This window comes from Triticum aestivum, chromosome 7B, assembly GCF_018294505.1.
Source record: "Triticum aestivum cultivar Chinese Spring chromosome 7B, IWGSC CS RefSeq v2.1, whole genome shotgun sequence".
In the NCBI taxonomy this organism is placed as follows: domain Eukaryota; kingdom Viridiplantae; phylum Streptophyta; class Magnoliopsida; order Poales; family Poaceae; genus Triticum; species Triticum aestivum.
This window is the reverse complement of record NC_057813.1, coordinates 732,045,732-732,117,587: the sequence shown is the minus strand read 5'-3', so window position 1 is coordinate 732,117,587 and position 71,856 is coordinate 732,045,732. Positions and strand designations below refer to the sequence as shown.

Sequence of the window (71,856 nt, the reverse complement as noted above, 5' to 3'; positions counted from 1 at the left end):
TGACTGCTGGGACCCACCAGCTACATCTTCGCAGGCAAGGAAGTGCCTGACAGTCGGGCCCACCTGGTTGAAGCGTACGTAGCGTTGTCATTCTGGTCGCAAAAGTGTACATAAATACTGGTCGATGTAGAGGCACGCACGTGTCGTATTAGAGGCGTGCACGTGTTGATGTAGAGGCGCGCACGTAGCATGTACACGTACGTACATCGGCAAGGGTGCAAGAAATAAAATACGACCACGTACATACATACGGGCAGGGTCTCAAACGCCTAGTCGCGCATACGAACATGGCTGGGTCGGAACGGAGAAACAGCATCATCGTCATGTTCACGGGGAGGCAACGGAATGCATCATGTTCATCGGGAGGCAACGGAACGCGTGGGAGCCAACCGGCTTGGACAGAATAGGCGATGGAAACGAGGCCTGGCGTACCGCACAACGGAGGAAACGGGCCTCCTATGTTCGGAACGGGGTCCTGTTGATCGGGAAGGGTGTGGCGTACTGCAAAACGGAGGAAACGGACCTCCTACGATCGAAACGGGGGTCTTGTTGATCGGGAGGGGTGTGGCGTACCGCAAACGGACGAAACGGACCTCCTACGGTCGAAACGGGGGTCCTGTTGATCGGGAGGGGTGTGGCGTACCGCAAAACAGACGAAACGGACCTCCTACGGTCAAAACGGGGGTCCTGTTCATCGGGAGGGGTGTGGCGTACCGCAAAACGGGACTCCACGGGATACTGTTCATCTCCACCGTCGACCTCCTCCAGCCTCCACGGGCTACCGTCGACCTCCTCCAGCCTTCACGGGCTCCTGTTCATCGAGCCTCCACCGCGTGCTACTCCACTGGCTACTGTTCAACCACCCCTCCACCGTCTACTGTTCATCCAGCCCTCCACCGTCTACTATTCATCCAGCCCTCCACACCACGGGGTCCTGTTGAACCATCCCTCCACGGCCACCCCTCCATCGTCTACTGTAAATCCAGCCCTCCACACCACGGGGTCCTGTTCATCCAGAGGCAACGCCACCACTCACTGTTCATCCAAACCCCCCCCCCCCCCCGCAACGCTCACTGTTCATCCAATCGATCGGCTTCAGTTAGCAGCAGTAGCAAAGGAATCGCTCCATCGGGTTCAGTTAACAGCCATCGATCGATCGCTCGGGTTCAGTAACGCGTAGCCTGCAGTGCAATCGTTCGGGTTCATTTAGAGCCCAATGCCTCGCTCGGGTTTAGTTAGAGCCAACGCCTCACACACGCGCGCGTACGTGTACGAGAGAAACGCGCATCGCTCGGCCCCCGACCTCCCACCGTAACCGGCAACTCCCCGAAATTTTCCTCCCCCTCGCTTCTACCATGGTTTTTTCCGTCATGGACGGCCCAAAGAATGTCACGAAGCTGCGTCTCCGGCCCGCCCAGGACGAAAAGCCCATTTTCTATCATGATTTTTTGTCATAGAAGTAGGAGCCCACCACATCTATGATGATACCGGGTTTTGTCACAATTATCGTCATAGAAGTGTCATATGTATGACAGAAAAAAATTCGTTCGGCCCAAAATGTCACGGATGTGTCTTTTTTTGTAGTGCAAGAAAGTTTTAATGTTTATGTTGGTAGAGAATTAAAGAATAATGCTTTCGAAATAGGACGCTTGAGTGATTATATGGCTAGAGTTAAAGGTGAACTTAAACTCATTAGCAAATATGCTTCTATGGTTACCACTCAAGCTGAGCAAGTACTTAAAGCTCAAGGTGATTTGCTTGATGAATTGAATAACAAATATGACTTTGTTGTTAGAGTGGCTACTAGAACTGGTAGAATGACTCGGGAACCTTTGTATCCTGAAGGCCACCCTAAGAGAATCGAGAGGATTCTCAGAGAAATAATTTAGAGGCACCTAGTTCTTCTAAAAAGTAGAAAAAGAAAAATGATAGGACTTTGCATGCTTCTAGTGAACCTGTTGTAGACACACCTGAGAACCCCAATGATATTTCTATTTCTGATGCTGAAACACAATCAGGTGATGAACATGAACCTAGTAGTAATGTTAATGATAATGTTCATGTTGATGCTCAACCTAGCAATAACAATGATGTAGAGATTGAACCTGCTGTTGATCTTGATAACCCACAACCAAAGAATCAACATTATGATAAAAGAGACTTTGTTGCTAGGAAGCACGGTAAAGAAAGAGAGCCATGGGTTCAGAAACCCATGCCCTTTCCTCCTAAACCATCCAAGACAAAGGATGATGAGGATTTCGAGCGCTTTGCTGAAATGATTAGACCTATCTTCTTACGTATGCGCTTAACTGATATGCTTAAAGTAAATCCTTATGCTAAGTATATGAAGGATATCATCACAAATAAAAGAAAGATACCGGAAGCTGAAATTTCCACCACGCTTGCTAAGTATACTTTTAAGGGTGGAATACCAAAGAAACTTGGAGACCCAGGGGTACCAACTATACCATGCTCCATTAAAAGAAACTATGTTAAAACTGCCTTATGTGATCTTGGAGCTGGTGTTAGTGTTATGCCTCTCTCTTTATATCGTAGACTTGAATTGAGTAAGTTGACACAAACTGAAATATCTTTGCAAATGGCCGACGAATCAACCGCTATACCTGTCGGTATTTGTGAGGATGTGCCTGTTGTGGTTGCAAATGTCACTATCTTAATGGACTTTGTTATTCTTGATATTCCCGAGGACGATAGTATGTCGATTATCCTTGGTAGACCTTTTTTGAATACTGGAGGGGCTGTTATTGATTGCAACAAAGGCAATGTCACTTTTCATATTAATGGTAATGAGCATATGGTACACTTTCCGAGGAAACAACCTCAAGTCCATAGCATCAATTCTATTGGAAAAATTCCAACTATCATTATTGGAGGTTTTGAATTTCCTATTCCTACTGTCAAGAAAAAGTATGATATTCTTATTATTGGGGATGTTCATATCCCCATTGAGGTAACTTAGTATTATTGGAAATTTCTCCGGTTCCGTGTTATTCGGAATGAGTTTGTTAACAAGACTTGATTAACCTTGTTAGTGGATTCATTTTGATGATCATGAGATGGATGAAATTAGAAGGCACAACCTTTTGTACCCTCTTTTACTTTCTGTTATTTAGAATAAATAAAGCAAAAATAGTATTATCTGTCTGTTTTATGAATTATCCGTGCAATAAAAAAATATCCCGAAAATAAAAGTGCTCCAAATGCCCTGCAAATTTAGTATGATTTTTTATGGAATATTTGAGGATTTTGGGCACTGAAAACACTACAGGGGGCAAGCACCTGGCCACGAGGGTGGAGGGTGCGCCCACACCCCCTGGGCGCGCCCCCCTATCTCGTGGGCCCACGGTGGGCCCCTCCACTTATTCCTTCACCCAAACACTCCATCTTGTTCCCAAAAAATCCCCATCCAACTCAAGCACGAGTTCTAGCTCATTTTGCTGTGATTTTCGATCTCCTTGCTCAAAGCTCCATTCACAAAACTGCTTTGGGAGATTGTTGCTTGGTATGTGACTCCTCCATTGATCCAATTAGTTTTTGTTCTAGTGCTTTATTCATTGCAAATTTTTGCTGCATAGGTGACCCTGTTCTTGAGCTTGCATGTCAAATTTATGAGGTGCCAAGTAATTCTAATGCATGATATAGGCTCTAGGCACTTGTAGGAGTAGTTGCTACCAATCTTGTTTAGTTTTATTCACTTTTATTTTGAAGTTACTAAAAAATTCAAAAAAATCAGAAAAATAAATATGTCTAGGAGAATGTACCAAGGTGGTTCCTCAACAAAGAGAGGACCCAGGCGTGCTATGTGTGAGCAAGATGATGAACCACCAAGGGATGCCGAAGTGCGATCTTGTGAGTGGCCATCAGACGAGTTTATGGTCAAAGCAGGCATTACGGATGAATTTGGCACGTGTGTGCATAATGTCGATCTTGAGGACTTCTTACAAGATAAGTGTCCTCAGTACTATCTATTGACTGGTTCATTCGTAAGAAGGTTGAAATATAAATCTTCACATAATTCTGAGAGTGTCTTGTTTGATATTTATGATAAATCTTACACCATGGACTTAGAAGATTTTACAACTGCTTGCAAACTCCCGCAGTGGGGCAATGTTAATGACCCCCACAGATCTGAATATAAAGACTATCTAGCTAGTATTACTGTGGGAGAATCTAGGGATATAGCACAAGCTACCATAGGGAGCATTCATTTTCCTGCTATACATTATTTTGCTCTCTTCATTGGTAGATGCGTTAACGGTAAAGATGAAGCATGTCACATGTGTGTCCCTGATCTTTGTGTCCTCAAGAGTGCTGTGTTAGGTAATAAAGATTACAACTTGGGGGCAATAGTTGCACGTAGGTTGCATAAAATGGTATATCTGGAGATTTATTTGGAGGGATTTATGCGACCCGTGTTGCTAATTATCTTGGTATAGCCCCACAAGAGGGGGATATGGAGTTGCTTCCTCCTTATTTAGATTATGACGCGATGGTCAAACATCGTTTTGTTTTGAGGAATGAACAATTCCTCCATCGACTAATCTTTGACAGACTAGCTCTGTCCATGTTACTCTCCCTACTCCTTTCCTTTTTGATTACCGGGCAAAACAAAGATATGTTGTTACCAGGGAGGAGGTAGCTGAACACGAGGGGAGAGCGGAGGCGGCTCGCCAACATGCCGCAGCTCAGGATGCATTTACTGCTACATCTTAGTATGACCCCAGTTATAACATCGGATATCAGCCAGGCTATCCTTGGCATTAGACCAACTTAGGCCAAAAGCCTAAGCTTGGGGGAGTACGTATTTCTCACCACTTTACATTCATGTTCACACACTATTCTAGTTGTCGGTGCTCATACTCTTTCATTGTATTATCCATGTTAGTTTAATTTTCTTTTTTCTAGCTTTCTTCTTGTGTGTTTGTTAAATCTTAAGAAAAACCAAAAAAATAGTTTGTTCAATTTCCATGCTTGTAGTATAAATTAAAATGAAAACCCAAAAAGATTTCTCGTTCTTCTTCTTGCTTGTTGGGAGCTTTCTCGTGTAAATAGTTTTATTTCTTTTCTTTCCTTTGGGGGTCAAGAGTAGAAGACCATATTGAAAATGTTTAGTGGCTCTCATATGCATGATTGTTTATTTAACTTAGAGCCCATATTACTTTGTCTTCTCTCTTGAGTTGAATGCTTGCAGATTCCATCTTAGTCCAATGCACGTGCACTATTATTATCATACACACCGTTCGATCGTGCAAGTGAAAGGCAATAATGACGATATATGATGGACTGATTGAGATGAGAAAAGCTTGTATGAACTTGACCTCTCTTGTTTTTGTAAATATGATGAGTTCATCATTCCTGATTCAGCTTATTATGAAGTAAACATATTTGCAATGACATTTAGAGATTACAGTTACTTGTGCCATGCTTAATTAGCTATGAGTTATAATGGTTTACCTTGCGTTTCAACATGCTATTAAAATGATTGTGATGTGGTATGATGGGATGGTATCCTCCTTTGAATGAATTGAGTGACTCGACTTGGCACATGTTCACACATGTAGTTGAAATAAATCAACATAGCCTTCACGATATTTATGTTCGTGGTGGATTATATCCTACTCATGCTTGTACTCAGTGTAAATTAATTTTAATGCATGTTCATGACTGTTGTCGCTCTCTCAGTTGGTCGCTTCCCAGTCTTTTGCTAGCCTTCACCTGTACTAAGCGGGAATACTACTTGTGCATCCAAACTCCATAAACCCCAAAGTTATTCCATATGAGTCCACCATACCTTCCTATATGCGATATCTACCTGTCGTTCCAAGTAAATTTGTATGTGCCAAACTCCAAACCTTCAAATGAAATTCTGTTTTGTATGCTCGAGCAGCTCATATTTCAACTAGGGATGTCTGTATCTTCCATGCTAGGTGGGTTATTCTCAAGAGGAGTGGACTCCGCTCCTCATTCACGAGAAAATGGCTGGTAACCGGGATGCCCAGTCCCATGATCAAAAAGATCAAAGAAAATCAAAATAATTAAACAAAACTCCCCCAGGGTTGTTGTTAGTTGGAGGCACTCGTTGTTTCGAGCAAGCCATGGACTGATGCTTGTTGGTGGTGGGGGAGTATAAACTTTTACCATTCTATTTTGGAACCGCCTATAATGCATGTAGTATGGAAGATATCGCCATCTCATAGTTGTTGCATTGACAGTGAAACTATGCCGCTCAAAATGTTATTCATTTCTATTTTAAAATCGAGCTCTGGCACCTCTACAAATCCCTGCTTCCCTTTGTGAAGGGCCTATCTATTTACTTTTATGTTGAGTCATCACCTTCTTATTAAAAAGCACCCGCTGGAGAGCACACTGTCATTTGCATTCATTACTATTAGTTTATATTGGGTATGACTTGACTGGATCTCTTTTACCATGAATTACAATGTTTAGTCAGTCCTTGATCTTTAAAGGTACTCTGCATTTATGTTTTGCGGTCTCAGAAAGGGCTAGCGAGATACCATCTTGTTATATCATATTATGATTGTTTTGAAAAAGTGTTGTCATCCGAGTTTTATTATTATTGCTCGCTAGCTGATTATGCCATTGATATGAGTAAATGTGAGACCTAAGTGTTATCGTGAATATGGTTAGTTCATAATCTTTGCTGAAAACTTGAATGTTGGCTTTACATATTTACAACAAGAAGAGCAAACAGAGTTTGTAAAATTTTTTCTTTATCACTTTCAGTTTATCAACTGAATTGCTTGAGGACAAGCAAAGGTTTAAGCTTGGGGGAGTTGATACGTCTCCAACGTATCTACTTTTCCAAACACTTTTGCCCTTGTTTTGGACTCTAACTTGCATGATTTGAATGAAACTAACCCGGACTAACGCTGTTTTCAGCAGAACTGTCATGGTGTTGTTTATTGTGCAGAAAACAAAAGTTCTCGGAATGACATGAAAATTCATGGAGATAACTTTTGGAAAATATGAAAAATACTGGCGAAAGAATCAAGGCCAGGGGGCCCACACCCTATCCACGAGGGTGGGGGCGCGCCCTCCCCCTGGGGCGCGCCCCCTGTCTCGTGGGCCCCTGATGCTCCACCAACCTCAACTCCAACTCTATATATTCCGTTTTGCGGAGAAAAAAATCAGAGAGAAAGTTTCACCACGTTTTACGATACAGAGCCGCCGCCAAGCCCTAATCTCTCTTGGGAGGGCTGATCTAGAGTCTGTTTGGGGCTCCAAAGAGGGGGATTCGTCGCCATCGTCATCATCAACCATCCTCCATCACCAATTTCATGATGCTGACCGCCGTGCGTGAGTAATTCCATCGTAGGCTTGCTGGACGGTGATGGGTTGGATGAGATTTACCATGTAATCAAGTTAGTTTTGTTAGGGTTTGATCCCTAGTATCCACTATGTTCTGAGATTGATGTTGCTATGACTTTGTTATGCTTAATGCTTGTCACTAGGGCCCGAGTGCCATGATTTCAGATATGAACCTATTATGTTTTCATGAATATATGTGAGTTCTTGATCCTATCTTGCAATTCTATAGTCACCTATTATGTGTTATGATCCGACAACCCCGAAGTGACAATAATTAGGATACTTCTCGGTGATGAACATAGTTTGAGGAGTTCATGTATTCACTATGTGCTAATGCTTTGTTCCGGTTATCTATTAAAAGGAGGCCTTAATATCCCTTAGTTTCCACTAGGACCCCGTTGTCACGGGAGGGTAGGACAAAAGATGTCATGCAAGTTCTTTTCCATAAGCATGTATGATGATATTCGGAATAGATGCCTACATTACATTGATGAACTGGAGCTAGTTCTGTGTCACCCTATGTTATAGCTATTACATGAGGAATCGCATCCGACATAATTATCCATCACTGATCCAATGCCTACGAGCTTTTCACATATTGTGCTTTGCTTATTTACTTTTCCGTTGCTACTGTTACAATTACTACAAAACTGCTATCTTTACTTTTGCCACTGTTACCATTACTATCATACTACTTTGCTACTAAATACTTTGTTGCAGATACTAAGTTATCCAGGTGTGGTTGAATTGACAACTCAACTGCTAATACTTAAGAATATTCTTTGGCTCCCCTTGTGTCGAATCAATAAATTTGGCTTGAATACTCTACCCTCGAAAGCTGTTGCAATCCCCTACACTTGTGGGTTATTAGTACTCATGCGAAGAACGAGTAATTGGCCCCGTATATGTATCGGTATGTCTTCTATGACTACTACGTTGTGCATATTGCTCCTTTGCTCAATGTTCAGGTTGCATCGTGAATGACTCCATACACTTGCTCCACCCCTTGCTATACTACCCCATGTTGGTTTTAAGCAAGATGGTTAGACCCGCTGATCGTGACCGCCCGAATACATGACCGGAATGATGGAGCAGTTGAGCTGAATCGCCAGTTCATGGAAGGAGTCGTGGCTTGGTTTCCACGCCCCAATATGAATCAGCAACCAACCCTAGTGACTCTGCAATACTTTGCGTGTCTCAATCCTGTCATCTACCGCAGCTCAACTCAGCCACTTGATGCTGATGATTGGCTTCGTGACATCACTTTCGAGCTAGAGTCTACTAATGTAGTCTCTGCAACTATGTCACCTCCACCGCTTATTACCTAAAAGATCCCGCTGCTCTATGGTGGGACAGCCACAGGTGTTCCTTACCTGTTGGAACCACCATCACTTGGCCAAAATTCCAAGTTGCATTCCGCGGGTCAATCTCGAACTACCATGGTTAGTCTCAACGTCCCCGTTGAAATTGAAGGGCTAGATTTCCATGTTCCCCCATTGAGGGAGTCATGGATTAGGGGGTGTCCGGATGGCCGGACTATGACCTTTGGCCGGACTCCCGGACTATGAAGATACAGGATTGAAGACTTCGTCCCGTGTCCGGATAGGGACTTTCCTTGGCATGGAAGGCAAGCTTGGCGATACGATATGAAGATCTCCTCCCATTGTAACCGATTCTGTGTAACCCAAGCCCTCTCCGTTGTCTATATAAACCGGAGAGTTTTAGTCCGTAGGACGAACAACAATCATACCATAGGCTAGATTCTAGGGTTTAGCCTCTCTGATCTCGTGCTAGATCAACTCTTGTACTACCCATATCATCAATATTAATCAAGCAGGAGTATGGTTTTACCTCCACCGAGAGGGCCCGAACCTGGGTAAAAACATCTTGTCCCTTGTCTCCTATTACCATCTGCCTAGACGCACAGTTCGGGACCCCCTACCCGAGATCCGCCGGTTTTGACACCGACATTGGTGCTTTCATTGAGAGTTCCTCTGTGTCGTCACCTTTAGGCCCGATGGCTTCTTCGATCGTCAACCATGATGCGGTTCAGGGTGAGACTTTTCTCCCTGGACAGATCTTCGTATTTGGCGGCTTCGCACTGCGGGCCAACTCGCTTGGCCATCTGGAGCAGATCGGAAGCTACGCCCCTGGCCATCAGGTCGGGTTTGTAAGCCTAAACTACACGGCCAACATCCATGGGGACTTGATCTTCGATGGATTCGAGCCACGGCCGAGCCAGCTGCACTGTCTCGATGGGCATGATCTAGCTCTGCCGTCGGACAGCGCCCAGAGTGCCGCTCAGGTGTCCGCTCCGACCATTAGCTCGGAGCCGACTGCGCTGGTCAGGGATGGACGGTTGGACGCCGCCCCGGAAGCTGCAATCTCTACGGCGATAGAGCCGAATACCAGCCTAGTCCTTTGCAAGGCCCATGACTCCAAGGTGCCGGACTCCGTTCCGAACTCCGAATATTCTGCACCTCTCCCGATCGAACCTGATTGGGCTCCGATCATGGAGTTCACCGCCGCGGATGTCTTTCAACACTCGCCCTTTGGCGATATCCTGGATTCACTAAAGTCTCTCTCTTTGTCAGGAGAGCCCTGGTCGGACTATGGTCAGCAGGGTTAGGATGCAGACGACGAGGAAATTCGAAGCCCACCCACCACCCACTTTGTAGCCACTGTCGATGATCTAACCGACATGCTCGACTTTGACTCCGAAGACATCGACGGTATGGACGCCTATGCGGGAGACGACCAAGAACCAGCACCTATAGGGCACTGGAAGGCCACCTTGTCATATGACATATACATGGTGGACACCCCTAAAGCAGGGGATGGCGATGAAAAAGCGGAGGATGACCCCTCCAAGAAGCAACCCAAGCGCCGACGTCAGCGGCGCCGCTCTAAATCCCGCTAAAATGCAAGAATGGCGAATCCGGCACCGGAGACGTCAACACCCCGAACAGTGCCGAAGACAAACCCCTCCAGCAGGATTCAGTGTGGGAGGACGAAGGAGCCAGCCCTCATGAGAGAGCGGCAGGCACAGAGGTCGAGGACGACAATTATATGCCTCCCTCCAAAGACGAGGCAAGCCTCGACGACGACGAATTCATCGTGCCAGAGAATCCCGTCGAACAAGAGTGTTTCAAACGCAGGCTTAAGGCCATGGCAAGCAGCCTCAAGCAAAAACAGCAGCAGCTTAGAGCTGACCAAGACCTGCTAGCCGACAGATGGACTGAAGTCCTGGCGGACGAACAGTATAAACTCGAACGCCCCTCCAAGAGTTACCCAAAGCACAGGTTGCTACCCCAACTAGAGGAGGAAGCAACTAAACCTACATCACCAGCGTACGATGCGCCCGATCGGCCACCACGTGGCCACGACAGAGAGGCCTTTCGGCCCTCAATCCAAGCCGCACCCCGGCGCCGCTCTAAAAATACCAGAGCATGGGGAAACGCAATAGACCTGCGAGATATATTGGAGGATAAGGCAAGGCAAACAAGATCGATCTACGGATCGCGTGGGCGCCCCACATCATGGGACGATAACCGTCACGCCGGATATGATAAATGTGGCCAGGCCGAATACAACAGACATAGCTCATCTGAGCTACGTCGCGATATAGCCCAGTACAGGGGCGCCGCACACCCACTATGCTTCACAGACAAAGTAATGGGTCATCAAATCCCAGAGGGTTTTAAACCCGTAAACATCGAATCATACGATGGCACAACAGATCCCGCGGTATGGATCGAGGATTATCTCCTTCATATCCACATGGCCCGTGGTGATGATCTACACGCCATCAAATACCTCCCGCTCAAGCTTAAAGGACCAGCTCGGCATTGGCTTAACAGCCTGCCAGCAGAGTCAATAAGTTGCTGGGAGGACCTGGAATCCGCATTCCTCGATAACTTCCATGGCACTTATGTGCGACCACCAGACACCGATACCTAAGCCACATAATCCAGCAGCCAGAGGAATCGGCCAGACAATTCTGGACACGGTTCCTAACCAAGAAAAATCAAATAGTCGACTACCCGGACGCCGAGGCCCTTGCAGCCTTCAGGCACAACATCCGAGATGAATGGCTTGCCCGGCACCTAGGATAGGAAAAACCGAAATCTATGGCAGCCCCCACAACACTCACGACCTGCTTTTGCACGGGCGAAGACAGCTAGCTAGCTCGTAGCAATAACATAACCAAGAGCCCTGGCAATTCGGATACCAAGGACAACAATGGCAGGTCACGTCGCAACAAGCACAAGCACCGCATTAATGGCGACAATACTGAGGATACGGCAGTCAATGCCGGATTCAGAGGCTCTAAACCCGGTCAGCGGAAGAAGCCATTCAAAAGAAACCCTCGGGGCCCATCCAACTTAGACCGGATACTCGGTCGCTTGTGCCAGATACACGGCACCCCCGAACAACCAGCCAACCACACTAACAGGGATTGTTGGGTGTTCAAACAGGCAGGCAAGTTAAGTGCCGAAATCAGAGACAGGGGGCTGCGTAGCAATGACGAGGAGGAGCCCCGGCCGCCGAACAACAAAGGACAGAAGGGATTCCCCCCGCAAGTGCGGACGGTGAACATGATATACGCAACCCACATCCCAAAAGGGAGCGGAAGCATGCTCTCAAGGACGTCTATGCGTTGGAGCCAGTCGCCCCAAAGTTTAACCCATGGTCCTCCTGCCCAATCACCTTTGATCGACGGGGCCACCCCACTAGCATCCGTCACGGTGGATTCACCGCATTGGTCCTAGACCCAATCATTGACGGATTTCACCTCACTAGAGTCCTAATGGACGGCGGCAGCAGCCTAAACCTGCTTTATCAGGATACAGTGCGAAAAATGGGTATAGATCCCTCAAGGATTAAACCCACAAAGACAACCTTTAAAGGCGTCATACCAGGTGTGGAAACCAGCTGTACAGGCTCGGTTACACTCGAAGTGGTCTTTGGATCCCCGGATAATTTCCGAAGCGAAGAGTTAATCTTCGACATAGTCCCATTCCGCAGTGGCTATCACGCCCTGCTTGGACGAACCGAATTTGCAAAATTCAATGCGGTGCCGCACTACGCATATCTCAAGCTCAAGATGCCAGGCCCTCACGGAGTCATCGCGGAAAATGGAAACACCGAACACTCTCTCCGAACGGAGGAGCACACAGCGGCCCTGGCGGCGGAAGTACAGAGCAGCCTCTCAAGGCATCTCCCCAATCCGGGTGTTAAACGTCCGGACAACGTCAAGCGCGCCCGAAGCAACCTCCAACAAAGCCGGCTGGCACGTTCCGAGCAAGCATAGAAGTGCGGCCCCAACCCCAGCCCTCGCCAGGCGGTGATATCGGTACCACGCGTACATAATTACGCTTTGAAAATACCATGGGCATAAGGGAGGCACAACTATGGCATGCCCAGAATGCGGCCCAACCGCACTTAGGGGCTCCCTATTTCGTTGTTTTCCTTTTTTTATATACTTTCAGGACCCAACTATTTGGAAGGCATGTCCGGCAATAAACTCGCCGAACACACGATGCAACAGCCAGGGCGCGAACAAGCTGCGTCATATGTCCAGGTGGTCTCTATAACGAGCTAAATACCCGTTTTGCTTAAATTTACGCAGCTTGCCCCTGGAGGGGGACATGTCAAATAATCCCATCCCTTGCTTATCGCACTATTTGTATCGTTCTGCTTTCATAGCAGCTCCTTTTTAATAAACAATACATAGCTCTTATCTATTATTGTATTCATATATTTTTATACAAATATGTTCAGTCATGACATTATGCAACCGTACACTTTGGTACGGCCAATACACCAGGGGCTTAAGCACCCCATAATATGGTGTGAGAAGACCGAACACTCTCACGAGTGAGGCACCCCGAACTTATAGCACTATATGCATCGGCTCCAAATCATGTCTTGGGTCAATAGTTGGGTTTGCCCGTCTCCCATGTTTTGGTACCTTATGTTCCGCAATGTTGGCTAAGGTAGCGCTGGGAGAACTACTGCGATTGTGCCCCAGTTGAGCTGGGTTAACACCTCAGTAGAGAAAGCTAAAACTGACCGTCATGATAGTGCGAGAGACCGGTCGTTGTTCGCGAGGTTTTTCGAGTCCTTAAAGACTTATGCCGCTTAGAGCAAGGAGCTGGATTTATCTGGCCAAGGTGTGGATAGCGCCCCGAACTCGGTCTTCCGAATACTAGGGGCTTCGCCGAAATTTAAAATTATAGAATTCTATGGCTAAGTGAGAGTGATAAAGCATTATAAGTCCGATGGACTGGTTCGTTGTGCTGAGCGCCTCCCTAGATGGACCCAAGAATGGGAACAAGAGCGCTCAGGTTTATCCCGAACACCCCAGCACTCGTGGCATGGGGGTAGAAGCTGACGACTTGCATCTCTCAGATTTGATAAACAGCCGCACAGAAGGTAATATTTTAAATTAACAAGCGTTGCTTAGCGCATATGAACAAAGTTTTCAGCGCACAGGATAACAACATACGAGTCTACTCAAAAATTACATCTTTGGAGCACTCACCCGCTATAATGCGGGCACCCTTCAGGACGCCCTTATAATACATTTCGGGCGTGCGATACTCCTTGCCCGGCGGTGGCGGGTCCGTCACAAGCTTCTCAGCGTCCATCTTGCCCCACTGCACTTTAGCACGGGCAAGGGCCCGACGGGCACCCTCAATGCAGGCGGAGTGCTTGATGACTTCAATCCATGGACAGGCGTCCACCAGCCGTCGCACCAGACCGAAGTAGCTCCCAGGCATGGCCTCCTTAGGCCACAGCCGAATTATGAGGCCCTTCATGGCTTGTTCGGCCACCCTGTGAAGCTCGACCAGCTGCTTCAGCTGGTCGCTAAGGGGCACCGGATGTCCGGCCTCAGCATACTGAGACCAGAATACCTTCTCCATCGAGCTTCCCTCCTCGGCCCGGTAGAATGCGGCAGCATCGGACACACTGCGGGGAAGATCTGCGAATGCTCCTGGAGAGCTCCGGATTCGGGTAAGTAACAAGTAATTCACTTTCACGTGCTTGCTTTGCATGAAGAAAGCCTTACCCGCCGCTATCTTCTTTATCGCCTCAATTTCCTGGAGGGCTCTTTGGGCTTCGGCCTTGGAGGCTTTGGCACTCTCAAGAGCCGAGGCGAGCTCGGACTCTCGAGTTTTCGAGTCACGCTCCAAACTCTCATGCTTTTCCACGAGAGCCTGGAACTCTTGCCGCACCTCCGCCGCCCGCGCCTCCTGCTTCTCTCGCTCGGTGCGCTCCAAGGCCGCACTACTTTCGGCCTTGCACACCGCCTCCTTCAGGGCCGCCACCTTGTTCGTGGCCCCTGTAATACCCACGTTATTCCTGTCATTTTTTGCAACCAAATCTTTTTCTATAAGGTACTACTTTAATAAGGTATTACTTACCTTCCTTGTCCTCGAGCTGCTTCTTAGCAAGGCCGAGCTCGTTCTCGGACCGCTCGAGGCTCTGCGTCAATGCATTGACCTCTGCAGTCAGTACGGCAGAGGTCAGCAGCGAAGCCTGCATTCCCATATTGACATATTTATGTTAGACTCCTGCATATATCTTTTTAGATCCTCAGCTTGGCTTTTCTTTCCGAACACCAAACTGAGCATCAGGGGCTACTATCTATGTGGTACCATTTTTACATATCTTAAATTACTTACCTCAAAGCCTGTTAGAAGGCTGGTACAGGCTTCAGTCAGCCCGCTCTTGGCGGACTGAACTTTATGGATCACTGCACTCATGACAGTGCGGTGCTCCTCATCCATGGAGGCGTCGTTAAGCGCCTCCAGTAAATTATCCGGTGCCTCCGGTTGGACGGAGGCCACCGGCGTCGCAGTCTCGCCCTTCTCACGAATGGGCCGCCCGCCGGACTTCGGAACCACTGCAGGTTCCGGTACGGAGTCCGGCACAGGGCCGGACTTGGAACCCTCGGGAGTTCCTGTTGGGGAACGTAGTAATTTCAAAAAAATTCCTACGCACACGCAAGATCATGGTGATGGCATAGCAACGAGAGGGGAGAGTATTGTCCACGTACCCTCGTAGACCGTAAGCAGAAGCGTTATGACAACGCGGTTAATGTAGTCGTACGTCTTCACGATCCGACCGATCCAAGTACCGAACGTACGGCACCTCCAAGTTCAGCACACGTTCAGCTCGATGACGATCCCCGGGCTCCGATCCAGCAAAGCGTCGGGGATGAGTTCCGTCTGCATGACGGCGTGGTGACGATGATGATGCTCTACCGGCGCAGGGCTTCGCCTAAACTCCGCGACGATATGACCGAGGTGGAATATGGTGGAGGGGGGCACCGCACATGGCTAAGGAACGATCCGTAGATCAACTTGTGTGTCCTAGGGTGCCCCCCTGCCCCCGTATATAAAGGAGCCAAGGGGGAGGGGGCGGCCGGCCAAGGAGGGCGCGCCAAGGGGGAGTCCTACTCCCACCGGGAGTAGGACTACCTTCTTTCCTAGTTGGAGTAGGAGAAGGGGAAGGAGGAGGAAGAGGGGAAGGAAAGGGGGGCGCCGCCCCCCTCTCCTTGTCCTATTCGGACTAGGGAGGGGAGGGGGTGCAGCCCACCTCTTGCCTCCTCTCCTCTTCTCCCTTAGGACCCATGAAGGCCCAATAACCCCCGGGAGGGTTCCGGTAACCCCCCCGGTACTCCGGTAAAATGTCGATTTCACCCGGAACACTTCCGATGTCCAAACATAGGCTTCCAATATATCAATCTTTATGTCTCGACCATTTCGAGACTCCTCGTCATGTCCGTGATCACATCCGGGACTCCGAACAAACTTCGGTACATCAAAACTTATAAACTCATAATAAAACTGTCATCCGACCCTACGGGTTCGAGAACTATGTAGACATGACCTAGAACTATTCTCGGTCAATAACCAATAGCGGGACCTGGATGCCCATATTGGCTCCTACATATTCTACGAAGATCTTTATCGGTCAAACCGCATAACAACATACGTTGTTCCCTTTGTCATCAGTATGTTACTTGCCCGAGATTCGATCGTCGGTATCCAATACCTAGTTCAATCTCGTTACCGGCAAGTCTCTTTACTTGTTACGTAATGCATCATTCTGTAACTAACTCATTAGCTACATTACTTGCAAGTCTTATAGTGATGTGCATTACCGAGAGGGCCCAGAGATACCTCTCCGACAATCGGAGTGACAAAACCTAATCTCGAAATACGCCAACCCAACATGTACCATTGGAGACACCTGTAGTACTCCTTTATAATCACCCAGTTACGTTGTGACGTTTGGTAGCACCCAAAGTGTTCCTCCGGCAAACGGGAGTTGCATAATCTCATAGTTATAGGAACATGTATAAGTCATGAAGAAAGCAATAGCAACATACTAAACGATCAAGTGCTAGGTTAACGGAATGGGTCATGTCAATCACATCATTCTCCTAATGATGTGATCCCGTTAATCAAATGACAACTCATGTCTATGGCTAGGAAACTTAACCATCTTTGATTCACGAGCTAGTCAAGTAGAGGCATACTAGTGATGTTATGTTTGTCTATGTATTCACACATGTATTATGTTTCCGGTTAATACAATTCTAGCATGAATAATTACATTTATCATGAAATAAGGAAATAAATAATAACTTTATTATTGCCTCTAGGGCATATTTCCTTCAGTCTCCCACTTGCACTAGAGTCAATAATCTAGTTCACATCGCCATGTGATTTAATACCAATATTCATATCTGTATATGATTAACACCCATAGTTCACATCTTCATGTGACCAACACCCAAAGGGTTTACTAGAGTCAATAATCTAGTTCACATTGCTATGTGATTAACACCCAAAGAGTACAAAGGTATGATCATGTTTTGCTCGTGAGAGAAGCTTAGTCAACGGTTCTGTCACATTCAGAGCCGCATGTATTTTGCAAATATTCTATGTCTACAATGCTCTGCACGGAGCTATTCTAGCTAAATGCTCCCACTTTCAATATGTATCTAGATTGAGACTTAGAGTCATCTGGATCGGTGTGAAAGCTTGCACCGATGTAACTCTTTACAACGGGCTCTTTTATCACATCCATAATCGAGAAATATTTCCTTAGTCCTCACTAAGGATATTCTTGACCAATGTCCAGTGATCTACGCCTGGATCGCTATTGTACCCCCTTGCCAAATAAAGAGCAAGGTATACCATAGGTCTGGTACATAGCATAGCATACTTTATAGAACCTATGACTGAGGCATAGGGAATGACTGTTCATTCTTTTCTATTTTCTGCCATGGTCGGGTTTTGAGTCTTACTCAACTTCATACCTTTGCATCACAGGCAAGAACTCCTTTGACTGTTCCATTTTGAACTATTTCAAAAATTTATCAAGGTATGTACTCATTGAAAAATCTTATCAAGCGTCTTGATCTATCTATATAGATCTTGATGCTCAATGTGTGAGCAGCTTCACCGAGGTCTTGCTTTGAAAAACTCTTATTCAAGTATTCTTTCATGCTATCCAGAATTTCGATATCATTTCCAATCAACAATATGTCATCCACATATAATATTAGAAATGCTACAGAGCTCCCACTCACTTTCTTGTAAATACAGGCTTCACCGCAAGTCTGTATAATACTATATGCTTGATCAACTTATCAAAGCGTATATTCCAACTCTGAGATGCTTGCACCAGTCCATAGATGGATCACTGGAGCTTGCACATTTTGTTAGTACCTTTAGGATTGACAAAACCTTCTGGTTGCATCATATACAACTCTTCTTTAAGAAAACCATTAAGGAATGCAGTTTTGACATCCATTTGCCAGATTTCATAAAATGTGGCAATTGCTAACATGATTCGGACAGACTTAAGCATCGCTACAGTTGAGAAAATCTCATTGTAATCAACACCTTGAACTTGTCGAAAACCTTTTTGCGACAAGTCGAGCTTTGTAGATAGTAACACTACTATCAACGTCTGTCTTCCTCTTGAAGATCCATTTATACAATATGGCTTGCCGATCATCGGGCAAATCCACCAAAGTCCACACTTTGTTCTCATACATGGATCCTGTCTCAGATTTCATGGTCTCAAACCATTTCGCGGAATCTGGGCTCATCATCGCTTCCTCATAGTTCGTAGGTTCGTCATGGTCTAGTAACATAACTTCCAGAACAGGATTACCGTACCACTCTGGTGCGGATCTTACCCTGGAAGACCTACGAGGTTCTGTAGTAACTTAATCTGAAGTTTCATGATCATCATTATTAACTTCCTCACTAATTGGTGTAGGAATCACTGGAACTGATTTCTGTGATGAACTACTTTCCAATAAGGGAGAAGGTACAATTACCTCATCAAGTTCTACTTTCCTCCCACTCACTTCTTTCAAGAGAAACTTCTTCTCTAGAAAGGATCCATCTTAGCAACGAATAACTTGCCTTCGGATCTATGATAGAAGGTGTACCCAATAGTTACCTTTGGGTATTCTATGAAGACGCACTTCCCTGATTTGGGTTCGAGCTTATCAGGTTGAAACTTTTTCACATAAGCATCGCAGCCCCAAACTTTTAAGAAACGACAACTTTGGTTTCTTGCTAAACCATAGTTCATACGGTGTCGTCTCAACAGATTTAGATGGTGCCCTATTAAACATGAATGCAGCTGTCTCTAATGCATAACCCTAAACGATAGTGGTAAACCGATAAGAGACATCATAGATTGCACCATATCTAGTAAAGTACGATTATGACGTTCGGACACACCATTACATTGTGGTGTTCCAGGTGGCGTGAGTTGCGAAACTATTTCACATTGTTTCAAATGATGACCAAACTCGTAACTCAAATATTCGTCTCCATGATCAGATCGTAGAAACTTTATTTTTCTTGATACGATGATTTTCCACTTCACTTTGAAATTCTTTGAACTTTTCAAATGTTTCAGACTTATGTTTCATCAAGTAGATATACCCATATCTGCTCAAATCATCTGTGAAGGTCAGAAAATAACAATACACGCCGCAAGCCTTAGCACTCACCGGATCGTATACATCGGTATGTATTATTTCCAATAAGTCAGTAGCTCGTTCCATTGTTCCGGAGAACGGAGTTTTAGTCATCTTGCCCAAAAGGCACGGTTCGCAAGAATCAAATGATTCATAACCAAAAAATCCATCTTTATGGAGTTTCTTCATGCGTTTTACACCGATATGACCCAAACGGCAGTGCCACAAATAAGTTGCACTATCATTATTAACTTTGCATCTTTTGGCATCAATATTATGAATATGTGTATCACTACGATCGAGATCCAACAAACTATTTTCATTGGGTGTATGACCATCGAAGGTTTTATTCATGTAAACAGAACAACAATTATTCTTTGACTTTAAATGAATAACCGTATCGCAATAAACATGATCAAATCATATTCATGTTCAATGCAAACGCCAAATAACATTTATTTAGGTTTAACACTAATCCCGAAAGTATAGGGAGTGTGCGATGATGATCATATCAATCTTGGAACTACTTCCAACACTCATCGTCACTTCACCCTCAACTAGTCTCTGTTTATTCTGTAACTCCTGTTTCGAGTCACTAACTTTTAGCAACCGAACAAGTATCAAATACTCATGGGCTACTATAAACACTAGTAAGGTACACATCAATAACCTGTATATCAAATATACCCTTGTTCACTTTGCCATCCTTCTTATCCACCAAATATTTGGAGTAGTTCCACTTCCAGTGACCATTTCCTTTGCAGTAGAAGCACTCAGTTTCAGGCTTAGGTCCAGCTTTGGGCTTCTTCACAGGAGTGACAACTTGTTTGCCATTCTACTTGAAGTTTCCCTTTCTTTCCCTTTGCCCTTTTCTTGAAACTAGTGATCTTGTCAATCATCAACACTTGATGCTCTTTCTTGATTTCTACCTTCGTCGATTTCAACATCACGAAGAGCTTGGGAATCACTTTCGTCATCCCTTGCATATTATAGTTCATCACGATGTTCTACTAACTTGGTGATGGTGACTAGAGAATTTTGTCAATAACTATTTTATCTAGAAGATTAACTCCCACTTGATTCAAGCGATTGTAGTACCCAGACAATCTGAGCACATGCTCACAAGTTGAGCGATTCTCCTCCATCTTTTAGCTATAGAACTTGTTGGAGACTTCATATCTCTCAACTCGGGTATTTGTTTGAAATATTAACTTCAATTCCTGGAACATCTCATATGGTCCATGACGTTCAAAACGTCTTTGAAGTCCCGATTCTAAGCCATAAAGCATGGTGCACAAAACTATCAAGTAGTCATCATATTGAGCTAGCCAAACGTTCATAACGTCTGCATCTGCTCCTGCAATAGGTCTGTCACCTAGCGGTGCATTAAGGACATAATTCTTCTGTGCAGCAATGAGGATAAACCTCAAATCACGGATCCAATCTGTATCATTGCTACTAACATCTTTCAATACAATTTTCTCTAGGAACATATTAAAATAAACATATGAAAGCAACAACGCAAGCTATTGATCTACAACATAATTTGCAAAATACTACCAGGACTAAGTTCATGATAAATTTAAGTTCAATTAATCATATTACTTAAGAACTCCCACTTAGACAGACATCTCTCTAGTCATCTAAGTGATTACGTGATCCAAATCAACTAAACCATGTCCGATCATCACGTGAGATGGAGTAGTTTCAATGGTGAACATCACTATGTTGATCATATCTACTATATGATTCACGTTCGACCTTTTGGTCTCCGTGTTCCGAGGCCATATCTGTATATGCTAGGCTCGTCAAGTTTAACCTGAGTATTCCGCGTGTGCAACTGTTTTGCACCCGTTGTATTTGAACGTAGAGCCTATCACACCCAATCATCATGTGGTGTCTCAGCACGAAGAACTTTCGCAATGGTGCATACTCAGGTAGAACACTTCTTGATAATTTAGTGAGAGATCATCTTAAAATGCTATCGTCAATCAAAGCAAAATAAGATGCATAAAGGATAAACATCACATGCAATCAATATAAGTGATATGATATGGCCATCATCATCTTGTGCTTGTGATCTCCATCTTCGAAGCACCGTCGTGATCACCATCGTCACCGGCGTGACACCTTGATCTCCATCGTAGCATCGTTGTCGTTACGCCATCTATTGCTTATACGACTATCGCTAACGCTTAGTGATAAAGTAAAGCAATTATAGGGTGTTTGCATTTCATACAATAAAGCGACAACCATATGGCTCCTGCCAGTTGTCGATAACTTCGGTTACAAAACATGATCATCTCATAAAATAAAATATAGCATCACGTCTTGACCATATCACATCACAACATGCCCTGCAAAAACAAGTTAGACGTCCTCTACTTTGTTGTTGCAAATTTTACGTGGCTGCTACGGGCTTAGCAAGAACCGTTCTTACCTACGCATCAAAACCACAATGATAGTTCGTCAAGTTAGTGATGTTTTAACCTTCGCAAGGACCGGGCGTAGCCACACTCGGTTCAACTAAAGTTGGAGAAACAGACACCCGCTAGTCACCTGTGTGCAAAGCACGGCAGTAAAACCAGTCTCGCATAAGCGTACGTGTAATGTCGGTCCGGGCCGCTTCATCCAACAATACCGCTGAACCAAAGTATGACATGCTGGTAAGCAGTATGACTTGTATCGCGCACAACTCACTTGTGTTCTACTCGTGCATATGACATCTACGCATAAAACCTGGCTCTGATACCACTATTGGGGAACGTAGTAATTTCAAAAAAAAATCCTACGCACACGCAAGATCATGGTGATGGCATAGCAACGAGAGGGGAGAGTATTGTCCACGTACCCTCGTAGACCGTAAGCGGAAGCGTTATGACAACGCGGTTGATGTAGTCGTACGTCTTCACGATTCGACCGATCCAAGTACCGAACGTACGGCACCTCCGAGTTCAGCACACGTTCAGCTCGGTGACGATCCCCGGGCTCCGATCCAGCAAAGCGTCGGGGATGAGTTCCGTCAGCACGACGGTGTGGTGACGATGATGATGCTCTACCGGTGCAGGGCTTCGCCTAAACTCCGCGATGATATGACCGAGGTGGAATATGGTGGAGGGGGCCACCGCACACGGCTAAGGAACGATTCGTAGATCAACTTGTGTGTCCTAGGGTGGCCACCTGCCCCCGTATATAAAGGAGCCAAGGGGAAGGGGGCGGCCGGCCAAGGAGGGCGCGCCAAGGGGGAGTCCTACTCCCACCGGGAGTAGGACTCCCTTCTTTCCTAGTTGGAGTAGGAGAAGGGGGAAGGAGGAGGAAGAGGGGAAGGAAAGGGGGGGCCGCCCCCCTCTCCTTGTCCTATTCGGACTAGGGAGGGGAGGGGGCGCAGCCCACCTCTTGCCTCCTCTCCTCTTATCTCTTAGGGCCCATGAAGGCCCAATAACCCCCAGGAGGGTTCCGGTAACCCCCCCCCCCTCCCGGTACTCCGGTAAAATGCTGATTTCACCCGGAACACTTACGATGTCCAAACATAGGCTTCGAATATATCAATCTTTATGTCTCGACCATTTCGAGACTCCTCGTCATGTCCGTGATCACATCCGGGACTCCGAACAAACTTCGGTACATCAAAACTTATAAACTCATAATAAAACTGTCATCATAACGTTAAGCGTGCGGACCCTACGGGTTCGAGAACTATGTAGACATGACCTAGAACTATTCTTGGTCAATAACCAATAGCGGGACATGGATGCCCATATTGGCTCCTACATATTCTACGAAGATCTTTATCGGTCAAACTGCATAACAACATACGTTGTTCCCTTTGTCATCAGTATGTTACTTGCCCGAGATTTGGTCGTCGGTATCCAATACCTAGTTCAATCTCGTTACCGGCAAGTCTCTTTACTCGTTACGTAATGCATCATTCCGTAACTAACTCATTAGCTACATTGCTTGCAAGGCTTATAGTGATGTGCATTACCGAGAGGGCCCAGAGATACCTCTCCGACAATCGGAGTGACAAAACCTAATCTCGAAATACGCCAACCCAACATGTACCATTGGAGACACCTTTAGTACTCCTTTATAATCACCCAGTTACGTTGTGACGTTTGGTAGCACCCAAAGTGTTCCTCCGGCAAACGGGAGTTGCATAATCTCATAGTTATAGGAACATGTATAAGTCATGAAGAAAGCAATAGCAACATACTAAACGATCAAGTGCTAGGCTAACGGAATGGGTCATGTCAATCACATCATTATCCTAATGATGTGATCCCGTTAATCAAATGACAACTCATGTCTATGGCTAGGAAACTTAACCATCTTTGATTCACGAGCTAGTCAAGTAGAGGCATACTAGTGACGTTATGTTTGTCTATGTATTCACACATGTATTATGTTTCCGGTTAATACAATTCTAGCATGAATAATAAACATTTATCATGAAATAAGGAAATAAATAATAACTTTATTATTGCCTCTAGGGCATATTTCCTTCAGTTCCGCCCTCTTTTCGCCCAAAGTCCGGAAGGTCGCCTTGCGGCGCCTCCAGGACCACCTCTTCCTGGCTGGGCCCCTTCTGGGACCCCACCTCGGCGCCGTCTGCGTCACGAGGGGAGGAGGCAGTCGGACGAGAAGTGCTATTCACATCCGACGAACCCAGGGACACGCTCGATGCAGCGGGGAGATCGTCCCTGGGCGGGCTACAGGGTTGTATTCGGCGTTAGAAGACACTATGCGACAAAAGAAAAATCATGAGTTATTATGGAATCCGAACACTTACGATCTCGCCAGGGGCTTGGCCCTCGAGGGCCACTCCCCTTCATCGTCATTGGTATTGGTGGAGTAGTCCGGAGGAAGGGTCCTTCGCTTTTTCGACCCTTCGGCCTCCCCAGTTGGGGAGGCCTTCCTTTTCTTCTCTCCCCCCGTTGGGGGAGAAGCCTCTTTCTTCTCCTCCTCGTCTTCACGGGAGGAGTCCGCCTCGGAGTCATCGGACAATGAGTCTGATAACACCTGACGACGGGAACTCTTTCGGGTTCCCGTGGCCGTTTTCTTGGCCTTCTTCTCCGACACCACGTGAGGTGCCGGAACCAGCAGCCCCGTCAATCGGGCGCCCGCTGGGTCTTCTGGTAAGGGAGCCGGACAGTTAACCTGCCCGGACTTCTTTAGCCGGTCCTGTCAAAGGTGAGGGAGTTTAGATCCCGCATGGTATCAAACTATGAAAAAGCGTCATGTAAAGGGCAAAGTAGCTTACCTCGTCGGCTTTACACCGCGAGTTGAATCCGCGATCTTCAGTAGCGGACGTGGGAGCCTCGGCGCCCTTGAAAAGCACCCTCCAGGCGGCTTCGTACGTAGTGTCGAAGAGCCTGCTCAAGGTCTGGTGTTGTGCCGGATCAAACTCCCACAAGTTGAACGCCCGCTGTTGGCACGGGAGGATCCGGCGTATGAGCATGACCTGGACTACATTGACAAGCTTGAGATTCTTGTTCACTAGCTTTTGAACGCAGGCTTGGAGTCCGGTCAGCTCCTCCGAATCGCCCCATGTCAGGCCGTCTCTTTCCAGGAGGTGAGCCTTGTGGGAAAGCCGGATCGAAATTCGGGGGCCGCCGCCCATTTGGGGTTGCGCGGATCGGTGATGTAGAACCACCCCGATTGCCACCCTTTAATTGTCTCCACAAAGGAGCCCTCGAGCCATAGGACGTTGGCCATCCGGCCCACCATGGCACCTCCGCACTCCGCTTGGCGGCCGCCCACTACTTTCGGCTTGACATTAAAAGTCTTGAGCCATAAGCCGAAGTGGGGCTGGATGCAGAGGAAGGCCTTGCACACGACGATAAACGCTGAGATGTTGAGGACGAAGTTCGGGGCCAGATCGTGGAAGTCCAGGCCGTAGTAAAACATGAGCCCCCGTACGAACGGGTGAAGAGGAAAGCCCAGTCCGCGGAGGAAATGGGGGAGAAAAACAACCCTCTCATGGGGCCTGGGGGTGGGGATGAGTTGCCCCGCATCTGGGAGCCGGTGCGCGATGTCGTCAGACAGGTATCCGGCCTCACTCAGCTTTTTGATTTGCCCCTCCGTGATGGAGGAGGCCATCCATCTACCTCCCGCTCCGGACATGGTTGGAGAAGGTTGAAGTGGGAAGTGTGGGCTTGGGCGTTGGAGCTCGAGTGCGCAGGGAGGGATAAGCAAAGGAGGAAGAAGGCGTAAATGGAAAGGGTCGATCCTTATCCCCTTATATGGGCGGCCGAAACTACGAGCCCCCACCGGCCTAATAAAACTCGCTTATCCCCCAAGCGTCACGGTTAATGGCGCGGTTGGGTTACCCATGCTCGTATTGATGAGAATCCCGGAATAAAGGGACACGATCTCTGCTTCGACAAGACGTGCCAAGGAAACCGCCACGCTAAACGCGCTGAGGTGGAATAGTAAAACGATTCGAATGAAGGCTTGACTGCAGCGTGATGTCATGTTGCGGAATACGTCAGCAGATTAGATTTGTGCAGATATTATTCTCTCTACGGTGGTATGTGGAACTTATTTTTGCAGAGTCGGACACTATCCACGTGTTCAACATCTTCTATGAAGTATTCGGAGGAGGAACCCGCCTTGCAACACCGAAGACAATTTGCGCGCCGGACTCGTCGTCATTGAAGCCAGGTTCAGGGGCTACTGAGGGAGTCATGGATTAGGCGGTGTCTGGATGGCCGGACTATGACCTTTGGCCGGACTCCCGGACTATGAAGATACAAGATTGAAGACTTCGTCCCGTGTCCGGATAGGGACTTTCCTTGGCGTGGAAGGCAAGCTTGGCGATACGATATGAAGATCTCCTCCCATTGTAACCGACTCTGTGTAACCCTAGCCCTCTCCGGTGTCTATATAAACCGGAGAGTTTTAGTCCGTAGGACGAACAGCAATCATACCATAGGCTAGATTCTAGGGTTTAGCCTCTCTGATCTCGTGGTAGATCAACTCTTGTACTACCCATATCATCAATATTAATCAAGCAGGAGTAGGGTTTTACCTCCATCGAGAGGGCTCGAACCTGGGTAAAAACATCGTGTCCCTTGTCTACTGTTACCATCCGCCTAGACGCACAGTTCGGGACCCCCTACCCGAGATCCGTCGGTTTTGACACCGACACCCATTGTTTAAAGTCGTCCAATATCGACCTCATTCTGGGAATGGAATGATGAAACCACATACCGCTTCTATCATTTGCGCCACTAAAACCGCCCATCTACTACATCCTTCAAATGAGATTGTAAGCTACCATGCTCATCTTGTTCGAAATGCCGAAGCACAAATTTATTCCTTGAATACGTTCAACACTTCTCCTTTTGTGAGAATTGAAAATGCTCCAGTCGTTTGTGAATTCCAAGATTGTCTTTCCAAAAGAACTACCCAGCCAATGGCCTTGAACTTGCAGCAGTTAAATTTGCATTGAAGTTGTGACGACATTACCCTCTCGGTAATCGTTGCAAGATCTTCACCGATCATCAAAGTCTGAAGTAATCATTTACTCAGCTAGATCTGGGTCTCCGTTAACAGCGATGTATGACAATTTCAGACTATGACTACGGTATTTCTTATACCCATGGCAAGGCTAATGACATGGCCGCTGCCCTGAGTCGCAAGTCTTGTTGCAACAACCACATGGCTTATAAAGCTCAACCCCTGCAAGATGATCTGGCTTACAGGGAGCATCCGATTCGCGTTCTCGTTCAAGCTGAACGTCGCACTCGTCTGAGAGCTATCAAATTTCTAAAAGTTCAGTGGTCAAATCATTCTGAAGATGAAGGCACTTGGGATCGCACGAATCGTCTTCATCATGAATACCCCGCTTTGTCCCCTTCTACCTCCTAAAATCTCGGGACGAGATTTCTTGTAGTGGAGGAGAATTGTGACGCCCGGATAATTAAGCTACAGTAATCCCAAGCTAATGGTGCCACGTCACTACTCTTACTGTTGCTAATCGTTGGTTGATCCAAATCATAATTCAAATTCAAGTTCAAACTAAAGTCCAAAATTCAAACTTTGTCAAACATGGAAACTAAAATGTTCGAAGTATGGCAAATAATCCCTGGATATTTTTCATGTTGAAACCACATTTTTATGATGTGTTTAAATGCCATTTTGTGAATATAACAGTGGCTAGAAACAATTACTAAATGATTTTTAAATTAAAACAATACTAAACTATTTTATTTGAACCTAAAAATATTTGTGTCGGTGGTATAATTGGTAGCACCAATTTAAGTGTTGTTCCTATATTTTATGGAACTAATTACCATAAAAAGGTAAAAGAAAACTAAAACTGTAAAAACGAAAAGAAAATGCAAGGGAAAATAAGAGGAGAACTCACTCCCCTCCCCTGGGCCTTGGCCCAGCTGGCCAAGCCAGGCCAGCCCAACCCACACCCCCACTCATCCCCTCCTCTCGCTACAGAGAACAGGGGAGGGCGTGGCAGCCATCCCGCGGCCATGGCCGCTCCCCGGCCACGCGCCGGCCGTCCACACCCCTCCCCTGACTACAAGTCGACCCCGTGACCTCCCTTGACCCCGTACCCAACCCTAGCCCTCCAGTAACCCCTCCCTCACTCTCTTGTCCCAGATCGAGCCGTCGACCGAAGCTCTGTCGCCGCCGCCGCCTCATAGCCGTGTTCTGGGACCTCCCCGAGCCTCGCGGAGACTTCGAGGCAGTGGCGGAGCCAGTAAAATATTATCAGGGGGGCCAAGGGCTGTTAGAACTGGCTGGGGAGGGCCAAATCACTAGAAAGTAGGTTTTTAGCAGCAACATACACACTAATTATGCACTGTTCATTAGATAATTAGCAGCAAATATGAGATGTTAGGACCGGCCCTGCCTCCCCGAGCGCGTCAGTGAGCTCCGTGGTAAGCTGCGGTTCCCACCTCGCCCCATTCTTGTTTTGCCGCTGTAGATGTTTCATCCGCGCTCGCCACGACCACCAGAGCTCCGTGGTCGCAGCCACGCTCGTGGGCGCCCAGCCACACATGGGCACCCCCCTGCCCGTCGCGCGCGCCGCATGCTCCAGCCGCTCGCGCCCGCTGGCCTCTCCTGACCGCACGTAGGCGCCTAGCTGCGTCCTGGTCGCCCCGGCCGTAGCCGCCGGCGCTTGCCGGCGCTGTCCGCGTGCGCGACGCCGCCCCTGGGGCTGCTCCCTGCTGCTCTGCTTGTTGTCGCGCCTGCTGCTCCTTGTACTACTCTGCTCCTAGCGACTACTAGCTGCTGCTACTCTGCTTCTGCTGCTCGCCTGCTACTGCTGCTGCCTATAGCGCCGCTGCCGCTGGTCTTGCACTGCTGCTTCTCTTTGCTGCGCTGCTGCTGCTTTGCTAGTGCTACCTGTTGCCCATAGATACTGCTGCTGCTTGGCCATGGCCACCATGTGCGCTACGTGCACGTGTGTCTGAGGCACGGCTGTGCCTGGCATGTGTGGCCGGCCCAATTTGATTAGGGGTAGGATTAGTTTAGGACTAATTTCAGTTTAGGTTTGTGGAATAATTAGGGACTAATTTAGTCTAAGCTAAGTGGCCCCATGTGTTTAATTAGACTAGTTAATAAAGTAGTTAGCCTAAGCCGATGACATGTGGACCCCATGCCGGTCAACCCAAGCCCTTGGCCCCACGGTCATACACACGGGCTAGGGTAGCACAAGGTGACAAAAAGACTATTCTCCTTTTATTTTCGAATTAATATTAAATTCAGAAATTTCAAAAAATACTTTAAACTTCGATAAATCTTATAAAATAATCTGTAACTCAGATAAAAGTACTTTGTACATGAAATTTGCTCAGAATGACGAGACGAATCTGAACATGCGGTCCGCTCGTCCGCCACACGTCCCTAGCATAGCGAACATGCAACCTTTCCCCTTCGGTTCATCTGCCTGATAGACGTCCGGAACCGGGAAGACTTTCCTGGATGTTTCCCCCTTCACCGGTATCGTGTAACACTGCATTAGAGCACCCCTAGCGTTGCGTGTTTTCTTGTCGTGCATCTGTATTACCTCTATGTGTTTTATATTTACTATTTCTCACCCCTCTTCTCTCCGGTACACCCCGAGACCGCTGCTGATGTCCCTGTGATCTACTACATCGACGACCACCCTTCTTCCCTTTCAGCGGAGCTTCCAGGCAAGCCCCCCCCCCCCCTGTGATCATCCCGACATCGCCAATTCTATACTCTCATGCTTGCATTAGATTTTGCTACTGTTATTGTTTGCTCCTATTCTGATGCATAGCCTGCTTTTGTACCTGCTATTATTACCTACCTGCTTAGTATAGGTTGGCTAGTGATCCATCAGCGACCCCCGCCTTGTCCTCGTTGCCCCTGCTTCATCATCGACGACTCGATCAACGTGATCGACGACCAGAGCCCGACACCTCACATCACATCACGCCCCTTTTTGTTGCTCGACTCTGCAGAGTTATCATCGAGTGCCGAGGGTGGAACCTCATACATCACTTCTGATGAGATCTCTATAGTGTAGCTATTCAGTCGTGGTCATCGAGGGTGGTTCCTCCTTCACCATTCCTGATACGGCTCTGTCTTGCAACACCTCAAGTGTGAACCTCGAGGGTGGTTCCTCTTACGTTCACCTTGATGATTACATCGAGTGGAATCCGCCGGGGGTGATTCCTCGGGTTTTCCCCTTGATGTCTGGACACACAATTACCTTGACTTCCCTTGAGACCGTTGTGAAAGCTGGGCGGGCCAGGAGAGCACCCGTGCGATGTGACGGTGGCGGCTGGCTATTTAGCGGTATCACCCGGGAGGGGGTGATAGCTCCGGACTTGTCCCGACAGCCGTCACTTCTTTTAATAATGCACTAACATGTTTGGGTATTTTGTTTTGAGTTGGCATCTGGCCTTTACGCACTAACCACCACGCGAGAATAGATATGGGCCTCGACGTCGCAGTATCAGCCGAAGCTTTGTCAGACGTCCAGTTTAGCAGTGCGGCACGGTCGGATCGTGCTGGCCATCCGAGGCGGTGCTGGTATGTACCTTGCTCACAACGGCCCAGAGTGCTGTGGGCGATGGGCCCAAGACCCCGAAGTGCTTAGGATGTAGACCGGCGGGGACCTCTCTGCCGAGCCTAGGTAGGGCTGCGACGTGTTGATCTTCTGAGGCCGGGCATTCACCCCAGAAAGGTGTGTCTGGCCAGAGTGATCGAGCATGTTGGGTAACATGGTGCACCCCTGCAGGGAAGACATATATTCGAATACCGTGTCCACGGTAATGGACGTTCAGACTTGTATCCTGATCTTATACAACTAGAAATGGATACTTGATATGTGATGGATATGTGGCTCCGGGATTGCTTTCTCGCAGGGAGTCGAGGAAGGATCTCTGGGCGTTAATGCTACAACATGCTTGTTAATTATGAACTGCTATTCTTTACTCTCCTACATGCTGCAAGATGCTCGGAGCTGCTTGAAGATGCTAGTCTTTGATAGGCTAGGCCTTCCCCCTCTATTCTGGCATTCCGCAGTTCAGTCCACAGATACAAACCTTCCTTTTGATACCAATGCATACTTAGTATAGATCGCATGCTTGCGAGTACTTTGGATGAGTACTCACAGTTGCTGTGCTACCCCTTTTCCCCCTTCTTTCTTCTTTCCTGATGATGCAACCAGATGGTGGATCCCTGGAGCCAGATGCCACCGCCGACGGATACTGCTACATGGAGACCGCCGACGACCAGGAGTAGTTAGGAGGTCCCAGGCAGGAGGCCTTGCCTCTTCGATCGTGTTGCTTTTGTGTTAGCCTTAACTTGTCTAACTTATGTCTGTACTCAGATATTGTTGCTTCTGCTGACTCGCTTGTGCTTCGAGCTTTTGTATTCGAGCCCTCGAGGGCCCTGGCTTGTAATATGAAGCTTGTATGTCTTTCTTTTGTGTTTAGGGTTGTGTTGTGATATCTTCTCGTGAGTCCCTGATTTTGATCGTACATGTTTGCGTGTATGGTTAGTGTATGATTGAATCGGGGGCGTCACATCTATGGTAAACTACTCACGCGTAATTGGAAGGCAGCAAGAATGATGTAGAAGTCCTCAATGATCGATTCCCCCTCCGACAGAGTACCGAAAAAGGCCTTCAAATGGGATCATGAAAGAACAGAAGTTTGCGACAGCGGAAAAAGTGTTTCGGGTAGTTCTTTGTTGGTTTGGGAATATTTGGGAATTTATAGGCCTAGATTAGGTCAAACGGAGCTAGGGGCACACAAACTCATGGGGCGCGCCCCTCGAGCTTGTGGCTCTCTTGTATCTTGTTTGGTCTCCTCCCGAAGCTTCTAGGGTCCCTTGTGGTCCAGAAAAAATAATTCAAAGATTTTTTTTTTCTGTTTGAACTCCGTTTGATATTAATTTTCTAAAAAGGAAAAAGGAAAAAAATAGGAACTATCACTGGGCATTAGGTTATTAGGTTAGTCTCAAAAAATGATATAAAATAGCATATAAATGTATATAAAACATTCATGATTGATAATATAATAGCATAGAATAATTAAAAATTATAGGTACCTTGGAGACATATCACCCCTCCCCCTGTCTATTCTCCATTGCTTAATTTTTCTACACATAGTTGCCACTATTTTGCCATTTACTTTTTTGCTATTATCTATCTGTATCACTTGTGTTTTACCTTGTAACTAGCAAGACAAGGGGCTTGACATCCCTCTTGCCATGTTCAGGACAAATTTTGATTGTGTCTTGTGTGCAGGTGTTGTTGACCTGTGTAGCTTAGAAGCTTCTACTGGTTCGACAAATCTTACTTCTTAACTGAGGGAAACCTTGGTACTTGCTGCTTCACCTTTCTGCTTGGGGGAATCCCAACAACTTTTTCCGTAGATCCGTTTATTCAAAACGTTTTATCTCTTAAACCGTGCGTCCAAATCTTGAACTGTTTTCACCATTGGATTCCCCACGCCGAGATCTTCAAAATTAGATCCAATGTTGATAGTTATTGATGATTTTTTCATGAAAAAAACAAACAGAAAAACTGGACGAAAAACCAAACTGAGAGAACTTTTTTCCTTTTCCAAAAGAGGCACGAAGAAAATGCGTTTTTTCCTTTTCCAAAGAGGCACGACCATGCCTCTAGTGAAAAAAAACACATATTTTTTTGTTTACGAGAGGCACGACCATGCCTCATACGAAAGCAAATCCATGCCTCCTGCCAAAAGCAAAAACTCAAAAATCGAAGAAGGGCCCAAAGCGCGACACGTGACGACGACTGACAGCACGCCACCAAAGGACCATTGAGGAGGCTCACAAAACAAGCACTCTTTGATTAGTTCCTCTCGCGAGACGCAAGGGAGCGGGACCTCCTATGTGCCGCTTACTGCGGCAAAGAGGCGCAGTTTCGCACAGGAGACAGGTCAACTGGGGCCGGCCCATTCGCTGTCTTTGGCGGATTGAAAAACCGCAAAAAGAAAAGGGCGAACTAACTAGAAATCGAATCCGCGACCTGTTAAAGTTGCCCACGATGCGCAACCACTACGACAAGAGAGCTACTCTGGAAGAATTATGGCGTGAGTATGAAAGCACTATAGACAGCCGCGAAAAAAATAAAACTAGTTCGCCAAATTTCTTTTAAAAATAAAATTTGTGGGCAAGGGATCGAACTTTTGAATAAATTTCCAAAAACAGGAACAATTTTTGAAGTTCTAGAACATTTTTATATCTATGAACAAAATTTTGAAATAGGAACATTTGTTTTTTTTAATTTCCATACATTTTTTTAATTTATGAAGTAAATTTAAACATGTGAACATTTTTGTGAATTTCTGGACAAATTTTTAATATATGGGAACTTTTTGTAAAACAAATAACTTTTGGTTTGTGAACAAAACTTAGAAAGGTGAACATTTTTTGAATTACCGAACATTTTTTGAAACAAAGCGAACAAATATTGAAATTTACGAACAAAATTTGAGAACAGGAACATTTTCCATAAGAACAAACAAAATTTGTAAAATGCGAACATTTTTGGAAAAAGAAAAAGAAATCTGAAAATGAAAAACAAAATTGAAAAGGAAAGATAAACAGAGAGAAAAAAGAAACAAAAAACAAAGAAACAAAATTTAAAATGGAGAATCTTGTTGAAAATCTGAAATAAGTTTGGAAATACGACATTTTCTGAATACATGAACATTTGTTTTGGAAACAGGAACATTTTTTGAAAACTTTTAACATATTTTTCAAAATGCGAACAAATATTTTGCCGCAGCGAGCGGCAAATAGGATATTCCCAAGGGCGCCCATGAGTGAGAGTCTCGGAAAAGACAAGGACATTTTCGGGCCAACTTGAGTTTCAAACCAGCCCAAAGTGGAGAGATGTGTGCGGGCCGGGGCTGTCCATCCATCGTCCGTCTTTAGATTGGGCCCAACACAAACGACGACCACGCTCCAAACAAAGGAGAGACGACGAAGAAAAGGAAAAGGGGGGGGGGGGGAGAAAGGGCAACAGTTCTCGAATTCCATTTTGAAATTAAGGAGGGAAAGGGCGCCGCCGCCGCCGACGAACCCTCCCACTCCGGCTCCGGCGGCGGCGACCACCGTCGGCCGGCCATGTCGAACTTCGCCGGCCATATCAAGGAGCTCTGCGCGCTCATCGCGGGCTCCTCCTCCTCCGCCGCCGCCCCGGCCTCCGCCCACTACGAGGCCAAGCTCCGCGAGGTCCTCCCCAGCCTCCTCCGCGACCACGTCCTCCCCGCCCCCACCGGTACGCCCGTCCCCTTCCCCCTCCTCCCTCCTCCCTCCTCCCGCGGCCCCGTTTCGGTGGGGAAGGTACCGGCGGGGAAGGTACCGGCCCCGATGCCGCTATCGAAAAGAGGAAGCATAAGAAGCAGAGGATACGAAAGCCTAACAAACTAGGGATTGGACGACTTGTGATCACAAAGATGGCACCTGGCAAGTTTGAGCCGTTAGAGCCGGAAGAACCTCGCAAGTGCTATGGGAATCAAGTAGGATGCATCCTACAGGAATGCGCGAGCATCAACGACGATGACTTAAGGAGTAAAGAACATTTGACGCAGTTGCTCCTAACGAAGTTGCACAAGAGATTCAAGTTCCCCGACCGGGATGATAACATAGAACAACCGTGGGATGATCCGAAGATGAAAAAGATTAACAATCATGCCATGGGCATGTTCAGCAATGATTTAGCCTCCAGGAAAGGGAGGGTGAAACGAGCTATTGAGGCTGATGAACCCCTGTCCAAGATTCTGGAGGAAAATCCGACACTTACGGAAGAGGAGTTCGAAAAGTTCAAGGAGACTTGCACTACCGAGGCAGCCAAGGCTAAGGCTGCGAAATTCAAGAGCCTTCAGCAAAGGAACACGGGGAAGCATCGCCTCGGAAGCCGTGGCTACCTCGGTAAAAGGCCCATATGGGATAAGGAGGACGCGGAACGTGAAGCCGGGGTCTCCCAGACCCCTTCGCGAAGTTCACCAACCCCTTGGAGCATGACTTCATCAGGGCCCGCTACAAGTGGGACAAGGAGAAAAAGGTTTTTTACACGGACAAGATCACGAGGAAATTGATTAGACTACTGGAGAAGCAACACCAGCTTGCAGCCGAAAGCCCTACTTCTCCGATGAGGCCCAAGTGGGACACCCCTCTCAACCGGGCCTTGAACAAACTTAAGGGACTCCCTTTGGACCAGCGGTCGCAATATGGTCGTGTGCACGGCGCTGGAGACGGCGCCACGTGGAAGGTGTTTTACAAAGAGGGCCCGGAGGCCAAGAAGCAGAAAAAGAAGTTTAGTCAGGCGGACATCGACGCGAAGGTGAAGCTTGCGGTCGAGAAAAAAGCAGCTGAGGACGCGAAAAAAGCAGTCGAGGACAAATATGAGTTGCTACAGCAGGCAGTCAATGCAGCTGTAACTGCCTGCAGAAATGATTTCGCTACTAACTTGGTTCTAGTTATCATCAACTAGGCGAAGGAAAATCCAGACAAGACGGTACATGATTTCCCGTTGCCCAGTTTCGTCGGAAGCAACTCCATGAACAACAACACCATCGCACCATCACTTGCTCACGCAACCGGGCCTCCTCTAGCAGGCGCTCCCACTCATAGCAGCCCGTCCTCAGTCTCAGGCGCGCTAGGTAGGCCTTCGTCTTTGGCTGAGCTCGACGTCGTCATGGTAATTACATGTCGCACCAACATATATATATATATATATATATATATGTATGTATATATATATATATATAATATTCCATTTTTGTTGCCTTTCGGTTGTTTTACGCCACAGACATATGTGTTTGCAGGCGAAAGAAACCCCGTGCACCATACTCTACTTGATCAAAGGCCAGAAGGTGGACGTGGGAAAGGGGGTGATAATGGACCCCTCTCAACGCACGTTCCACAACCAGCCGATCCCCGCTGGGCACTTCAGGGTTAGCTTGACCAGTGTGAAATCGGGGCACGAGGATTTGCCTCCTCCAGTACAGCATGTGGGAGTAGACGACGAGACCCCGCCGCGGATTGGAAGCTGCTAGAATTGGGTGCTGCTATGGCCGAAGAATCTTATTCGTCTAGAGCCGGCCGAGAGCACACCAATAACTACCACACATCAACAAGCATGTGCGGAGACCACCACCCCGCCTATGCAATTACCAGCTCCTGTAGTGCCGGGTGAGAGCGGCGGACGACATGATGAAGGGGGTGCAATAGTATTGGCTGATGTAATTTCTCCTGTAGAACAGAGAATGGATGATGAGACGGAGGTCGACCCTATGGATTACCTCAATACAAACGCGTATGACTGTGACATAGATATGATGAGTCAACCATATGACGAATCGGGCTATCAGCTTGCTAATGAGGATATGGATGGTATGCCCGGGCAGGGTCGTAGCATGGATTGCAAAAAGTCTCTCTTCATGAAATCCTCACAGGACACGCCTGAAGATGCCGCCTCAACACAGGCTCAACTAGCCGGACGCGAGGGTCGTACAGTACTTAGCCCGGGAACACTGGGGCAGGGGTTAAGGAAGGGTCTGGAAGGTGTGCCCAAGAAAAAGGAGAGGAAGAGATCGGGGAAGGTAACTGCCTCCAAACAAGCCAGAACACATAGCAGCCAGACGATGCATTCTGAAGACCGTGTACCCGTGAAAGGTGCGGTCATGTTCCATCTCACGGGTGAGCCGATGCTACCGCCGAAACCGCTGGAGGCACTATCAGGGGATCTCAGGAGACTGCACGACCATGTGCTGTCGACTGAGAAAAGCCTACTAGCCTCAAAGGATCCAGGATTCCGACATACGCGGCTCGAGTGCCTGAGGGGAAGTGCTACGTCGACACACGGCCCGCGGAGGTGTTCTTCCTGTGTTTTGACCATATCTTTGAGATGTTTCTAACAAGGCGGCTTGATTTTACTATCGTCCGCCTTTTTGCGCTACATATGAGCTCCGTCATGAAGAGTGAAGAAGTCTCGCAAATCCGTGTGGCGGATCCGTACTACATGCACGAGTCTTTCTTGAGTCTCGGCTACTTTGAGCATGAAACTGCTAGGGAGTACCTCCAAAACTTCATGGTACAGAATAAGGACCGGAAAATTGTCCTCGTGCCTTATCATCCAAAGTAAGTCAGTTCCGAACAACCCTTTCGTACATTTCAATCATTCCTTCTCTCTCATATGGGGAATAATTTGAGGTGTCTTTTCCCCGCAGCAACGGGCGCGCCGTCCTTATCGTTTTTTACCCGCAAGTCTCACACGCCGTGTATTTTGACCCTTCCAGAGACTACGAGAAAAAAGACTACACCCACATAATGAATATTCTAGATGATGCTCTCCAAGGCTTCAGCTTTAGAGGTGGCCACGTGCAGATCAAGAAACAAAGGAACAAGAAGATGGGTTTCGCGCATAAAACTAACTTCTCCTGCATCCATGTCCCAAAACCAAGTAAGAAGGATGAATTCTACATCGTCCATCTCATGATTCAGTTCAACACGGATCACCAAAAGCTTTGCATTAACAGCAGAAATGATGATCATATCCACAAGTGGCTAGAATCTCATGGAGAAGCGGATTATAAACTTAGAGATGACTTCTTTCGCATCCAAAGCGACATTGCGACGATCATCATGAAAGAAGTCGTCGATGAGAAGGGGATGTTCCACCACGGCCCTATATCGCGAGCTGACGTCCGAACTCGCATAGGCATGCAACGTCTAGACCTCACGCCGTTCAAGAAGCTAGGGTTCGTCCTCGATGATATGGAAGGATGGAACTTCTAGTGATTTATGATGCCGATGATGATGATATGTGTCGGTTGAACTTGTATGCTTTTTGTAGCGATGAAACTTTGTGATGTCCACGGTCCCTGCCGAACTTGCGTAACGCTACTTTGTTAGTTTGCGTACGATGACCTGCGTACCTCTAGTTAATTAATTTGCGTACTGTATGTTGCATCTAGTTGCTAACCCTTTCTTTTTCGGTGTTGCTCTAGTATATTTTGTTGCATATATATGATTGTACATCCTCTTCATGAACATGCATCTCTAACAGGTACCTAGTTTCTTGATGGCGAGATGGAATTGCTATGTCGTGTACAAAGGGAAGGTTCCGGGGGTGTACAACGAGTGGCATGAGTGTCAGGCGCAAGTGAATGGGTTCACGGGCGCCAGCCATAAAGGCTTCAAAAGCAGACAAGAAGGAGAAGCTAGTTACTTGAGGTTCACGCTAGCGCGAGAGAGGACTCGTAACCGCCACCTCATGTACTGCATAGTTCCGCTCTCACTCATAGTGATAGCACTTCTTGCGTATATCTTTGTTTAGATGGATGACGTTGTTGTAGTTGCAAGTATTCGAGACTTGTATGTATCGCTATTTTTGAGATGATGACAAGATATCACTTTGTGTTGGATGATGATTATGATGAGACTATTTGTATGTACATGCTATGATTACATTTGTGGTCTCGCAGGCATTTATATGTGTATCATGATGACATTTTTATGTGCTAAAGATTCTTCTATAAAGTCTGTTCAAATACAAAATAAATATGCCAAAAAAAACTACTTAAATTAGCAGTAGCGGGTGTATAAAAGTTAGCAGCAGCGCCGCGATAGCAGTAGTGCGTCCAGGCAAAGCGCGCTTAGAGATACTAGCAGTAGCGAGCTTCCGCTAACAGCGCTGCTGCTACACTTGTGTAGCAGTAGTGCCGGTGAGCACGCGCTACTGCTATGTGTTAGCTGTAGCGCCTTATTAGTAGCGCATATCCCCGCGCTACTGATACATCTAAAACCCACGCTGCTGCTAGCCTTTTCCCTAGTAATGTGCGGGGGGCACACAAACTCATGGGGCGCGCCCCTCGAGCTTGTGGCTCTCTTGTATCTTGTTTGGTCTCCCCCCGAAGCTTCTAGGGTCCCTTGTGGTCCAGAAAAATTAATCCAAAGATTTTTTTTTCTGTTTGATCTCCGTTTGATATTAATTTTCTAAAAAGGAAAAAGGAAAAAATAGGAACTATCACTGGGCATTAGGTTAATAGGTTAATCTTAAAAAATGATATAAAATAGCATATAAATGTATATAAAACATTCAAGATTGATAATATAATAGCATGAAACAATTAAAAATTATAGGTACCTTGGAGACATTTCACCCCTCCCCCCGTCTATTCTCCATTGCTTAATTTTTCTACACACAGTTGCCACTATTTTGCCATTTACTTTTTTGCTATTATCTATCTGTATCACTTGTGTTTTACCTTGTAACTAGCAAGACAAGGGGCTTGACATCCCTCTTGCCATGTTCGGGACAAATTTTGATTGTGTCTTATATGCAGGTGTTGTTGACCTGTGTAGCTTAGAAGCTTCTATCGACAAACCTTAGTTCTTAACTGAGGGAAACCTTGGTACTTGCTGCTTCACCTTTCTGCTTGGGGGAATCCCAACAACTTTTTTCGTAGATTCGTTTATTTAAAATGTTTTATCTCTTAAACCGTGCATCCAAATCTCGAACTGTTTTCACCATTGGATTCCCCACGTCGAGATGTTCAAAACTAGACCCAATGTTGATAATTATTGATGATTTTTTTCATGAAAAAAACAAACAGAAAAACCGGACGAAAAAGCCGAACCGAGAGCACTTTTTTCCTTTTACAAAAGAGGCACGAAGAAAATGCATTTTTTCCTTTTCCAAAGAGGCACGACCATGCCTCTAGTGAAAAAAACATTTTTTTTTGTTTACGAGAGGCACGACCATGCCTCATACGAAAGCAAATCCATGCCTCCTGCCAAAAATAAAAACTCAAAAATCAAAGAAGGGCCCAAAGCGCGACACGTGACGGCCACTGAGAGCACGCCACCAAAGGACCATTGAGGAGGCTCACAAAACAAGCACTCTTTGATTAGTTCCTCCCGCGAGACACAAGGGTGTGGGACCTCCTATGTGCCGCTTAATGCGGCAAAGAGGCGCAATTTCGCACAGGAGACAGGTCAACTGGGGCCGACCCATTCCTTGTCTTTGGCGGATTGAAAAACCGCAAAAAGAAAAAGGGTGAACTAACTAGAAATCAAATCTGCGACCTGCTAAAGTTGCCCGCGATGCGCAACCACTACGACAAGAGAGCTACTCTGGAAGAATTGTGGCGTGAGTTTGAAAGCACTATAGACAACCGCGAAAAAGATAAAACAAGTTCGCCAAATTTCTTTTAAAAATAAAATTTGTGGGCAAGGGATCGAACTTTTGAATAGATATGCAAAAACGGGAACAATTTTTGAAGTTCTAGAACATTTTTATATCTGTGAACAAAATTTTGAAATAGGAACATTTGTTTTTTTGAAATTTCCATACATTTTTTTAATTTATGAAGTAAATTTAAACATGTGAACATTTTTTTGAATTTCCGGACAAATTTTTAAATATGGGAACTTTTTGTAAAACAAATAACTTTTGGTTTGTGAACAAAACTTAGAAAGGTGAACATTTTTTGAATTACCAAACATTTTTTAAAACGAAGCAAACAAATTTAGAAATTTATGAACAAAATTTGAGAACAGGAACATTTTCCATAAGAACGAACAAAATTTGTAAAATGCGAACATTTTTGAAAAAGAAAAATAAATCTGAAAATGAAAAATGAAATTGAAAAGGAAAGATAAACAGAGAGAAAAAAGAAACAAAAAACAAAGAAACAAATTTTAAAATGGAGGCTGAAAATCAGAAATAACTTTGGAAATACGACAATTTTTGAATACATGAACATTTTTTTGGAACAGGAACATTTTTTTGGAACAGGAACATTTTGGGACGGAGGGAGTAGTATATTTTTCAAAATGCGAACAAATATTTTGCCGCAGCGAGCGGCAAATAGGATATTCGCAAGGACGCCCATGAGTGAGTCTCGGAAAAGACAAGGACATTTTAGGCCCAACTTGAGTTTCAAACCAGCCCAAGGTGGGGAGCTGTGTGCGGGCCGAGGCTATCCATCCATCATCATCGTCCGTCTTCAGATTGGGCCCAACACAAACGACGACCACGCTCCAAACAAAGGAGAGACGACGAAGAAAAGGAAAGGAAAGGGGGGAGAAAGGGCAGCAGTTCTCGAATTCCGTTTCGAAATTATAAGGAGGGAAAGGGCGCCGCCGCCGCCGACGAACCCTCCCGCTCCGGCTCCGGCGGCGGCGACCACCGCCGGCCGGCCATGTCGAACTTTGCCGGCCACATCAAGGAGCTCCGCGCGCTCATCGCGGGCTCCTCCTCCTCCTCCGCCGCCCCGGCCTCCGCCCACTACGAGGCCAAGCTCCGCGAGGTCCTCCCCAGCCTCCTCCGCGACCACGTCCTCCCCGCCCCCACCGGTACGCCCCTCCCCTCCCCTCCCTCCTCCCGCGGCCCCGTTCCCCTCCCGGCGCGGGTCACGGCGGCGACTGGGCCGCCGCTCACATTCTCTGTGACTGACTGACCCATCGATGCAGCGACCGAGATGGAGACGTCGGTGGTGCTCAGGCTGCTCACCTACACGGCGCACAGGTTCCCCAGGGTCTTCTCCAACGGCCGCCCCGCCGAGGTCATCCGCGTCATCGGCCGCATCCTCCCCCTCTTCGCAGACCCCGACTACCAGTAAGCGCTCCCCTGCTCTTCCCCCCTTTTAAACCCTAGTCCAATCGCTCCCCACATGGGAAATCACATGGATTTAAGCACTCGATTGCGAAGTATTACTGCATCCACGTGTGAGACACGGGGTGAATTTAGCTGATGTCGTGTGCGCGGTAGAGGAAGCAACATCTAGTTTGGGGTTGTATGTTGGAATGGGAAAATGCTGCCTGTTTGAACAACCGATAGATTTGTAAATCTAGTAATGCTGGGCATCTTCAATTTCAACCGATGATGCTAGTTTGGTTATTTTATCCTACTAAATAGTTTGGTTATATGTGCGTCATCAGGTGCTATGTGTTGTTTACATACGCCCGGTTTGGTTTCTTCATCGTTGCAGGTCAATTATATTCGAGCCGGTTTGGTCTCTCCTCTCACTTCTCCGCACCGGTGACCGGGAGGCCTACAGGCAGTTCTTCCTGGATGCGATGGTTGCAGTAGAAGGCCTGTGATTCTGTTCACTTTATTTAGCTATCGTTGTACAATTTCAGTTTGTTGAGTACTCCAGTTTATTAGGTTGCGCAGAGAGGACTGGAATTGAACTTCTTGTCGAATCTAACAGATCTACAGTATGTGGCATCAAAGCACACGGAGAGTGGATGTCTTTTAAAATGCTTCTGTGGATCCTTCTCGGACATTTTGGAGTCCCCTGCGATTTTCAGTGACCTCCCAGAGAGCTTCCAGCCTAAAAATGGACCTGGCGTGCTGATTGATCTGTCTGGTGACATGAGATGGTGTTCATTTGCCACTTCATTAATTAGACTCATCAACAAATGCCTTACAGATGGTACCCTGCATGTTGAAGGGGTTGTTACCATGCCATTTGTTTCTGCTGCTTGTTCTATTCTCTGTTATGGGGATGAATCCCTGCACAAGGTTGGTATTTAACCTTGAACCTTTGTGCGTTTTCGGTTATACCTATGTACCTTCGACACATTGATTAATCAATTTGGTGCAACAGGTTTGTTTTGATTTTGCGCGGATCGTTGCAACGGTGATGACTGTTGAGATTCTTCCTACGGAAACTATTATTCGCTCAATCACATCGATTCTAAGCCAAGATGTTAATGAGCTTTCTAGTATCAGGTATGCTCTTGTCGTATCTTTTTCTTCTAGTCTAGATTATTACAATCGCTCCAGTCATGTCATGTGGAGCGGTCAAAAGTAACAAGATGTTGCGGATATTCCTCAGGTCTGTTTTACTGTGAAAGGAATCTATGAAACAATAGTTTAGATGCTTTATTATATCATTTTGTTCCCCGGTCTTGGCTTTCTGGTTTAGCATATTTGCCCACTGATATTTATGTTTTGTATTGCTTGTGACGCCTTGGTCCATACTTTGTTTTCTTCATATTTATGTGATTTAAGAAGAACCAATTGTAGGCTCCTAGTTGTATTGGAAGCAAAGCATATTGATCTATACGTACCTCTCCTATGAATCAGATCTTTATCTCTAAGTGTCAGTCAGTGTAACAGTAATGTAGAGAAGGAATATTTGGCACTTGGAAGAAGCATAGAGTGCAAATCTGTAATGCTGGATTATATTTTGCTCTTTTTTAGCCAGGAATTATGTACCCTTCCCCTTTTTGTTCAAGAATGCTAATATGTTTGCCTTCTCTGGGTAAGTTTCATACATAGTAGTCTTTTTTCTTGGTAAATTCTCTTAGTTAAACAACACTATACTGGTGAAACTGGTAGTGGTACTGATAGTTATTGAATCAGTTAGCTATACATTTTCCATAAACTGTTTTTATTATAACAAGGAAGTATTCTACAAAAGAGTTACAGCTGGGGACCTTAAGAAGATACCGTATAGCAATGTACTGGCTCGCTCTGCCTAATATTAAAAGCCTTAAATACCATGTGATGTAGGTTTTATATTGTCATGGATATTATGGGAGTGTGCACAAACACTGTCAAATAGCATAACGTTTCATCTTATTTCTGCAGAGATCCAGATTATGACTTATCAGTGGGTGCATGTCTTCATGCTCTGCATTCTTCGTGTCCTGGTTATATTGTTGAATCTACGGCTGCTGATATTGTCAATGTTTTCACAAGAGCAGTACAGACCAGCAGAAGCTCAGAGCTTCAGGTTAGCAACTTGCTTTTCCCAGGTTTTTTGGGTACTTCTCTCTACTAATGCTACCTTTTGCAGGCTGCGATGTGCAATGCGTACATGAGAATAGTCGAAGTCTGCTCCCCACAAGTATGGAAACCAGAGATCCTTCTGAAGTTGCTCTACTTGCCCAAGCCTTATGACAAAGTGACTGAATGCATTCGACTGGTTGTTGACAAATTTGGTCAGAGTTCGGTGTCTGTGGATGCCAGTGATGATCGAGGTAGCTTTCAGGAAAAATCTGAAGTATCTGACCTGCCAAAAGTCGGCCAGAAAAGAGTAGCTCAGAACCAGGAAAATACTTTGTACAAACGTCAAAAGATGTCTGAATCACGATCAACCATTGGTTCATTTATGACTAAATTATCTCCTGCTGGCATAGGACATGAACTAGCAAAAGATTATGCCTATGATCTTCAATTGTCACTAAATTCACGTATTAAGTTCCTGTCACCTGACAATCATAATGCTTATCCATTGGAGCCTGATATTGCTATACAAGTGCTTAGTCTTCTTTCTCTTTCATTCTGTGTTAACCCAAAGACAAGTCTGTTTATTAGTATTTCTAAGCAAGTTCTCTCCTGGATCCCTTGGATTTGCAAGCAGGTAGGCAGAAATCATGATAAAGCTGCATAAATTTATTTAGCTTTTCATCGTTTTTGAACTTAACATCCTAACCATTAGTGAACGATGCAGGCAACCGAGAAATGTTTCTTTTCGTTTGACATGTTACTATATTTCAGAGCTCTTCAGACTGTAATGCTTCTCCGATGTAAGGTTTTCCTCCATGTTTTGCATTTTGTACATGCCATGTTTCAACTTACATGAATTATGTTTGAGATCTTAGGTAGCTTTGCTATAAGCCTGTAACAACTGTGCAATTTCTTAATATTACTTTCAAGGTTTCTATGATCCTGTTTTGTGTTTTAAGTCCTTGTTTGTGTTTATACAACTTCTTGGGCTTATGGCTTGTTCATCATATAAGGTAGATCATTAAATACAATTTTGGTGAGCTATTTGTGTAAGACCTGCTTGTAAACCCCACAATCCATCCATCCCTGTCAAATCATCTAGAACATAGAAGGAACCTGGACCTTTCAGACATGTATAAATATGAACAAGGGATCTGCTGATCCCATTATCCCGGGATAAACTTACAAGCTCATTGCTTTGAGCTTATGCCAGACCAAATTTTATCGAGTACATGGTGATATGGCTCTCCTTTTCTCATTTTTAATGTTTACTTTTGTCGAAATGTCTATGTAGCCTTTCATCCTGGAGACTCTAAACTGTTTGGAGATGAAGCTCGGCTGATTGGTGATCGCAGTGAAGATTTAGATTATCCACTATATGTTGATCTCATCAGCTTGCTGAAAAGGGTGTGGTCTGACGGTCATGTTTCCACTCAAACATCCTTAGACTGGAACTTAAAATGCCTTGTGGTACAAGTTATTGCTAAGATTGGCAGCAGACTGAATATTGATTGTGACCTTGAACTCCTTGAACTGGCTATCCATAGTGAATCTGTGGAGGTTCAAAATGAGGCTCTTATGTCTCTGCCCATTATTGTACTGTATTCTGGTCCTAGCATGCTTGGAGTGATGTTCAAGAAACTTGAGTGAGTAAATATGCTTTACCATGATTTTAGATTATGCATTTTCCACCTTGCCTTTTGTTGAACCAAAACAGTAAATTTCTCGTTGGGTTATGATTACCAAATATTATTGAAGGCATTCCCTTGATTGAGGAAAAATTAATAAATTCAGATTTTCTTATACCACAATGCACTTAATTTGTTTTATAGTTCTTCTGTAAGATCTGATAACCTCTAGTCGTTTTTTTTCCTTCAGGTTCTTTGGTGATTTAGGATCTGATGACAAAGTGTGGAAATGTGTTGCCTTTTCACTTGGTTTCCTATCTTGTTTAAATGGAACAACTGATGTTACTGACAAAGCGGGAAACAGTTGCAAGCTGTTCATGGACAAGGACTCTAAGCAACCAGTCTCGACATTGGATCTTCTCTTGAAAGGTTTCTGGTGCCCTCACTGTGATAACAGAACTGTCAATACTAAAGAGCAGATTTCTGTTGTGGACATGGCAGTACTAGAAGCTGAGAATGTTGCCTTGAAACATAATATTTTTAAGGCCCACACACTTTTTTTCAAGTTCCTATATGCACAGACTTCCAAAGAATGTATCATTTCCATGGTTGAAGTTTTGCCACGAGTACTGAGACATTCTAGCAAAGAGGTTTTACTTGAGATGAAAATTAAGTGGGTAAAGTGTATTGATTTTCTGCTACTTAATGGAATGAAAGATGTCAGAGATGCATTTTCTCTTGTAGTATGCTGCTTTTTGGAAAACAGAGTCATGGACATTTTGTTCTCGGATGAACTGGGAATGGAGGGAGGGACTAAGGAGCTTAAGTTCATGGACAAAATAAAGCAAGCTTTTGCGGAAGCTGAAGATTCTCATGTTCTACTGACACTTTTGGAGTCTACTGCTACAATTATGCAAGCCAGTGATACTCAAGGGGAAGTTTTTTTCTGCTCATTTGTATTGCTTATTGCTCAGCTTGATAACCATGATCCCATTGTAAGGAAGACGGCATCAAGATTACTTCACAGATGCTGCACTTACAGTTTCAAAGAAGGAATAGAACTCTTCCTCTCGAATAACTTCCATGTTAGAGATGATTTATATGACTATCTTTCATCTAGACTATTAAATCATCCTGTAGTGATTAGTGAATTTGCTGAGGCTGTTCTTGGGATTAAGACTGAAGAGCTGATTAGGAGAATGGTTCCATCAGTTATACCAAAGCTTATTGTGTCTCACCCAGACAATGACCAAGCTGTTATTACTCTGCATGAACTGGCAAACCATCTAAACACTGAGCTAGTACCATTGATTGTTAATTCACTACCTAAAGTGCTTTCGTTTGCTCTATTCTATGAAGATGGGCAGCACTTGCCGTCTGTTCTACAGTTTTATCACACCGAAACGGGAAGTGATAGCAAAGAAATATTTGCAGCTGCTTTGCCAACACTGCTTGATGAGATCATATGTTTTCCTGGGGAATCTGATCATATCGCGACCGATAGAAGGTAGCTTTTCTTTTCATTGTAGACATATTTCTCTAGATACTTCCTTTGCAATTAGGCATAAGTTTGAATGAGTTTTAATGGTGTTTCAATTTTCAGGACAACAAGAATTTCACCAACAATACAGAATATTGCAAGAATTTTGACAGGGAATGACACCCTTCCTGAGTTCTTGAAGAATGATTTTGTCAGACTTCTCAATAGCATTGACAAGAAGATGCTTCATTCTGATGACTTGAAGCTTCAAAAACAAAGTCTCCAGCGTATACGGAAGTTAGTTGAGATGATGGGCCCTTATTTGAGTACACATGCACCGAAGATTATGGTTCTGTTGATATTTGCCACTGATAAGGAAGCTCTTCAAATGGATGGTCTTGATGTGTTACATTTTTTCATAAAGCAATTGGCTGAGGTATCATCGACCAGTATCAAGTATGTTATGTCCCAAGTTGTAGCTGCTTTCATTCCATCTTTAGAGAAGTGCAGAGAATGCCCTTCTGTGCATCTGAGAAAAATTGTTGAAATCCTAGAAGAACTGGTTGTGAAAAACAGTAAGTTGCTTAAACAACATATACGTGAATTGCCATTGCTACCCAACTTACCATCTTTGTCGGAAGTAAACAAAGTAATACAGGAAGCCAGAGGATCAATGACTCTGCAAGATCATCTAAAGGATGCCGTTGATGGTCTTAATCATGAGAGCTTGAATGTAAGGTACATGGTAGCATGTGAGTTGAGTAAATTATTCAAGGCCAAACGGGAGGATGTTACTGCACTTATAATTGGTGAAGATATTTCTGATTTGGATGTAATAAGTGCTTTAATTATGGCTTTACTTAAAGGATGTGCTGAGGAGTCAAGGACAATGGTTGGCCAGAGGCTGAAACTAGTTTGTGCAGATTGTCTTGGTGCACTGGGTGCAGTTGATCCTGCTAAGTTCAAGGTAATTTCGTGTGAGCGCTTTAAGATTGAATGTTCAGACGATGATCTTATATTTGAGTTGATCCACAAGCATCTTGCAAGGGCATTCAGAGCAGCTTCCGACACAACAGTACAAGATTCTGCTGCCTTGGCTATTCAAGAGCTACTAAAATTGGCTGGCTGTCAGTCTTTACCCAAAGAAGATAATGGGGAAGATTCAAGTAGTTGTGAAATGAGCAGAAGGGGTCAGAAGTTGTGGGGACGTTTTTCTAGTTATGTTAAGGAAATAATTGCGCCATGCTTGACATCAAGATTTCATCTTCCTAGTGTGAATGATGCTGCTTTACTTGGCCCAATATACCGCCCAACAATGTCCTTCAGAAGGTGGATATATTATTGGATTAGAAAGTTGACATCCCACGCAACTGGATCGCGCTATGGTATTTTCAGTGCATGCCGAGGAATTGTTCGGCATGACATGCCAACTGCGCTCTATCTCCTACCTTACTTGGTTTTAAATGCTGTTTGCTATGGAACTCCAGAGGCTCGGCAAAGCATCACTGATGAAATATTGTCTGTTCTCAATGCAGCTGCTTCAGAAAGTAGTGGGGCTATTGTTCACGGTATTACTGGGGGCCAGAGTGAGGTTTGTGTTCAAGCCATCTTCACTTTACTTGATAATCTTGGGCAATGGGTTGATGATCTCAAGCAGGAAATTGCTCTATCCCAGTCTAATAATGCCATGGCTGGGAGGCAAGCAGGTAAATTGAACGATGAAACCTGTTCTAATAACGGCCAAGATCAATTGCTGGTGCAGTGTAGCAATGTTGCTGAGCTGTTGGCTGCTATACCTAAAGTTACTCTAGCTAAGACCTCTTTTAGATGTCAAGCTCATGCTCGTGCTCTAGCATATTTCGAATCTCATGTCCGAGAGAAGTCCGGGTCCTCTAATCCAGCTGCAGAGTGTAGTGGCACTTTTTCAGATGATGACATCTCTTTTCTGATGGAAATATATGGAGGATTGGATGAGCCTGATGGCCTATTAGGTTTAGCTAATCTGAGGAATTCGTCAAGCCTACAAGATCAACTTATCATCAACGAGAAAGCTGGAAACTGGGCTGAAGTGCTAACACTATGTGAACATGCTTTGCAGATGGAACCTGATTCTGTCCACAGACATTGTGATGTTCTCAACTGTTCGCTAAACATGTGCCACCTTCAAGCCATGATTGCGCATGTGGATGGTTTGGTTGGCAGAATACCTCAGTATAAGAAAACATGGTGCATGCAAGGTGTGCAAGCAGCTTGGAGATTAGGAAGATGGGATCTCATGGATGAGTACCTACCCGAGGCAGACAAAGGTCTTGTGTACAGTAGCACGGAGAACAGTGCTTCGTTTGACATAGGTCTAGCAAAAATATTCAAGGCGATGACGACAAAAGATCAGTTTATGGTTGCTGAAAAGATCGCCCAGTCCAAGCAAGCGTTGCTTGTCCCGTTGGCTGCAGCAGGCATGGACTCGTATATGCGTGCCTATCCTTACATTGTCAAGCTCCACATGCTGTGTGAGCTGGAAGACTTCAACTCCCTGCTGGGAGATGAGTCATTTCTTGACAAATCATTCAGTGCAGATGATCCAAGTTTTCTGAAGTTAACAAAAGACTGGGATAACCGTCTTAAATGTACACAATCGTCTCTGTGGGCAAGGGAGCCTTTGCTTGCTTTCCGAAGGATGGTTTATAATCTTAGTCATATGAATTCTCAAGTTGGGAACTGCTGGCTTCAGTACGCTAAGCTCTGCCGTTTGGCTGGTCATTATGAGACAGCCCACCGTGCAATACTGGAAGCAGATGCTTCAGGTGCTCCAAACGTTCACATGGAGAAGGCAAAGCACCTCTGGAATATACGGAAATCTGATAGTGCTATAGCTGAACTTCAGCAAACGCTTCTAAACATGCCCACGGAGGTTTTGGGAAATGCTGTCCTTTCATCACTTTCCAGCCTTTCTCTCGCATTGCCAAATGCGCCTATCTCTGCAACACAAGCATCAAAAGAGAATCCAGATGTGTCTAAAACCCTTCTTCTTTATACTAGATGGATCCACAATACAGGGCAAAAACAGAGCGAGGAAATAAAAACTCTCTACAGTAGAGTAACAGAGTTGCGGCCCAAGTGGGAGAAGGGTTTCTTTTGCATGGCAAAGTTTTTGGATGATTTACTTGTTGATGCTAGAAAACGTCAGGAAGATAAGAAATTCACAGGTGGAGTTGGATCTGTTACTCCTGGCTCTGCTGGAAGTGCAAGTGCCCCAGCTAAAGAGAGGCCTTGGTGGGAGTTGGTTCCAACAGTCTTGCTATGTTATGCAAAAGGACTTCACAAAGGACACAAGAATCTTTTTCAAGCACTACCAAGGTTACTTACGGTTTGGTTTGAATTTGGAAACATATACATCCAAGAAGGGCCAAGTGCAGAAATGAAAGTCGTTCATGATAGGGTAAATTCTGTTTCACATGTTTTTTTTCTTCTTCATTTTTTTCAATCTGTGTAAGAGATCTAATCAGCCCATCTAATGCAGATGTTAGCCGTCGTCCGTGGGTGCTCGAAGGATCTACCAACTTATCAGTGGCTAACTGTGCTGTCTCAGTTGATATCTCGCATCTGTCATCAGAATGCTGAACTTGTCAGAGTTGTAAGATACATTATCCAGGTGGTTTTACAGGCATACCCTCAGCAAGCACTTTGGATGATGGCTGCAGTGTCAAAGTCAACAGTTTCTGCAAGACGAGAGGCTGCTACACAAATATTAAAATTAGCAAAGAAGGGTGTTGGGAAGAGGAGCGACTATGTTGCGCTGTTTAATCAGTTTCCTTCTCTAATAGAACATCTTATTAAGCTGTGCTTTCACCCAGGGCAGCCCAAGGCGAGGTCAATAAATATCTCAACTGAGTTCAGTTCCTTGAAAAGAATGATGCCCCTAGGAATTATATTACCTATCCAACAGGCTCTCACTGTAACTCTGCCATCATACGATTCAAATATGTCAGGTCAATCTACTTTTCACCCCTTTTCAATCTCTGAGCATCCTACTATAGCTGGAATAGCCGACGATGCAGAGATCCTTTCCTCCCTTCAGAAACCAAAGAAGGTATGCACATGCACATATTTAATACTGCCATACTTGATAATTACGCCTGTTTGAGGAGCAACAATTGTCAATATATACTGACGTTTATGCACGGAAGTAGTCCTAGTCATTTTTTTATGGATGGCGTGCATCATGGTATTGTGGTTGCAAGTCATTAGTTGGATATGGCGTGCATCAAGGGTCCAGATCACTTGTTTGCACTCATTTAAGTACTTTTTTTGTCATTTATGATTAGTTTTCATTGTTAAGGGTCTCAACTAACTAATACCTCACTCATTTAAGTACTATTTTGATCATTTTGAACTTCAGGTTGTGTTCCTCGGAAGCGATGGAGTGGCTCGCCCATTTCTATGTAAACCGAAGGATGATCTTAGGAAGGATGCACGCATGATGGAGTTCAATGCTGTGATCAATCGTCTCCTCTCCAAAGTTCCTGAGAGCCGCAGGAGGAAGCTTTATATCAGAACCTTTGCCGTGGTTCCACTTACAGAAGACTGTGGACTGGTAGAATGGGTGCCCAACACCCGTGGTCTTCGGCATATTCTTCAGGACATATACATAACTTGCGGGAAGTATGACAGGATGAAAACAAACTCGCAGATGAAGAGGATATATGATGTATGCCATGCCAGCAAAATACCTGAAGACGAGATGATGAAAACTAAGATCCTTCCATTGTTTCCCCCGGTGTTCCACAAATGGTTCTTGACGACATTCTCTGAACCAGCTGCATGGTTTCGTGCCAGAGTGGCATATGCGCATACCGCCGCAGTTTGGTCAATGGTTGGGCACATTGTGGGGCTTGGTGACAGGCACGGCGAGAACATCCTTATCGACGCGACGACCGGGGACTGTGTTCATGTGGATTTCAGTTGCTTGTTTGACAAGGGTTTGCAGCTTGAGAAGCCTGAGGTGGTGCCATTCAGGCTTACACAAGTAAGCAGTGAAATCTTATTTTGCGCTTTCTTTTCAGCAGCTTATCCAACGAATTGAATCCGATTTTCGTTACAAGTACTACTAAGATTGGCATGCTGAATTTGCTATTGCAGAACATGATCGATGGGTTGGGCATCGCTGGGTACGAAGGCGTCTTTCTGAAGGTCTGCGAGATCACTCTGTCGGTCCTCAGGGGCCACAAGGAGGCGCTCATGACGGTCCTCGAGACCTTCATCCACGACCCACTAGTGGAGTGGACCAAAGCCCACAAGTCCAGCGGAGGGGAGGTCCGAAATCCGCAAGCGCAGGTGTCATCAACATCCTTTATCTAAAAAAATAGATATTATTAGTATTTGATCGTTGCTAACACAACCGTGTCGCTTTCCTGATCCGCCTCTTGTTTCGGATGATGATCCAGAGAGCCATCGCCAACATCACGGCGAGGCTCCAGGGCGTCGTGGTGGGCGTCAACGCCGCTCCCTCCCTGCCGCTCTCCGTTGAAGGGCAGGCGCGGCGGCTGATCGCGGAGGCGGTCTCCCACAAGAACCTCGGCAAGATGTACATCTGGTGGATGCCCTGGTTCTGAGTTCCGACCATCTTAACTAACAGGTCCCCTCCCTCCCACGCTGCTAATGTGTGTTTTGCTGGATCATGTAGACATACATACATACATGCAGCAAGTAGAGGCAGCTTAGCGGCGTTTTTGTGACCAGTTCCTTAGCTGCCTTGGTTCCTGTTTACCAACCACTGACCGCTCGTTGTTAGTGCGAGGCACCGAACATACTCCTTGTGAGACATTTTGTGATGCCCCCGCTAACAAAATACGACTGTAAAGAAAGTTTTTCGGTGTTGTCATGGTGCTTAGGGTGGTGTTTCCTCCTGCCAGGTCCATTCTGCACTGTAGAGTTGGCTCTGGGCATCCTCACAGTCACGGGAATTCTCTCTCTTCCCTCCACGTTTTGGAGGATCCCAAAAGGCTCAATCATACACGTAGAGTTTGCCCGGGGATGGGCAGTGGCAGTGGCAGTGGATGAGTGCAGCCATGCCAAATGCCACATGCCACATGCCACGCCTCCTCTCCGGCGTCAGGATGATTCCAACACGAGGAAGTATGGCGAGAGAGAGAGAGGGAGATATACTACTGGGCACTTGGCAGCCGTCGTCATGGCGTCAACAGCCAGCCCAGCCACAGCCAGCCGCATCTCGAGCGGACGAATATCATGGGCAAGCAAGCCAGCCAGCCGAGAGGCGTCATCATCCACTCCGTTGCAAGCAGCTGCATCCGCTTCCAATTTCAGGAATATCTTACTGGCACCGGCGCCACACCATCCTTTTCGCTCTGACGAAAAAAGGGCTGCTGTGGTTCTCGGCCCGGAACTGCAAACGTCCGCCGGCAAGAGCACAAACTCCCGAGTTTAGATTTTGACCGACCCGCGCATCAATCCAAATACAAGAGCCAAGCACAACTTTTTAATTCGTTTTTTGAGAGGAAAAAGGTGCCCTGCAAAAAGTGCCCCCCTTTGGGGCATTACAAAATGCGGACCTCCTTCCCTGTAAGGACTGACGAGCTAAGTACGCTTGTTGCAAGCTGATGAACCATAAGAAATTTTGTAGGCTGATCATTCAGAGGTTAGTGGCTGATGATTGGGGTAGAAAACTGGGCCGGCCGGCCGGCCGGGCTGCTTTACCGACATGATCTTTGTCTGCTCGGCTGGATGGCTGGCCGGCCGGTGGTCTAGAGCGTGGGAATTAGGGGTCAATGGTCCTGCTGGAGGCGAGGGTTGCTTAACTGGTCGGTCCCCGGCCTCACCCGGGCAAGAATGCCAAGGGATGCGACAAGGGCCACTGGTCCTCCTCATCCTACTCGCTCACACACGCAGCGGAGGAAAACGGAGGCCAACTTCGAATATTCGTAGGAGAGGACGAGCTCGCCTGCTCACTTTATCTCCCTGCGCTCGTTTGTATCGGGATCCCAGCACATGGTTGTATGGATAGTAATTAGGCTCCAGGAAAATACTGTGTTGACCCCACAGCGCACGGCCGTGCCGTTTGGCAGGATGACTGATGGCGCCAGCTCACATCCAGTACCCACCGCACAGGGAAGGACTGCCATCATGTGCCGTACAGTACCGTCTGCCACTGGCCACGGCCACTCCGACCGAACAGAAGATTGTCGAGCTGTGCACCAAGAGGCTGCTGCTATGATTAAAAACTTGATGTACTGATTTGACAAGATTTGGTTACGTACATTATGTGCAGGAAAGAATTCATCACACAACCTTGCTCCAAATAGCTAAAGCATGGCAACAGCAATATAGCAAAGGCAATCTGAAACATAACTTAAATACAGATGCAGTAAAATTATTCGGTCATCTTAATACAGCCATAACATAACATGCAAAAAAAATACAGCCATAACATAACCTGCAAAAAGAAAAATACAACCATAACATGCTAACAACAAATCCAACAGCTCCCATGATCTGCAATGACCTCGAGTGTCTCTTTTGAACTGTGAAACTGATCATACCTGGAAAAAAATGTTTGTGCTCTGAATCTTGTAACATTGCATGCCCATAAACATGAACAAACTAGTAGATATATTTTCACAACTAGGAAATTAGAGCAAAGAAGACAAGAGTGTTTCCTCCAAAAAAAATTGTAATCTGCCTAATGATAATGATTTCATTGAAAACATTTAGACTATGTTGATGAGCCTGGCACACACAACATCTAATTAGAAAAATCATCTATACAAACAGATCACTTGGCTTTGACTAGAAGAGATCTGTACTGGCTGGCTGGTTGGACCAGCATGCCCATCAGTCAAAACTCAAAACCATTCAAGCAAAATTGACATGTATTCTATCTGGAGTAGCAATGTGAAATATGATAAAGCTATGTCAGGAAAATTAGGGAGAATGTAAAAAAGGAAAAGCAGGAACAAAAAGTTAGATCCTTTTTACTGTCTTTCTTTTGAGCAGTGAGAAATGACCAAAAAGTATGTTTTTTAGCACAGAAGAACCATCATATGAACGAATAATGTATATATGAGCAGTATTTTTTGCTTAATCTTTTCTTTTCAATCGGGTTTCAATGGAAACAAAGTCATTTGTTGTAATACACTCGCGACACCGATTGCCAGTGATTGGCTTCTTTTCCCGCTGACACGTGCTTACGTATAATGTATACAGGTTTAGGAAAAATCCTAGCTTACAAGACAAAATCGAATTGTAAAATTGGACAGACCACTAGTAGCTCACATTGTAAATCAGCAGCCTTATCAGCTATCACTGCCAGGCACTCACATCGCAAGATCGAGTACTTCTTCGGCTTTCCCTGCCAAAAATATAAAAGAGTCCACATGAAACACGCCAACTATGTCGGCCTACCAGGAATGATGTCCAGGAGGTGAACATGACACTCACACCAACTCCAACGTGCGGCCTCATTATGTCCACGTCTGTCCGTTTGGTCCCAAACGGACAGACCGCACGGCCCAATGCGCGACTCCATCCTTACTTTCTGTCCGTTTCACGTCCGGCCCGCTTCATTTCCTGCTCAAACATCCGCCGGCTTTGCGTCCACACGGACGACGAACGGATGCCGACGCGCTTGCTTAGCGTTCGCTTCGATCCCGCGTGGCAGCTGCCCACCTACCAGCCACCACACACATTTAAGGCGCACACGCGGACGCGGGCGGCCCCACTTGGCAGCCACCCCAGCCGAACGGTCGTCGTCCTTTTTAATTTGGAGGTCGTGGACCGGTGGGAGTCCACACTTCCACTTCCCCGGTGACGCGTTCCTCCTCGTAGCCCGACAGTCAAACCCTATCCCACCGCTCCTCTACCTCCCCGCCAGCGACAATGATGGCCGCTGGTTTCCCGGCCGCAAGACGAGGCACGACCACAAGGCCAGGTCCTCGTCCGGCCGGCGTTGCCGCTTCCCCACTCCACCTCCGGCCTGGCAGGGGCAGCCATCCCACCTCTGGCAGCCACCTTCATACGTCGACCTCACCGGCGGCGACGACGATGAGTAGACGGCGGCTGCGAAAGGCGACGAAGGCCCTTATCTAGTTTCTTTTTACATGTTTTTGTTTATATTAATGTGCGGAACTTGGGTAATGGGACGTTTTATTGTTTATATTAATGTTTTTGAGTTGTTTTCAAGGTTTATTAGGTTTTTGGGGTTTTTAAATCCACGTCCGAAAAACGGACAGTTTGGGGTGCGGTCGGCCCGTTGGGCGCATCGCAGGCCCTTATCTATTTTTTAATGTTTTTGTTTATATTAATGTGCTGAACTTGGGTAATGTGGACGTTTTAATGTTTTCGAGTTATTTTCAATGTTTATTTGGGTTTTTTGGGGGTTTAAATTCACGTATGAAAAAATGGATAGTTTGGGGTGCGGGCGGCCCGTTGGGCGCATCGCAGGCCCTAATCTAGTTTTTTAATGTTTTTGTTTATATTAATGTGCTGAACTTGGGTAATGTGGACGTTTTAATGTTTTTCAGTTATTTTCAATGTTTATTTGGGTTTTTTGGGGGTTTAAACGTATGAAAAAATGGATAGTTTGGGGTGCGGTCGGCCCGTTGGGCGCATCACAGGCCCTTATCTAGGTTTTTCATGTTTTTGTTTATATTAATGTGCTGAACTTGGGTAAGGTGGACGTTTTAATGTTTTTGAGTTATTTTCAATGCTTATTTGGGTTTTTGGGGGGGTTTAAATTCACGTATGAAAAAAACGGATAGTTCGGGGTGCGGTCGGCCCGTTGGGCGCATCACAGGATCTTATCTAGTTTTCTTTTAATGTTTTTGTTTATATTAATGTGCTGAACTTGGGTAATGTGGACGTTTTAATGTTTTTGAGTTATTTTCAATGTTTATTTGGGTTTTTTGAGGGTTTAAATTCACGTATGAAAAAACGGATAGTTTGGGATGCGGTCGGCCCGTTGGGCGCATCACAGGCCCTTATCTAGTTTTTTCTTAATGTTTTTGTTTATATTAATGTGTTGAACTTGGGTAATGTGGACGTTTTAATGTTTTTGAGTTATTTTCAATGTTTATTTGGGTTTTTTGGGGGTTTAAATTCACGTATGAAAAAACGGATAGTTTGGGGTGCGGTCGGCCCGTTGGGCACATCACGGGCCCTTATCTAGTTTTTTTAATGTTTTTGTTTATATTAATGTGCTGAACTTGGGTAATGTGGACGTTTTAATGTTTTTGAGTTATTTTCAATGTTTATTTGGGTTTTTTGGGGGTTTAAATTCACGTACGAAAAAATGGATAGATTGGGGTGCGGTCGGCCCGTTGGGCGCATCGCAGGCCCTTATCTAGTTTTTTTTAATGTTTTTGTTTATATTAATGTGCTGAACTTGGGTAATGTGGACGTTTTAATGTTTTTGAGTTATTTTCAATGTTTATTTGGGTTTTTTGGGGGTTTAAATTCACATATAAAAAAACGGATAGTTTGGGGTGCGGTCGGCCCGTTGGGCGCATCGCAGGCCCTTATCTAGTTTTTTCTTAATGCTTTTGTTTATATTAATGTGCTGAACTTGTGTAATGTGGACGTTTTAATGTTTTTGAGTTATTTTCAATGTTTATTTGGGTTTTTTGGGGGTTTAAATTCACTTATGAAAAAACGGATAGTTTGGGGTGCGGTCGGCCCGTTGGGCGCATCGCAGGCCCTTATCTAGTTTTTTTTAGTGTTTTTGTTTATATTAATGTGTTGAACTTGGGTAATGTGGACCTTTTAATGTTTTTGAGTTATTTTCAATGTTTATTTGTGTTTTTTGGGGGTTTAAATTCACGTATGAAAAAACGGATAGTTTGGGGTGCGGTCGGCCCGTTGGGCGCATCGCAGGCCCTTATCTAGTTTTTTTTAATGTTGTTGTTTATATTAATGTGCTGAATTTGGGTAATGTGGACGTTTTAATGTTTTTGAGTTATTTTCAATGTTTATTTGGGTTTTTTGGTGGTTTAAATTCACGTATGAAAAGACTGATAGTTTTTGACGGTCGCACAACCGCAAGCGCACGATCATGTCCGTTTTCCTGCCCAAACGGACCAAAAGCGAACGAAACGGACGTCTGTTTAGGCCAGACTAGATAAGGGCCTGTGATGCGCCCAACGGGTACCCTTCTCGTTTATGATCATGACCGGAGGAATAGTTTCTTAGAATAGCAGGTACCCTTCACGTTGGAGCCCAGTTGCCGCTTGCCAGTACTGTATTTCCTTCTTTTTTTCACCTCAAACGCCGTTTGTGAAAGCCGGTAAACGGAGCTCCGGTTATCTTGTACGGACGGCCATCATCACCCAGTTATGTCCTCCGTCAACACGTCAGGCGGACCCATTCCTGTACATGCGGCAGTATTTCTACCATCCATAAATGCAGATGAAACGTGAGGCTGCACCATTGGTCCATATAACGGGAGTAGGCGAGCTCGTGCGCTCTTTCGCCACTCTCAGGCCAACTTATATTTTTCTACTACTAGTACACAATGTCACAGCCATCCATCAATACCTTCATCATCGCCGTAACTGTCTTTATAGAAAATTGTGTATTGGGAGAAACTTTCTTTTTTCCAATGCAACATCCATGTCTTCATCATCGCTGTATTTGTCTTTATAGGAAAAAAAATAAAATGTATGTTGGGAGAAGTTTTCTTTCTCCGATGCAGCGCCCATGTCTTCATTAGTGAAGATCTGAGGCGCGGCGCAACGCAACGCGAAGCAACAGCTGGATGGGGCTGCTGAGAGCATCTCCAACAGCCGCGGCAAAAGGCGCGCCCGCACGGTAAAGTCTGGCTTTAGCGCGCGCCGGCTGGTTCCGCGCGCTCCGACGGTGGCGGGAACTTACCGCGCGCGGGGGAAGAAAGCGGCATGCGGCGCGGTAGATTTGGCGCGCCTATAAATTGCCGCGCTCGCCACGCGCACAGCACACAACCACGCGCCCTTCCCTTGCAACCTCGCCGCTTCGCAACTTTCCGCGCCGCCACCGCGCCATCGCGCCGCCGGGGTGCTTCGGGCTATCGCGGCGTCCGCGAGCGCCCCAACGGCTGGTACTCCGTCGAGATACGGTCCGGCGACGTCCGGCTCGGCCTTGGGACGTTTCGGAGTACGTAGGAGGCGGCCCGCGTGTACGACGCGGCGGCGTGGCGCTTGGACAGGCCCCGGTCGCAGATGAACTTCTGGGACGTCTTCACGTGCGAGCAGGCGCATCGCGTCGCCCCTCCGACGCGTCTCATCACCGACATGGACCGTGCCGACCACGCTCGGCGGTAGCGCCGCCTCCTCGTCGCCGAGGAGGACGAGCGAGCCATGGCGGAGTGGCGCCGTCGTCACCCGGAGGACGTCGCCGACGAGTGCGCCTACTGGGCGGAGAGGACGGCAAGGCGCCGCGTGGAGCGGGCTGACCGGCGTCAGCGGAAGGCATTGGCGAACGAGCAGTGCGACATAGTTTCAGCAGGTGGGCGGTCGTTCTTCACCGCGAATGACGAACGTTGGGACGACATATGGATCTCAACCTCGAACGACACCGACGAGGATGATGATGGTGATGGTAGCGACTTGGAGTAGTTTCTATCTATGTATGCTATAGTAGTTTCTATCTATCTATCTATGTATGTCGAACTATCTATTATCCATGTAAAATATCTTGTGTCGTTTTTTTTTATCTATGCAAAAAATATATTTAGAATGAGCGTGCGCGCTGCATTTTTACCGCGCCTGCTGGAGCAAACGCTGCGCGCCGCGCCAAACCAGGCGATGGGCGCGCGCCAAATCAGTTTTTAGCGCGCGGAGTTGCTCTGATTTAGTGCGAAACATTGTCCAGTGTCAAGCAACAGGGATCCCTCCCTCCAGGTGCTGAAATCATTTCCCTCATCTTACACACATAGGGAGAGGGGATTTTTTTTTCGGAGAGAAGCTATTTTTCTCCATCCATCCAGCACGTCTTCATCACCATCGTCATTGGAAAACAAAACTGGGGAGAGACTTTCCTTTCCCATGCCCATGCAACGTCCCAATCGGCCAGCCATCCATCCATGTCCTCTTCTTCAGCGGCAGCATCATCGCCATCACCGGTGAGGTTGTGAGCAATGCAAAGCAAGCAAGCAAGCAACGGCGTTCTGCTGCTGCATGATTCATCAGCACAGTATGCATCCGCTGGTGCCCGCCCGGCATCGCCGATGTCAACCAACAGGAGCAACACGGCCGGTGAAACACTAAACAACGGCCGGAAAAGCGCAGGAGCGAGGGGATCATCGCCCTCACCAATCATTCACCGGAAAGGCGCCCGCCCGCCGATCTTCGTTGCTAACAGGAGAGAATTTTGATCACGGCGACGGACATGGTTATCAATCATCTGCGAAAAAGGCTTCTCCCCCCACCCACCCCGAATCTTTGCCCAACCCCTTTTCGCTACTGCTGGCTGCTCGTACTAGTGCTAACTGCTAATTCTACTCACTGCTACACCTACTTCTACTTCTACTTTATTATCCTTCCTCCTCCTCCTCCTGCTGCTGCTGCTGGTCATGGCGGTCATGGACTCATGGTGGTGCTGGTGCTGGTGCTGGTGCTTCCTCACAAGCAGCCGCCCCCGTAGCCGGCGTTCTTGAACAGCTCCTGCTTGATGGCGTCCGCGCTGATCATCTCCCTCTGCATCTGCGCCCAGAAACGACCCGAAATCAGCTGGGATTAGTGACTGAACTGACGATGCGGCTCAAAAAAGAAGAAGAATCCATCCATCCATGTTTGCTGGTGAGCTGACGAATCCATGGATGCACGGAAGCATCGTTGGTTACCTCGGAGCAGGAGGCGTGCATGGCGAAGTCGTTGAAGCAGCTGACGACGCACTGCTGGATGTCGAGGCCGAGGGTGTCGAGCGTGCCCACCGTCGACAGCAGCAGCCCCGGCTTGGCCGCGCAGTAGACCTCCACCCGGGTGTCGCCCTCCTCCTTGCGCTCCACCTCGAACTGCAACAACACCTCTCCGTCAGTCTCCCAGTCAGCAATGGCGCTCTGCTCCATTGGCGAGGGCAGCGGGCGGGCGGCCTGGAACTAGAAGATTGCTGACCTTGGGGGTGTTCCGGGCGAGCATCTCGTTGGGGTTGAGCTCCCGGAACACGCTCAGCAGCGGCGCCGCCGGCCCGGGATGCTGGTGCGGACACGCCTCCTCCATCTCCTCCTGCAGCCGCCGGATCCTCTCCAGCAGCTCCTTCATGTAGTCGATGGTGTCCCCCAGGATCGACGTCCTGTCCATCTACACGCCCGCCCAAAAACAAATCCCCACCAAGAACGCACATTCAGTTTGATTTACCCCCAAGATTAAGATTTTGACGAGGTCGATTGCAGCGGTGAAATCGGGAAGGAGGGGGCTTTTTTTCACCTTGCTGATCTTGGGCACCACGGAGCGGAGCATGGAGAGGCGGTCGTTGAGCCGCTTGCGGCGCCGGCGCTCCGCCATCAGGTTCTTGGACGGCATGCCCTCCACCCGCTTCTTCCTCGACGCCGGCCCCTGGGGCAGCGCCGCCATCGGGCCCGGGCCGAACGCGCCGCCGTCCGCCGCCGCCGCCAGCCCGGGCTCCACCTTGCAGGCGCCGAGGCCGGCCCCCTCCGCCGCCAGGGCCGCCTTGGGGTCCATCGCGGCGAGAAACCCCATCTCGCCGTACCCGCCGCCGACGGCATTGGGGAAGGGGCCGCCGCCGTAGACCTCGCTGAGGCAGTCGAACCCCCCAGAAGCCACCGCCGCCGCCTGCTGATGCTGATGCTGGTGCTGCTGCGGGTGCGGCTGCTCGAAGGAGGCGGTGAAGGTGGGCAGCACGCTGACGGTGGGCTGGTGCCGCTCCTGGAAGCAGTCCATGGCGCCGCCGCCGCCGCCGCCGGCCCCGCAGGCCGGCGAGAAGAAGTCCCCCATGGCATTGCACTCCCACGCCGCCGTGGCGTCCCTCCTCAGCGAGAAGAGCTCCTCCAAGAACGCCTGCTCGTCCAGCTCCATTGCCCCTCTTCCCCCCTCCTCCTCCACTTCCTTCTTGGCCTCCCCTTCTGACAAAGATGGAGACGGGAGAGAGTGATGTGTCTCTGTGTGAGAGAGGGGGGGATGGGAGGAAGGATGATGATGGTATTGTGTTGGTGTCCATGGTGAGTGGGGATTAATATACTCCCTGGTAATGAACGGTGAGCAGTGGCATTAAGGTAGGCTGAAGGGTTCCATTAGGGAGATCATGCATGCATGCATGGAGCATAGGGATGTGATTGGATTGGGAAGGAATCATGCCTTTCCATCCCTCTGGGCTTAACCTAATCAAATGTAACGCGAGCGGCTCCCAATCAACCCAGGTTTTGTACTCTTGCGGCTTGTGAGCTAGCAGTACTACTAGTACTAGTACTAGCACTAGTCTAGGGGTGAGAAAGATAAGATAACAGTGGCCAGGGGAATCAGGGAGGGAGTACTCCGGCCTCTCTCTCTTTTCTTTTCTTTTCTCGTGTGTAATGGCCTCCCGCCACACTCATGTGCAGGGAGGGAATCGGCAGAAAGCGTGACAGGAGACGGATGGATAGATATGATGCGTCCATCTGTTGGACATAATAAAGGCCGGGCATCATTGCGCTGAAGAAAAATTGTGGCCAGGTGCTGCGTCTGTGTGTGTGTGTGGGGGGGGGGGGGGGGGGGGGGGTTTATTCCTGAAAGAATGCAATGCAAAGTACTACGCCATCAACACATGCTGCATAGGTGATTGTGTGATCTTGGTGTGAGCAGCCAAGCAGCCGTTGTGTAATAGCCATGTCGCTTGTTATCCTAAACTGTGATTGATTACCTCGTGGTGTACGGCACAGGTGAAGCTGCCGATACTATAACTTTTACGAATGTTATGTATGTTATTCCGAGTGGGGTTAGTGGTAACTAGGAGGCAACGGGAAGGGTCCAAAACCGTCTTTCTGGGGCGGTCATCGCGCTTGCAGCGGTCAGGCACAGACTTTTACCCATCCGTCCCCATTGAAAAGGGCGGGTTCCAAGTTAACTCACCTCACAGCTCCGTGAGGCTAGTCATAGTGGGAGTAATTTAGGTAGTAACATAACGCATTTCAAAAAAAATTTGCTTACGTGGCAAGTAGTTAATGAGAGTTGGTAACATAATATGTTACTGTAACATAGTGCTTCCCGAGACAAGACGAGGCTACAAGTTATTGAATGAAGACATCCATCATACTATTATTATGTTATTTTGAATTATGAAGATGATAACTTAGATTAGACACTAGTCTAAGTTACTCCCCACTATGACCAGCCTGAGTTGTGGCCTCCCCTAAAACTAGAATAATGTAAACTACGAACCTCCATCCCCCCTCATTGTCAGACCAATTCTATCTACACAACTATACTAGTACTAGAAAATAAAATCCTATGACCACACCAGTTGATTTCATCAAATTATATTACTTGTTCTGAGCTAGTCTACACTCACGGCCCGTGTGGAGCGTGGCGAGGTTTGACCCACCGTGCCGTGCGTGTCTGCCTCGCCTTTGCGGGGGAGGAGTGAGGAGCAGCGACTGTGTCAGGGCTCCCCTGCTCACCGACGCGATGGGCCCATGCGCGAGGCAACTCTGCGGCGTGGCCCCCCCGCCGGTGAGCCCCCCACGTGTCCTACGTCGCCGCAGGGCCCCCCCTCCGCTCTGGTCATCCGTGTGATTCTGTGGGTGAGATGGCGCGTCGCGGCCGTGGGCTCGGCCTGCCACCTCGGCTCATGGGCCAAAGGTGATTATTTCCAAGACTGGTTGTGTATCGCTGAATTGAAGTGGGCTCCTGTGATAACCAACTAGCTGCTGTACTTAGAGCATCTACAGCCAGACTTAGCAAATCCGGCCTCTCAAACACCTGCTGGTATGTCCGTGGACACTGATCGGGCATCTCTTAAATGTTGCGCCGTACATCCATATACCGCAAATTCCGATCCTCGAATCCATGCTATTAATGCATGTGGGTCGATCAAACGATACAAATTGTCCGAATTTCAAAGTTCAAAACAAAGCAAATCATAGTTCAACAAAACCAGACATGCCAAAATGAAATCAATGTTCGAGCGTGTGACGGATGGCCTTGGATCACAGGCATCTGCATGAGCGGAAAGCTCTCCGGAATGGCCCGGCCGGCCGGCGAATCCTCCTCTGTTCCAATGGGGTCGGACGGCGTAATCCGCGTCGGCGCTCGAAGGGAAGGGGTGCGGGGATCCGGATGCGGCGGAGGAGACAACTGCTCCACCATGTCTGAACCTCCCTGCGACGCCGCCGACTCCTCCCTCTCTTGCTGCCGGCGTCGCCACAACTTTCGGGCGACGTTCTCCACCTTGCAAGTCGCAGCCGACGAATTGACCGCGCCGACGGATGAGGCGGACTGCGTCTTCGCTGTGGCGGTGTGGGTTGGGCTGGACGAAATCTCCGACGGTGGATCAGGACCGGTGGTGAGGATTGGGAGTAAGGGTGGAGGACGGCGAGGGTCCGGCCGCGGGAAAGGTCGGAGGGCGGCGGCGGAGGAGGAAGGGTTTGGTGAATTTAGTGCAATTTTGAGTGGGGTCGGGCTGTCGGGTCCGACGTGGCGTGCGTGCCGGGGCGCCTCATATCCACCTAATATTTTGGTTGGATATGAGATGTGCCGGTTAGCCTGGACGTTTGAGGCCCGTTTAAGGAGGCCGTCTGGGTCGGAAAAAAGTAATCGACAGTGACCGGGTGGCCCGCCCAGGCGTATGAGACGGGTTCGACAGTGAAAATTTTGGGTATTAAACTTGGTTGACCAGTTTACTTATGTATGAAGTTTCATGAAGAAATGACACTTGAGGTATTCCGTAGTGAAGAAAATACAATCCGGCGTTACTATTTCTCTAAACGGTGTTCCAGAAATCCGTGTCCCAGCTTATTTATTTGTCCATATATATTCTGGTTTTCATTTCTAGTGTGCCGACCAATATTGTTACTGTGCTCTTTGTTTTATACTATATGCCCACTGATTTAATTTGTCCAATTTCTACTGCGGCTGCAGAGATTCATAGAACCTGCCTAGCTAGACATGTGTGAACAGGGCATATGATTTTCATCGCGAAACGGACTCGATCAGAAACGGCCGTCTTCTGCAAGTCACGATCTCCAACCAACCCAGAGACCCAGGCAGGCGGTCATGGCTGGGGTGATTGTGCACTGGGTGCTTGTGAGATAGAGTGAGACCCATCACCCATGGCCAGGCCAGCTACATGTATGGCCATGGGCCATGGCGATGAGCAGTCCGCATTCTTTGTCCGTGTTCTTGCCGTACTGCTACTCCAGCAGTCCGCCCGCATGTTGCCCGGTTCCTTCGCGCCGCTCCGCTCCAAGCAGCTTCAGAATTCAGCAGTGGTATTATTGTTTTCTTGGTGGATTGGGAAGTGTGTGCTGCGTGCCAAGTTTTCTGCAGTCCAAGGAAGTTTGCTCAGTCACCAACCTCTGATTTTGTGCGTATCTTTTGTGGTTTCGAGGGAGGAGAAAAATACTCTTGTGGACGTGTGATGTACTTGCTTGTTTATAGTACGACTATACTAGTATACTATTGTGGTTTTCCAACCAACGATCTCAGGATATTTTTTTTTTCTTTAGAACTGATGATATGCTATATAGTTCGTCACCCTACCTTCGTCCCCAAATACAAGGCGTATAAATCCAATTAAAAAGTCAATTCATTCTGAGATCAGATATATAAAAGAAAATATCAGCAACTACAATATTGAATAAATAGATCATGATATTGCTTATCTTAATAATTTTCTATATATACTTGGTCAAACTTAAAAAGTATTCACTTTTTAACTAAATTTATATTCCATCTATTTGAGATGGAGGTACACTAGTAGAAAACGGGCCTTTGTCCCGGTTCTGGAGACTCATTAGCCCCGATTCAGGAACCGGGACTAAAGGGTGGTTCGCTTATGAACCCGGATAGAAAGGACTCCACGTGGCCGCTGCGAGGCGCCCAGGCAGGAGGATCTTTAGTCCTGGTTGGACCAAAAGACATCCACGCGTCAGCATATGCGAGGAGCTGGGTTTTTTGTTTTTTTAAGGGGGGGGAGGTTAAGGAAATTTTGGAGGGTTAATCTAGGGGTTTTATATATTGTGTTAGCTAGCTAATAGAGAGAAGTGACCTCTCTTTATCTTCGTGCTTGGTCGACGCTAGCTACTATACGTATAGAGAGAACTCGACACGCTAGCTAGTAAGCAAATGAAGGAACCATTAAGTACACAAAATCGTCATGAACATATACAGAGAGAAGTGACCTCTCTTTCTCCGAGAGATTGGTCGAACAACAAGTTTTCGTATATCTATCCGACGCTACTAGCTACATATATACAATATAAGATCTCTTACAAACCCTAACATCTAAGGTCTATTTGAACTTCCACATGGTATACTCTGGCTTTATTTATGACGTGGTCAGGAAAAAATCCCGCCAATTCCTCTTGAATAGCTCGTATTCGATCATATCGTAGGAGTTCATCCCGCATCTGCCACATCTAATTTAAAGAAGTTGGTCAATACATATATATGAATGAAACTCAACACAAATGATGGTAATAAAAAAAAATTGTGAATTCTTCTGTTTACGTACATCATATTGTTTTCCAGAGTAGCCCTGCTTAGAGGTCCTCGAGTTGCAGATGAACTCGCAAACGTAGTATCCACAAAAATCATTCCCGTTTTCCTGCCACAAGCACTTTACGAGAAATAGAGTTCAATCAAACTGATAATCAAGCATGCTTAATGGTATTGATGAAACTAGCTAGAATAAATGGGAGATGCGCAGAACTAGCAAGTAGTACTTACTTTCGGGTGCTTAAATTGCAGCTCCGTCGGCAGTCCCGGCATAATTACGGTGAACTGTTTCCAAACCCTGCCAGACAAAGAGAATAATTACTTGATATCAGAAAATGAACAAAGTTGCCGATATGGTGCGATAATGATCGACTGAACTTACTTCTGGAGCATATCAGTCATGTCCACATACTCCTGGGGATCTTTTCTTCTCGAGTCTAAGACAATTACTATTCCAGCTTCAAGCTTAATCTCTAGCAAAATAAAGTGGAATCTGCGCACGCATGCATAACTCATCAATTACATTACTATAATTAACCTCGAGAAAGGGAAACCGAATATGCACAAGACAGTAACACTCACTTGAAGTTGTAAGGAAAGAGTATTTTATCTTTGTTTTGAGTTTTAAGCAATGATTGTATCAAGTTGTCCTCGGTTTCTGCGGCATTTTGTTTGACCGTCCATTCATGTATGATATTCGGGTTAATGAACCCAATGTCATAGATATCTGCTTTTCTGCATTCGACGATCTTCAACCTGCATAATATAGTGAGGATAACTATACATACATGCAAAGAAAGAGCTGAGCTATATATAGAGACTTAATTATTGCAGAAGTAGTACTTACAGACAGTAGCAAGTTACGAGTGTTTTGTCAAGGGCCTTTTGATTGTATAACTGGAATAACTCGTCAAATTCAATATTCAAAATATCCATTCCAACGAGGTCGTGCTCTTCTTTAATTCTCATCGTCAAAGTATGCTTCCCAGATTGGTGGCATCTTTCCATGTACCATTCATGGAGTCTTCCTAAACACCTTGAGCGGGAGGCACGTTTGCTTCGCCTGTTCGCCGAGCTGGGGAAGTTTTCGCCACTTCTTCGTTCTGATAACCTTGCATCACCGCAAGTACTTCCCGACCACTCCGCTTCCTTATATGCTTTTTTAATAGTGCACACATAGTTGGAATCCGGCGGAGGCGGTGGTGGTCGTTTCAGGGCATCGATAGTCCGCTTCACTTTCACTGGATCTATCGTTTCCTTCCGAGGTGGAGGTTTCCATGCAAAAAAGTCCCTCACTTGGGCACGACTGATGTCCTTGTTTTCCTTGTCGGTCCTCTCATATGGTAACTTTTCCGGAGCCTTGAGAGATGGACTGTATTTGAATTGCTTAACTCCTCTGCTTATACTGCTAGCCACTAGAGCGGCGGCCTCTCTCTTCCGCTGTTGCTGATGCGGCAGAGTCCGCTGACACGCCAGAGGAGGCGGAGTGCTCCAACGCGCCTGAGGAGGCGGAGGAGGAGTGGTAGTGCCCTCACGCGCCGGAGGTGGTGGAGTGCTCGTCGGAGGAGGCGGAGAAGGAGCTGGAGTGCCGTAACGCGCCAGAGGAGGCAGATGAGGAGGCGGAGTGCCCTGATCACTCGCCGAAGGAGGAGGCGGTGGCGTCCAGTTTGGAAGCTTGATGTACTCCTTCCGCCATAGACATGAAGTCTTCAAAGCAAGACCCAACTGAATCTCCCCTTCACTTGTAGGGTGGTCAAACTCGAGCTCCTCAAATCCCTCCATTACTTCATCCGCCATCACAACAACATAGCCATGTGGAATCGGACGATAGTGAAAAGTTTCGTCAGGTTGAGGAGGTGCAACAGTGCTGACAGCCGCCTTCAAGGTGAGGTTTTGGAATTTTGTCATAAGCTGGCAATGTTGAGCCTCCGTGATAGCATCCATGGGGTAGCTAGGAGCCGTGAAGTCAGATTGTTGAACGAGCTCCGTGGAAGCCACGCTGGTTCTCCGCTGATATGGCGGGGTAGCTTTGTGCCGCTTAGATGGTTGGTCGGCAGCTCGCTGGCTCTCAACTTTTTCCTCTAGCTTTAGTACTCTTGCATTGAGCTTACACTACAAAAAAAGACACATCCGTGACATTTTGGGCCGAACGAAATTTTTTCCTGTCATACATATGACACTTCTATGACGATAATTGTGACAAAACCCGGTATCATCATAGATGTGGTGGGCTCCTACTTCTATGACAAAAAATCATGATAGGAAATGGGCTTTTTGTCCTGGGCGGGCCGGAGACGCAACTGCATGACATTCTTTGGGCCGTCCATGACGGAAAAAACCATGGTAGAAGCGAGGGGGATGAAAATTTCGGGGAGTTGCCGGTTACGGTGGGAGGTCGGGGGCCGAGCGATGCGCGTTTCTCTTGTACACGTGCGAGGCATTGGCTCTAACTGAACCCGAGCGAGGCGTTGGGCTCTAACTGAACCCGAGCGATTGCACTGCAGGCTACGCGTTACTGAACCCGAGCGATCGATCGATGGCTGTTAACTGAACCCGATGGAGCGATTCCTTCGCTACTGCTGCCAACTAAAGCCGATCGATTGGATGAATAGTGAGTGTTGCGGGGGGGGGGGGGGGGGGGGGTTGGATGAACAGTGAGCGGTGGCGTTGCCTCTGGATGAACATGACCCTGTGGTGTGGAGGGCTGGATGAACAGTAGACGGTGGAGGGGTGGTTGAACAGAACCCCGTGGTGTGGAGGGCTGGATGAACAGTAGACGGTGGAGGGCTGGATGAACAGTAGACGGTGGAGGGGTGGTTGAACAATAGCCAGTGGAGAAGCGCGCGGTGGAGGCTGGATGAACAGGAGCCCGTGGAGGCTGGAGGAGGTCGACGGCAGCCTGCGGAGGCTGGAGGAGATCGACGGTGGAGATGAACAGTATCCCGTGGAGTCCCGTTTTGCGGTACGCCACACTCCTCCCGATGAACAGGACCCCCGTTTCGACCGTAGGAGGTCCGTTTCATCCGTTTTGCGGTACGCCACACCCCTCCCGATGAACAGGACCCCCGTTTCGACCATAGGAGGTCCGTTTCATTCGTTTTGCGGTACGCCACACCCCTCCCGATCAACAGGACCCCCGTTTCGACCATAGGAGGTCCATTTCCTCTGTTTTGCGGTACGTCACACCCCTCTCGATCAACAGGACCCCCGTTTCAACCGTAGGAGGTCCGTTTCCTCCGTTTTGCGATACGCCACACCCCTCCCGATCAACAGGACCCCGTTCCGAACGTAGGAGGTCCGTTTCCTCCGTTCTGCGGTACGCCAGGCTTCGTTTCCATTGCCTGTTCCGTCCAAGCCCTCCCGATGAACATGACCACGCATTCCGTTCCGACCCAGCCGGTTGGCTCCCACGCGTTTCGTTGCCTCCCGATGAACACGACGCATTCCGTTGCCTCCCCATGAACATGACGCATTCCGTTGCCTCCCCATGAACACGACGATGATGTTGTTTCTCCGTTCCAACCCAGCCATGTACACGAGCCCTCGCCGTACGTATACGCGAGTAGGCGTTCGAGACCCCGCCCATATGTACACATACGTGGCCATATTTTCTTTCTTGCACCCTGGCCGCTGTACGTACGTGTACATGCTACGTGCGCACCTCTACTATGACATGTGTGCGCCTCTACATCCACCAGTATATATGTACGTACACGTTCGCGACCAGAATGACAACGCTACGTACGCTTCGACCAGGTGGGTCCCAACTGTCAGGCACTTCCTTGCCTGCGAAGATGTAGCTGGTGGGTCCCAGCAGTCAGGGAGGCGAATCGTTTTTTTTGCCCGGACGCACTTCCTTGCGTGCGAAGATGTAGCTGGTGGGTCCCAACAGTCATGGGGGCGAATCTTTTTTTTGCCCGGACGCACTTCCTTGCGTGCGAAGGTGTAGCTGGTGGGTCCCAGCAGTCAGGGGGGAAACGTTTTTTTGCCAAATATAGTGGCCCGTCCGGTGGGTCCCCGCTGTCAGGTGGAGGAATAATTATTTTGCGTGTAATAAGGAGGCACTTCCTTGCTGCGGCCGTGGACCCAGTTGTCAGCCTCTCCACGCACAATACTCTTCTGATGAAAGTCGGTCATTGACCATATTGACCACGCCGCGCCGAGAGCACCACGGCCGTGGACGACGGCGAGGCCTAGGAAGGGGACGACACGAAGGCAGGGAAGACTGGACAGTTGTTTCCCACGCGGAGGGGAGTACGACTGTACGAGGGTTTACTGGTTCGTCTGCCGTCGCCGGAGAATAACAACAGGTGTGGGTGAGTAGAGGGATGGCTAGGCCAGCGATGGGAGTACGGTGGGGCGATGAGGCCTGCGCGGCAGCACCGCCGGCCGCGGGGAGGAGGGAGCAGGCAGTCCCGCCGGCGCTTGTTTGAGCGGCTGGAGCAGGAAGAGCAGATATTGAAGAAGCACGACGGCCGTTGGATGGACATCCAACCGTCACTGCTTGTGCATCAACCTTTTTTTAGGAAAGCCTCAAATCTATGGAAAACAACATACAACCCATCTGCCATTATTTCTAATAATTTACACCCCATTTGCTAATTCTTAAGGTTTTTTTTGGAGCCCATATTCTTTTTGTTAGCATTACAGCCCATATTGTGGCCACGGTTAAAAAATTATACGAAATTTTGCATATTTCGGTGCGGTCTGAACTGTTTTTAATCTCGAAATTTCGACTCACATTCAAACTGATTTTAAAAATAAATGTATATCAATATAAAATTCAACAAATTCTCCACGCATAAAAATTAATGTAATTAAAATCTTGAATGAAAAAAAAATTGAAACTAATTGCCGGTTTGATGTGTTTTAAAAATGTACATCCCATTTCTCATTACTGATGGGCCATTTTCTTGACCAGCCGAATGAAAGCTCTCCTCGTCTTGAAAGATTTACAGCCCAACATGCCTGACAAAGCGACTTACTTGGCAAATCACAAAAAACTGGGTTGTAGCCGTGGACCCGGCTGTCAGCCTCTCCATGTACAGTACTCTTCCGATGGAAGTCGTTCCTTGACCACGTTGACCACGCCGCGCGGGGAGCACCACGGCGGTGGACGACGACGAGGCCTAGGAAGGGGACGACGCGGAGCCAGGGAAGACGCGGCAGTGGAAGCCCGTGCGGAGAGGAGTACGAGGGTTCAGTGGTTCGGCTGCGGTGTGAGGCTGCCGTCGCTGCAGGGCCTGGCCAGCGGTGGGAATAGTAGGGGGCGGTGAGGCCTCTGCGGCAGCACCGCCGGCCACGGGAGGCAGGAGCATGCGGCACGACCAGCGCTGCTTTGGGCGGCTGGAGCAAGAAGACGAGAGGTTGAAGTAGCACTACGGCCGTTGGATGGACATCGTACGGTCACTGGAGCTAGAATCGTTCATATTGACTAAGTTGAGAAAGCCCTTCGTCCCCGTCAACTTAGTAGGCCCACAAGACAGCCTCCCACCAAGGTGGGTCCCAGCTAGCCGGGG

General features: G+C 47.0%; 2 protein-coding genes across 5 annotated transcripts; one reads left to right on the top strand and one right to left on the bottom strand.

The window, feature by feature from the left end:
- Positions 1 to 40,927: 40,927 nt before the first annotated feature.
- LOC123159745 (serine/threonine-protein kinase ATR) lies at positions 40,928 to 62,338 on the top strand. Of its 3 annotated transcripts, none has more exons than XM_044577564.1 (16): positions 40,928 to 41,212; positions 41,330 to 41,474; positions 41,848 to 41,951; positions 42,070 to 42,383; positions 42,469 to 42,593; positions 43,458 to 43,602; positions 43,666 to 44,232; positions 44,323 to 44,398; positions 44,893 to 45,244; positions 45,477 to 46,733; positions 46,830 to 50,145; positions 50,227 to 50,796; positions 51,106 to 51,732; positions 51,846 to 52,040; positions 52,151 to 52,341; positions 62,245 to 62,338. In XM_044577564.1, the coding sequence occupies exons 1-15, from the start codon at positions 41,059 to 41,061 to the stop codon at positions 52,316 to 52,318; spliced, it is 8,115 nt and encodes a 2,704-aa protein (XP_044433499.1). In that variant the 5' UTR covers positions 40,928 to 41,058; the 3' UTR covers positions 52,319 to 52,341; positions 62,245 to 62,338. The 3 variants fall into 3 exon arrangements, with proteins under 3 accessions (XP_044433499.1, XP_044433498.1, XP_044433497.1); XM_044577563.1 differs by lacking the exon at positions 62,245 to 62,338 and adding an exon at positions 52,619 to 53,128; XM_044577562.1 differs by lacking the exon at positions 62,245 to 62,338 and having other exon boundaries at positions 52,151 to 52,587.
- Positions 59,562 to 61,868, bottom strand: LOC123159746 (transcription factor BHLH3). Of its 2 annotated transcripts, none has more exons than XM_044577566.1 (5): positions 61,115 to 61,868; positions 60,803 to 60,988; positions 60,532 to 60,702; positions 60,317 to 60,391; positions 59,562 to 59,742 (listed from the first exon to the last, which is right to left on the bottom strand). In XM_044577566.1, the coding sequence occupies exons 1-5, from the start codon at positions 61,721 to 61,723 to the stop codon at positions 59,614 to 59,616; spliced, it is 1,170 nt and encodes a 389-aa protein (XP_044433501.1). In that variant the 5' UTR covers positions 61,724 to 61,868; the 3' UTR covers positions 59,562 to 59,613. The 2 variants fall into 2 exon arrangements, with proteins under 2 accessions (XP_044433501.1, XP_044433500.1); XM_044577565.1 differs by having other exon boundaries at positions 59,562 to 59,745; positions 60,320 to 60,391; positions 61,115 to 61,867.
- Positions 62,339 to 71,856: the final 9,518 nt, after the last annotated feature.

Coding starts and splice junctions, on each gene's coding strand:
- LOC123159745 (XM_044577564.1), top strand. CDS start 41,059: ATGTCGAACTTTGCCGGCCACATCAAGGAGCTCCGCGCGCTCATCGCG. Junction 43,603..43,665: donor GCAGAAGCTCAGAGCTTCAG/GTTAGCAACTTG, acceptor TACCTTTTGCAG/GCTGCGATGTGCAATGCGTA. Junction 50,146..50,226: donor TGAAAGTCGTTCATGATAGG/GTAAATTCTGTT, acceptor CATCTAATGCAG/ATGTTAGCCGTCGTCCGTGG.
- LOC123159746 (XM_044577566.1), bottom strand. CDS start 61,723: ATGGAGCTGGACGAGCAGGCGTTCTTGGAGGAGCTCTTCTCGCTGAGG. Junction 60,703..60,802: donor TCGCCCGGAACACCCCCAAG/GTCAGCAATCTT, acceptor GTGTTGTTGCAG/TTCGAGGTGGAGCGCAAGGA. Junction 59,743..60,316: donor CCGGCTACGGGGGCGGCTGC/TTGTGAGGAAGC, acceptor TTGGGACGTTGC/ATGGGCATGGGAAAGGAAAG.